This window comes from Ornithodoros turicata, chromosome 7, assembly GCF_037126465.1.
Source record: "Ornithodoros turicata isolate Travis chromosome 7, ASM3712646v1, whole genome shotgun sequence".
Classification (NCBI taxonomy): domain Eukaryota; kingdom Metazoa; phylum Arthropoda; class Arachnida; order Ixodida; family Argasidae; genus Ornithodoros; species Ornithodoros turicata.
Genome location: NC_088207.1, coordinates 1795327 through 1867415, shown reverse-complemented (window position 1 = coordinate 1867415; position 72089 = coordinate 1795327). Strand labels below are relative to the sequence as shown.

The window sequence follows — 72089 nt, the reverse complement described above, 5'->3', positions numbered from 1 at the left end:
GAAAGGCGTACGACTCCCGTTTTTAGCAAATCAGGGAAGATAACGATATCATTGGAAATTACGGTTGGCCAGGTGCGTGCTATGCGGTGAAGTTAATTTCTAAGAGTGTAACTTTTAACTATTACTTCGCACGCTTACGGAACCACTGTTTTACGCATCGTGACCTTTAGCGAAAAATAGTCAAAGAAAAACACCGCGTCGACACCTAACGATTTTTCCCAGTAATTAATCGTTTTCGGTGTACATATCTCTTGCGCGGAGCAGTGCACCAATTCGATCTTTGTATCAGCTATGCAGCTGTCAATTTCGCGTTCATCTACTGGTTGTCGCTCGAGGGCTACGGGGGCTACGGAAGATTAGGAACAGCCACAAGAGACGCTTTGGTATGCCTTCTCAACGCGACTGACACAGCGCTGATCGTTCTGTCGTTCCATGGCTGAGATAGCGCGCTCTTATCATGGATGATGACGAATGCGCCGGGAGCGCTGTGAACTAGTGGGGTACACTCTTAAAAATTAACTGCAACACATAGCACGCTCCTAGCCAACCATCATCGCGAATGACAACGTTTTCACCCGATTTATCGAGAACGGGAGCCTTTCATTTTATTTTTATTTTTTGTCCTTATGTCGTGCATAATTGATACGAAAAAGGCGCACGCCTCCCATACTCATCCTATCAAGGGAGAGGACGTTGTCATCCGGTATGATGGTTGGCCACACTCTTAAAACGAAGCTTCACCACATAGCACGCTGAAAGCCAACCATTGTACAGAGAGATATCTCCATCACTCTTGATCTGCGGAAAGCCCGGGGCGTACGCCTTTCTGTGACAATTAACATTTCTGCATAAGTGGTCTCCCGTTTTCAACAAATCAGGGGAGAGAACGATGTCATTCGGAATGATGGTTGGCTAGGAACGTGCTATGTGGTGAAGTTCATTTTTAAGGGTGCACCATGATCAACATTTATTTCAGTCCTCAAAAGTGAAACGCCGTCTTCATTGCGTGCCGCTAAGTGGCGTGAGAGGCACACTTTTATTTCTAAAGGGACCATGAAATGATTTTCACTAATTCCGAGCACTCTGCAGGAAACCATTCTCATGATCCCTGATTATCGTACACACGTCGGCTTTTAACCGTATTCAGTACAACGGGGGCGCAGTTATCAGACAAAAATAGCAGGGCGTGACCGCTGGATCTATGATTTCGAAGCGGGCTTATGTCATCGCCATCCAATTCCCTCAGCCAACTGTGAATGACGATGAGGACACACCCCGCAGGACCATGTGGGTGCATGGACTCGGTTTGGATAACAACGACGTCGTATATCTGCCGTCCAAATCACTTCAAATATGACGAAAGGCAAATTGTCAGCGATGGCGGAAGCGATTATGCGACACAGCGTCTATTGGCGAATTCGGGTGGTCATTTCGTAGCAACTTTTTTTGCCAGATCTCGAGCAGTCATGTTCGCTTGGTCAAAATGAAGCAATCTCGCATGTCCGCGTGGCGCTTTCCGCGCGCTCGGAATTTGCTAGCTAGCACTGTTTTTGCTCGGTCTCAAAACTGTCGAGCAGCAGATTGTTCAACTGTATCCGGTGTCGTCACATCCGCACTGCAACGGTGGAGAGTGACCTCATTTGCCCGCATGTTGAATTCACGTGGTTTAGCAGACGACAAAACTCGAAGACGGGCGACCGCAACGCCCCTAGCGTGGTCCAAGTACCTAAAACCGCTAGATTCCTAGCAATCATGTTCGGGTGGCAGCGGTCACGTGATCCAGCTCGGTCGCCGACCTAGCAATTTCCGAGCGCTCGGCCGTGTGGCTACGAAATGACCACCCGAATTCGCTATAAGTATCGTTCGGTACTCAGCAGCTCGTAAAAGGTATGTTCTGACGAAGAAGAAGTTCAAAGAGGAAAACGTGCACCGGTAACCACGCTGACAGTGAACGGCTATATTACATTTCTCATAGGGTTCTGTGTCAACGGCTAGATACAATCTTGTCTCCAGGTCAATTAAAGCATATTTCATGGCGAAGTATGCAAGCTTGTTTGAAAATTTTTTTGTTTGCTCGCAAAAGCCCGTCCACCAATCAGCAGCATGTTCTGTGCATGTCCGTCTCGGAGGTGGACCGTAGCAGCTGGAGTTCACGCCCGTGGTTAATATACAGGGTGTTACCCTATAAAAGTCTACCCGTGCCGCCACGCCGTATTCGCCAATTACTCAATGGAGGTGGCACATTGTGCGATCTTTATACAAAGCTCATAAGGACATTTAATCGTGGTAAATTTCAAAGTGATTGAGTGCCGCAGCACGAAGTTATAACTCAAAACGTGCAATTTCCATAGTCAAAACAAACAAGATGGCGGCGTTGAGAAGAGCACTTGACATGCTGCTCCCCACACGACAACGTGTCGCATATCCTGCCAGCCGGATGGAACTGCAGTTTTCATTTCGTTTTCGTGTAACTGTCGTATTTTGCTCAGAAGTAAGCAACGTGAGGAACGAAAAATGCTGACGCATACTAAGCAGACGACACCCAAAAGGGATGTCGTCTGCTAACTGAGAGGCGCCATCTTGGCTGTTTTGACTACTGGAACCTCACGTTTTGAGCTATAACTTTGCGTTACGGAGCTCAATCACTTCGATATTTACCATGATGGAATGTCCTTATGAGTTTTATACGTAGGCAACACACTGTACCGCCTGAATTGAGTAATTGGCGAGCACGGCATGCCGGCGCGGGTAGACTTTTATAGGGTAACACCCTGTAGAATATCTTCGGTATTTCAGCCATTTTCAACTTCACATTTCACAGAATGAATGGTTTAGTAAAGAGGAACCAATTAAAAATGATCGTGGGCTTGTCAAATATCCTTTCATGGTCCCTTTAAGCTTCCGCCACAGCGGCAAAGTTGGATAACTACCACTGGCGATATGTGGCCGTGAGAAGACTGCAACACACCGTTCGCGGCAGTAGCCGCACTAACAATACAGTTCGTTGTTCCATTCACCTCATCTTATATGTATCTTGTAAGGGGACTACCTCCATAGGTAGCTCTCCTGCTTGATGACAATACACACCTCATCTTATATGTATCTTGTAAATAGTCCCATGGCATATTGTTAGTAACATCACTGCATCCTGTAAAGGTCACCTGTGCACTGTAAATAAATTTTCCTTATTCGTTGTTCCCTGCGTCCTGTAAAGGTCACCTGTGTACTGTAAATAAAGTTTCCTTATTTCGTTGTTCCCTCCCTCTGGTCTCCCTTTATGTGGGCAAGCTAACACTTGTCCCATCCTACAGTTGGCGATACAGGGTCTCCCTTCAAATCCGCGTATTGATCTTTCGATCTTTCGCGGTGGAGGGAGCCGAAAGGGAGCCGGTCCTTCATATTTGGAGAAGGGCCCCTTGATAACGCGGTCCGCCCTTGGGTGGGCCGTGTCTTAGAATGCGCGTCCCGTAAAACGGTCGTCGGGGCAGCATCGCTTGCGGTGTAGTTTCCGGGAAGATTTTTCCTAAGATGTTCACTACTAAGCATTACTTTCCTTCGTGCCGTTATGGCGTACGCAACTCTCCGTCTGGCCTGTTATACTGTAACTGGTCTGTGGTCCGTCTCTCTGTCATGGTCTGTTGCATGGCGACGAGAAGCACGAACAGCAATCCTTGATGTGACGTGATTTCACCAGCAGAAAAAAATTCCAGAAAAAATTTGAATACAAGATAACGTCATAAGAATAACACTCATTTACATTTATCCTACATAAGTTGCGCTGAAGTATCACAACTTCTTCAGCATGCGTGCTAACTCTTTAGAGTGCCACTCCGGACTCAGAAAACAGCGTTTATTTTATTTCGTCCATGAAAAGAAGATGCCTCAAACATTCCATACGCGAAATTTCAAGCCTGTTAACGAAAGCTGTGCATTTCTGTCAATCTTTGAACACCTGCTGAGCCTCTACAAGTTTCGATGCCGCGACGAGCGAATGAGGTAAACGTAAGCGCACAAATTGCAATGATGTCAAGTTATGGAGAGGACACTCGTCTCCTAGCAACGACCCTCGCGCCCGGGGAGGGTCACCTGGTGGAGAAGTCATATGAGGCTGATCGAAAAGGGGGAAATGGGACTAACTTTGCCAAAGTAACTTAAGTTCCAAGTTACTTTTAACTTGCTTTTCACTCACGTCCACATATTTTATTGTTTTCACTCCGGTTCCTTCATGGCACTTTTTGCCATAAAACGTGATATTCAATCACTGACAGTATTTTATTCAGGAAATAAGGACCGCTGCCATTGAAATTAAGCTGAATCATTGTGAGCCCACAGGGGGAGTAAGATGCAAAGCGTTCGAATAGACCTCTACCAGAGAAACGTCATCATGACATTGGTAGACAGACTGAAACCGAAACAAATCGGAAGGAGCGGGCTGGGTTGCACGAACGGGCACTTCTCCGCTGCCTCCCATTGAAAGAAAAGCAGGACCGAGGGTCGCGTCTCTTTAAGGGACCATATCGTAATTCCCTCAAGACCGTGGCTTTCGGGCGCGACTTTGTTCACCTTTAGCTTCGAGTGTAGTTCAATTCTACATTATGACGGCGCTGTCGAACACTATGACGTCATTTGTTTACAAACAGGGAGAGGTCTATTGTTGGACGTAAACAAAAACGATCTAAGCGTGTTGCACTCCTCCGCAGGCAGCTCAAGGTCTAACTCAACTGCTCACGTGCGCTGCACCTGCGTAATGATACTTTGTATCCCAAGTAACTTGGAAGTAACTCTTTCTTTTTTTAAGTAACTCAGTAACTGCGAGTTACATTTCAGGCTGAAGGACTTCGTTATAAACTTAGTTACATTTTGCACACGGTAACTTAACATGTAACGAGTTCTTTTTGACGAGTAACTTTTCAATCTATGCTTTAAACCGTTTTCTAAAGCTACACTACACTATTTATTTTGTAGCAATTTTGTCTTGTGTTCTTGCAGTAACCAACCGGAATGCAAGGGATACTGTCATTGGGAGAGATGACGTTTTCCTTTGGCTCTGCGAAATAAAGGTGTTTTGCAAAACCACACTGGTCCATTAATTTTGAAGCATTTTCCACTCACATTCACGAGCCGCCCGATTGGTCACGTTCAACAGAACTCTCGGTTGCAGCATCTACATACGTAGTTCTGCTCTCCTTCGTCATCGTGAATTGAGGAAGCCTGGAACAGGGCGCTGCAGCGTAAAAAAATATCCCTCGACAAATACGGCCACCGCCAGCCATCATCACTCGTCTTGAAAGTTACGAAGCAAGAAGAAAAATGCAGTACGGTATGTTGTGCTGTTATAGCGCATATTATACGAAGTCCACCCTTAAAGTCTACCTGGACAAATTATTTAGACGTTAAAAACTGCACTCCGCAGTGTTTTATGCCATAACAAGAGCTGTACGGATCTCGCTGCTGTACAATGTAGACCATGAGAGAACTGCCGCGTACCTGCGTCCTTCCAGCTGCAGCACAGGCAGCATAAGCTACAGATGAATATTGAATACAGCCCACGACTCTCACATGGAGTTGGAAGATCTGCTCTCCTCACTGTAGGAAATTTGACGTCGTAGAGTATACTGAGCACACAGCAAGGGTGTTCAAGGCGCGCTTTGGCACGGCCGGACGCAGTGAAGTGTCCCGAAGCAAACCGATAGCAGTATTTCTTGTCCAGTCGAAATGAATTCAATCAAATTATATGACATATCCCAGGATCATACACAGGTGTGACACCGTATTTCTCGTAGGATATTCAACTTTTCGACATTGCAGTCGAAGAGACATTATTCTGAGGTGTAACACGACAAATGCTTAGCCTGATAAACTTTTTAAGATAAAAGATACCGATTTTAAGATACCGCCATGCAAAACTTGGAATTTTGATGGCAGACACAAGTCATCACCTCTCCGTTCTTCATACGTTTCATTCATTCAAATTCTGAACGCTTTTAGGAACTCAAATGGAGGCGACCTTCTACGTTCGCCGAGGAGAAGCGCGGGAGCCCGTCCGGGAGTGGCGGACAGGTACGACGTCATACTGAAGTACTATAGATAATGCATTAGAGACGGGTTACTAATTACTATCAGACCCTTTTTGAAGAATAACAGCAACCCTTCAGAAGTTCTGTTTACAAAAAGTCGCGAGTAAATGTGCCCACCCTGTGGTGTGTGGCCAAGAAAGATGGTTCTGTTAGGGTGTGTGTGTTGATTATCGAAGGCTAAATGCGATTACAGAACCAGATCGGTTTCCGATGAGAGACTCTACCGAGTTGCTTTACAGTGTTGCCCGGGCGCGGTACATAACTACCGTGGACATGACGCGTGGTTATTGGCAGATTGCAATGGATGAAACGTCACAGAAATTGACAGCGTTTGCCAGGCATCGGGGCCTTTATGCTTGGAGGGTAATGCCCTTTGGGCTGCGCAATTCGGCCGCCACCTTCCAAAGGACAATGAATGAGGTGCTTAACGATCACCGTGCATATGCTGTAGCGTACATTGATGATGTCGCTGTATTTTCAACGACATGGGAGGAGCACGTGGAACATCTGAGGGCAGTGTTGGATGCAATCGCGCGAGTAGGGTTGAAGATCAACCCGCGTAAATGTAAGTTTGCTCAGCGGCAGGTGAAGCATCTAGGTCATGTCGTAGGCTCGGGAAAGCACTCACCTGACCCCACGAGGGTTGCCGCGATTCGCGAATTGAAGTTGCCGCAGACAAAAACCGAGCTTCGACGGGTTTTTGGGCTATTTAACTACTATCGAGAATACATCAGCAATTACGCGGAAAAAGTAGCTATGTTAACGGATCTCATCAAAAAGAAGATACTGAATGTTATTCCCTGGAATTCAAGGGCACGTAATGCGTTTGAAAACGTTAAGACTTCATTATCGTTGGCCACCGAACTAAACACGATTGATCCTCGGGCGGATTACTGCCTTACTTGTGATGCTTCTGAGTGCGCGGTTCCGGCCTCCTTCTCGCAAATGATGGATGGGGATGAAAAACTCTGTCGGTGTCTCCGTGTCGCTTGCTTCTCCACCATGACCCACGGACCCGGTGTGCGTACAGTGATCAGAAGACAGGCGCGGAATGCTATGGGGCTTGAGGGACTGAGCCCCGTCGTCCTCCTCCCGAAACTTCCCCAAGCTGCGTCAGCACCTCTACGAGAACTCTACCAGCTGACGCTCGTGATAAACACTTCGAACAAATGAAAATCCCGTAGAAATTTGCCTCACAACGTCAGAACATGAAATCCCCGGCACCCTGCCCGACCTCTCGGTATGAAAATAAAAAGAAGGGGAGGGGGGAGGTTCTGCAGTGTACACTCCTGCAGATTGAAAAAAAAATCCCGCTTACACACCAGAAGATCAAAGATGTGAAAGTCGGTTGGCATCGTTGCTGCGTTCGAAACCACGCGATTTCTACGGAGTATTTCCAGGCGTCTTTGAATGTGTACTCATTTGAGTACATAAGGGTCGAAAGGGCTAGGAGCATGCTATGTGGTGACGTTCAATTTTAATGGTGCACCATGATAATCATTTATTTCAGTCCTCAAATGTGGAACATCGTCTTCACTGCGTACCGCTAAGTGGCGTGAGAGGCGGACACTTTTATTGTTAAGCTTCCACCACACCGGCAAAGTTGAATAACTAGCTCTGATGATATGTGGCAGTGGGCAGACTGCAGCACAGCGTTCGCGGCAGTCATCGCACTAACAATGACTTTGTCCATGAGTACTCTGTTCGACCCTCTTCGAAGAAAGCAATGGTAGGTATGTCATCCGCTTCTAACATCCTTCGTGCTGCTGTCCCTCGAGCAACTCTCCGTGAGTTTTGGTTTGTTGCGAGGTGGCATCTGGCACGTACATCAATCCCAGACCTGCCGTGAGCTCGTCTTCGGGTGTTGGCGTTGCGGTGGTTGTAGACTAGTGCGTTTGTTGCGTTAAAGGGAGCCAGCCAATATGGCTGGTCTTCCACGATGATGCCAATACATAGTACTCTGTTTCAATTAGACGGGTTACTAATTACTATCAGACGCTTCTTGAAGAATAACAGCAAGCCTTCAGAAGTTCTGTTTACATTTTCGTAACCTGTACCAATATATGCAAGGTAAATATAGATGGCAGCGAAGGCGGGAAAAAATACGAAATCTGTGTTAGCAACCCTGCGCCCTTCATGATACAGATACACATGCGAGCGTGGTTGTTGAGGGGCAAACTACGGAGGTAATCAAAAATAATTTAATCGGAGGCGCGAATAATGTCTGTACTAATACAATATGCATGTTTTTAATGTAGCAATTCGCGCGGTCTGCCAGTAATACGTAAGATTATAGACAGAGCCGAGTACTCTTCCGGTTCCTGTCGCTCTCCATGTTGTTAGCTGCTAAGTTTGGGCAATCCTTTGGTAGGCGTTGCATTCTGCAAGTCGGCTTCACCTAATACTTCCGTGTATTGCGGTCAAGCCCACTTCAAGGAACGCCCGATGTTGCTTAACTTTACGTTTTCCGCTAAATTTAGTTCGATCCATTTATGTGTGTTCCAGGAAAGCAAACTTCAAGGCACCGTGAACTCCGCACTTCGTTTCTTCGCTGTTAAGCGTGACTTTTGCTGATTTCTGCGCCATTTTTGGTTTGAAACGGACTTGGTGGAACAAGGCAAGCTGCCATGGCCCCATTAACCTAACCTCACTTATCACTAAACTAACGAAGACATCATAGACTTTGTTTGTTTAGTGATAAGTTAGGTTAGATGAGTGCGGCTGTGGCAGCTTGCCTCACCCTCCCGACTTCATTATGGAAGCGGATTTGGGGGCAAGGCAAGCTGCCATATTAATCTAAGCTAACTTCACCAAACTAACGTAAGACGTCATCAGCTTGGTTATTTTAATGATAAGTTAGGTTAGATTAATGGGGCCATGGCAGCTTCCCTTGCCCCTCCAAATTCGTTTTGATAATGAGGTGAAGAGGCAAGCTGCCATTGCCATATCAGTCTAACCTAACGTCACTAAACTAACGTAAGACGTCATAAGCTTGGTTAGTTTTGAGATAAGTTAGGTTTTATTAATGGGGCCATGGCAGCTTCCCTTGCCCCCCCAAATACGTTTCGATAATGAGGTGAAGCGGCAGCTGCCATGGCCATATTAATCTAACCTAACTTCACTGAATCAGCGTAAGACGTCATAAGCTTGGTTACTTTTGTGATAGGTTAGGTTAGATTAATGGGGCAATGGCAGCTTTCCTTGCCCCTCCCAATTCGAATCGAAAAGTTTCGCTCAATTTAGCGGAAAACAAACGCAAAGTTAAGCAACGCCGGCCGTTCCTTGAAATGGGCTTGACCGCAATACACGGTAGTGTTAGGTGAAGCCGACTTGCAGAATGGCAACGCCTACCAAAGGAATGCCACGAGTTTGCTGTACGTTGACCGCGCACTTTGTGACTGTTCATAGCCGTTTTCTTCTTCATCGTCGTCTTTTCAATTTCGAACCACCAAGTTCAACTTGGGACATTCCTCGAGGGAATGCCTCATTTCAGGACAGTAGCCAGCTATTGCTTTATTTGAGTGTCAAGAATGTGGACAGTACTGACTTTGGAGCTGTCGGTTCCTCTTCCTGCCTTTGTGACGTTTGTGGGCGCGTGTGAGGAAGTCTTCAAAGCCAACGTTAAGACATTCCTCACCTCCCATGGGGTCAGGTCCAAGCTGTGTGAAGCGTTGGACATACTTGTGCCAAAGACATTGAGTTTGTGTTTTTCATCCGTGTATGATGATCTGTTTCACTTTTTTCTGAGGGTAAGACTTTTCTGGTTTGCACGAGAAAGGAATGAGGAAGTACGAAGTAGTACGTTACGTCAGAAGGCACTGCAGCAGGCAGCGAGACTAAGTTCGTAATCTCTGCACGTTGTTGTGATGTAACCAGAAGTTTTCTTTCCATGCAAAGGGATTTGAATGAAAGAATTACAAGAGGTCATGTGTAATCTAGGTTACAACTGAAAGCACTGGATAGACAACAGAACCAGGCAAAGGGATTTGCCTAGTTCTGTTGTCTATCCAGTGCTTTCAGTTGTAACCTAGATTACACACGACCTCTTGTAATTCTTTCATTCGTGTGAAGCATACGATTTGTCAAAGTGCACTTTTGCACATAGTTACTTACTGTGTTATTTGTATTTTGACAGCCATGCAGAGTTCAGTAGTCTGTGCTGCCAATTATTTATATGTTTAGTGTTTGTACACCTGTGTGAATAGATACCTTGCATACATTTTCTATTTTGAATCTTCAGCAGTTTGCCTATTCTTTGATACGTATTAAGTGCATACCTGTGTACATAGATCCCTAGCAGGTAATTTTATATTTTGAATCCTGCGCTGAGTTCAGTAGTTGTGTGAAAGTAGGTAGAAACAGTTATGTGCAGGGCTAAGCACCTTGTGCAGCTTGCAAATCTACACCACATGGCAAAATGTGCACAAAATAGCAGAAGCGCAGAACATTGTCGGTGCTTTGACATTCCTTTAATACAAAAATGCTCTTGTAATCAAAGTAGAAGTAGTCATCAGCAGAGTGTGTACACACTGAACAAGGTTGTCATTGCTGGAAGCTGATACTGTTGTGCCTGTTTTGCAAGATAAAGTATCACAGACTTCTAAAATGAGCTAATGGACTTGTGCCTTCTTATTCCCCCATAGCATTCGTTACAGTGCCAAAAACTGTGGGCAGACATAGCACCACACAGTATGCAAATATCATATAATGTGATCTTCAAGCGCAAATATGTTCACTTCCACCTTCTTTGTACGAGAGATATGTGGAAAGTTCCAGATGTACATGGGGACAGCTATAGCAGCATGCATTGGATATTAAGATCCTGGGCCCCACCTGTGTTTGCTGGGATTTGTACATTATCCTTTCGTGCTTATTCAGTACATGGACTGTCATACTGGGTATTTATACTGTTTACAATGGCGTGGCGAATTTACCTGTGATAAAAGAAAGCAAGCCCCCACCTGGTCTCCTGTGTCCTTTGTTGCACGCATGTCGCTCGTGTTGATTCTTCTCTGTTTACAAATTGTTTGAGTTTTTGCTCTTGGATTTGCTTTCAACAGCGGTTCTGACATTCCGCGGCCATCGCGGTGGAACGCACGCGCAGCGCGAGCGCCCGCCCCGCGCTATACGTAATGGTGACGTACCAGGTGACGTCATTATGACGGAATTTGTAGTTTGCCCGGCAACGGATGGGTGGCGCTGAGGGTCTTGATCATGGCCGCCCTAGAAGACGTGGTGGCCAATGCAAGCTTCGCTACCATCTATATACCTTGATATATGCGCGTTGTGGGCGATCTGTCGGCCTTTCTCTGTCGGCGTCTCCGTGTCACTTGCTTCTCGACACTGACCCACGGATCCGGTGCGCATAGAGTGATCAAAAGACAGGCGCCGAATGCTACGGGGCTTGTGGGACTGAGCCCCGCCGTCCTTTTCCCGAAACTTACCCAAGCGTCGTCAGGATGTCTACGAATCTAACGCTCAAGATGAACACTTCAAAAAAAAAATGCAAATCCCGTAGAAATATGCCTCACCACGCCAGTACATGGAATCCCCAGCACCCTGCACGACCTCTGTGTATGAAAATAAAAAAAGGGGGGGCGTTGTAGCTGGATCCCTTCCTGCAGATTGAAAAAATTCCGCTTATACACCAGAAGATAAAAGCTGTGAAAGTCGGTTGGCATCGTTGCTGCTTGCGAAACCACGCATCGATGCGATTTCTACGGATGTCTGGTTTACGTTCTGGTGTTCCGGGAGGCACCAACAGCGCACCTTTGATGACAGCTGGCCACGTCCCGCGACATGGCCGGCCTTGTCGCTCGCGTCCTCAACAGATGGGGCGCGAGTACACAAATTTTGCTTGGCGTACCAACCTTTAAAATTGGATTGCTAGAAAGAAAAAAAAAGCTGAATGTACGAGTACACCAGAATTATGGACCTTCTTCACATCGCTCCTGCGCATGCTCTGTGACCCTGACGGCGCCGAAGAAGGTTTCCTATATATTCAATAGATGGCGCCAATATGGCGCCGGCTGTGCTTTGGAGCGTGCCGATTGTGTTTCGCTGAACAGCCGCTATAGGATACGACGCTAGTGTGAAGAAGGTTGCTTACATATCAGAACCGCTCAAGTTACAAGTTTTTCAGGAACACACAGGTTCTATATACCTTTAACATTCGATTTGCAGTCCCTTTAAGGGGTCGACCAAATTACAAGTACTGCCCCATCTACACTCTACACGCTTAAAAATGAACTTCACCGCATAGCACGCTCATAGCCAGCCATCGTCTCGAATAATAGCGTTATCTGCCCTGATTTGTTGAAAACGGGAGGCGTACGCCTTTTCTGTGACACTTATGCCGGTCATAATTGCCACAGAGAAGGCGTACGCCCCCCGTTTTCAACAAATCGTGTCAGATAACGATATCATTCGAGATGACGGTTGGCTAGGAGCGTGCTATGAGGTGAAGTTCATTTTTAAGGGTGTAAAAACTGAACTTTATCGCGTAGCACGCTCTGCGCCAAGTGCCACGATTGATAGGGTTATCGCTTCTGATTCGAGGAAAGAGGGACGCGTACGCCTTTTTCTGTCAATTATCATGTATCTAAATTGACAAAAAAAGGGGCGTACCCTCCATACTCTCTTCGAATCAGAAGCAATAACTGTATCATTCGTGGCAACGGTTGGCGCACAGCGTGTTATGCGGTGAAGTTCAGTTTTTAGAGTGCACTATACAGGGTGTTTCACGAAAGTCCCCCGGCTGAATAATTCGTGAACGGGCGGCACCATCGAAGAAATTTCTTTTCGGTAAAGATCCTTGGCAGGTCGGCTATGAACTGAGTAGTGAGCGGCTCATTTGCATACGCTCACTGATTAAATAAACATCCTACACTTTAAAAAATGAGTTTCACAACATAGCACGCTCCTAGCCAACCACCATTCCGAATGACAACGTTCTCGTCCAACATTTGTTGAAAACGAACGCCTTTTTTGTGACAAGTATGAATAACATAAGTGTCACAAAAAAGGCGTACGACTCCCGTTTTTAGCAAATCACGGAAGAAAACGATATCATTCGAGATTATGGTTAGTCAGGTGCGTGCTATGCGGTGAAATTAATTTCCAAGAGTGTAACTTTTAATTATTACTTCTCACGCTTACGGAACCACTGTTGTACGCATCGTGACCTTTAGCGAAAAATATTCCAAGAAAAACACCGCGTCGACACCTAACGATTTTTCCGAGTAATTAATCGGCTTCGGTGGTGGTGGTGATGATAGGGCTTGCCGTTGTCGGCCTCACGTATGTGAGCAACGTCACGACTCACGCCCTGGGAGAATGTGCGTCCTGGGCAGACTTCTCAGGGAACTGTGCCGACATATGTCTGAAAGCGTCTGAGGAAAACCCAGGAAAAACCCCAGACAGCACAGCCGGCATCGGGATTCGAACCCGGGTACCTCCCAGTCTCGACGTGACATGGCCAGCACGCTAACCACTAAGCCACGGGAGCTGGTATCGGCTTCGGTGTACTGATGATCGGATTGGTGCACTGCTACGCGCAAGAGATATCGGCTTCGGTGTACATATCTCTTGCGCGTAGCAGTGCACCAATCCGATCTTGGTATCAGCTATGCGGCTGTCAGTTTCGCGTTCATCCGCCTGGTTCTCGCACGGGGGCGACGGAGGATTCGGAGCAGCCATAAGAGACGCTTTGGAATCCCTTCTCAACACGACTGACATTTTGACGCTGACCGTTCTGTCATTCCGTAGTTGAGATAGCGCGCTCTTATCGTGGATGGTGACGAATGCGCCGGGAGCTCTGTGCACTACACTCTTAAAAATGAACTTCACCGCATAGCACGCTCCTAGCCAACCATAATCTCAAATGATATCGTTATCTGCCCTGGTTCGTTGAAAACGGGAGGCGTACGCCTTTTTTGTGACAATAATGAACCGCATAAGTGTCACAGAAAAGGCGTACGCCTCCCGTTTTTAACAAATCAGGGCAGATAACGACATCATTCGATATAGTGATTAGCTAGGAGCGTGCTATGAGGTGAAGTTCATTTCTAAGAGTGTAGTGGGGTCCACTCTTAAAAATTAACTGCAACACGTAGCACGCTTCTATCCAACCATAATCCCGAATGACAACGTTTTCGCCCAATTTGTCGAGAACGGGAGCCTTTCATTTTATTTTCATTTTTTGTCCTTATGTCGTGCATAATTGATACAAAAAAGGAGTACGCCTCCCATACTCGTCCTATCAAGGCAGAGGAGGTGGTCATCCGGGATGATGGCTGGCCACACTCTTAAAACAAAGCTTCACCACATAGCAAGCTGAAAGCCAACCACTGTACAGAGAGATACCTCTATCACTCTTAATTTGCGGAAAGCGCGGGGCGCACGGTTTTGTGTGACAATCAACATTTCTGCATAAGTGTGTCTCCCGTTTTCAACAAATCAGGGGAGAGAACGACGTCATTGGGAATTATGGTTGACCATGAGCGTGCTATGTGGTGAAGTACATTTTTAAGGGTGTAGGGTGGTGCTATGTGGCGAAGTTCATTTTTAAGGGTGCATCATGATCAACATTTATTTCAGTCCTCATAAGTGGAACGCCGTCTTCGTTGCGTGCCGCTATGTGTCGTAAGAGGCGAACACTTTTATTGTTAAGCTTCCACCACACCGGCAAAGTGGGATAACTAGCACTGACGATATGTGGCCGTGGGCAGACTGCAACAAACTGTTCGCGGCGCTCGCCGCACTAACAATTATATTGACTGCTCTTTCGCCTTTGGGCCAGGATCTTTCGCGGTGGAGGGAGGCGAAAGGGAGCCGGTCCTTTATATTTGGAGAAGGGCCCCTTGATAACGCGGTCCGCCCCTGGGTGGGCCGTGTCCTTGAACGCGCGGCCGATAACAAGGTCGTCGGGGCAGTACCGCTTGCGGTGCTGTTCCGGGAAGATCTTTTCTTGATCTTTATCGGGGCAGCATCGCTTGCGGTGTTGTTTCCGGGAAGAGTTTTTCTAAAGTTCTTTATCTGACAATACACTCCTGAGGAAGGAAAGGTGGGAGGCGTTGAGGTATATGGCGGTGAGGGACAGTCTAGAGAAGGAAGCCTGGTGCTCCCGGAGGCTCCTGTCTAAACATCTGGCTTTAGCGCAACCGCCCATGGAGGCCCTCATAACCAAGGGCAGACGAGTCGCCATGCAAAGTGAAATAGCCATTGTGGCAAGAGAGTTCTACGCTAACATGTTTGAGAATGGACTCACGGCAGGTGATTCCTTCTGCGGGGGAAAGGCAGGAAAAGGCATAGAACTTAGCTGCAAGGAGGTGCATCGGGCTGTTAGAAGCCTGAAGAATGGGATGTCGCCGGGATCCGACGGGTTTCCGGCAGAGTTCTACAAACGGTATTGGGACATCCTGGGCCCCTCTTTGGTGAAGGTGCTTAATGGTGCACTTCAGAAAGGTACATTTCCAGAAACCTTTCTAGAAGGAAAGGTCACTCTGCTGTGCAAGGACCAGCAGCGTAAGGAGGAGTTGGGCGCCTGGAGACCCATAACGTTGTTAAATTTAGATTATAAAATATTAGCAAGGGCAGTCGTGGGCCGAATACAAGGAAATACGGAAGAATGGGTGTCACTAGCACAGGGTGCTCCAGTTAAAGGTCGAAGAATCCAAAGGAAAATATGGGAGCTAAGAGATGTTATAGAATGGACAAGCAGAAGGAGAATAATGAGTATTCTCAAGACCTTAGACCAAGAAAAGGCATTTGACCGGCTTAAACATGCATGTTTAAGAGATATTAGAAGGAATTGGGACGGAAAATCCAATAATAAACACAATAGGAGCCATGAATGAAAACGCCAGGAGTAGGTTACTTATCAATGGGCAATTGGGAAAGAGCTTTCAGGTCAAAAGAGGAGTAAGGCAAGGTTGCCCCCTTTTTCCCCTGCTGTATGTGTTAGCCTTTGATAGGTTATTACGAGGGCTGAACCAGTCCGAGGCAGTGAAAGGGGTTGGATTACCTGGGGCAGTACAGTGTAAAACCATAGTGGCCTACGCTGATGATCTCACTATGGTAGTTCAAGGCGAAAAGGAAGTTGAGAAAGCTCTAGAAGTAATGGAAGGATATGGGACAATGAGCGGGGCGAAAAGAAATAGAGACAAATCAAAATTGATATATTTAGGTGGGGAGAAGCCGAGGAAAGATCTAGGTTTGAGTATTGTGGAGGAGACCAAAATTCTTGGAGTCAGGTTTAATAAGGTCGGGGTTTCACATAACAATTGGATGCAGTTGGAAAAATACTTGGAAAAATTGAAGGAAGACTATGTTGAACCGGGAACGCCACTTACAGCTCGAGCGCAGATTGTCAAAAGAATTATGATACCGAGATGTGCGTACCTGTTTTCTGTCGCTTACCCTTCTCCTGAAATATGCCGTAGAATTGAGAAACTCTGCTTTCACTTTATATGGGATGGGAAAATGCAATGGGTAGCGCAAGAGAAAATGAAACTGCCTATTGATATTGGGGGCGCACAGATTGCTGATCTGAAACAACTGTCAGAAGCACATGCTTTACATGGAATATATAGGATGTTGGATGGCAAGGACATCGGACAGCAGGTGACAAAATTTTGGCTAGGAATAAACATAAGACATTTTCGCCGACACGGGATAGATCATAGGAGTCCAATGTCGGAATGGCAGCCAGCAATTCATGAAGCAGGGAAGCACACTTTGCTGCAGTTGAAACGATTAGACAAGAGCAGAGACTACAGCGGAAGCTCAGTCGCTGAATTATACAGAGATCTAAGGGGGAAAGAAATAGAGAAATATCCATCTACAATAACAGCGGAAGCTTGGAAAAGAATTCTTAGTTACTGGTTAGAAGGCAAAAGAAAATCATTCCTGTGGAAAATGGCGCATGAGGTCATACCAGTGAGGGACAAGTTTTATCTGTGGGGTAAAAGCCGCAAAAGGGACTGCGAGATTTGCGGTCAAATAGAAACGGTGAGTCACACCTTCTTCGAGTGTAAGGTACCGCTGTACCTGTGGTCCTGTTTTAAGAAATATTTTGGATTACGTAACTTGACATTTGAAGAAGCTGTGGGAATACATGTTGGGAAAGTAACCAAAAGACAACATAAATTTTACATGTTAGTAGCAGTCGAAATCGCATATCAGGCTTGGGTAAACAGGTGTAGAGCGGTGCATGGTGGTGACTGCTGGGGTAAAGAACGAATGAGAAATATAATCAGTTACTACGTACGAACTTGGCTTGGGAGGGAGCGGCTAAGGTTAGGAGCAGAAAACTTCTCGAAACGGTGACAGTGTAAAGGGTTCAGAGTAGTGGAGGGTATTATTAAATTTAAATTGGCAGATTAGTTAAATGAATTTAGAATATACTAACGCCGCAACACAAGGAGGAGATCTATCGGAATTTTAGGGTGAGTTAACTGTAAAGCACAGGAGTGTTGACGCTCTTCTGAAGCACACGATACAGCGTTACACTCAAGTGCAAAAGCAATGGGGCAGAGTTTTAGAACTGGCCTCAGTTGTTGACTTGGTTGGGGAAAATAAAGCAAATCAGTAAATTAAGGATATAGGGAGTGGTAGGCTAAAAGATAAGGAAGATGGGCTCACTAATTTTGTGACTCATCTAATCAGTCAACAATACAGGAAGCCTGCCCCTGTGGCCGGCCTTCCCTTTGATGCCAATACACTCTTATCTGGCAATACCGGTGTTCTTTATCTGACGAAGATACTGCTGCCGTCAAAGCTCTTCACACAGGAAAGTCTCCCGGTTCGGATGCCTCTCGGCTGAATTTTATAAATCCATCTGGTTCACTCTTCGGAGGCCTTTGACAGTTCTGTTGAATCAGTGCTTGACACGACGTCTATTCCGTCCGTCCATGCGGGAGAGCATTGTCACCTTGTTGTGCAAGGATGCTTCCAAAGAACAAGACCCAAATGCCTATCGTCCTGTTCCGCTGCTTAATACTGACTACAAAATTTTATCAAAAGCGATTTTGCAACGCATCTCTCCACTTCTTTGTACTGTTATTCCTCCTCTCCAGGCCTGTGGTGTCCCTGAGCGGTCTATCACGCTTCATACGCAGGCTTTAAGGGACGCCTTGTACTGGGCACATAGTCGGCGGCGACCTTGTGTTTTAGTGCCGTTCGACCAAAGGAAGGCCTTTGACCATGTGCTTCATGAATACATGTATCGTGTGTTGGAGACGAGTGGGTTTGATCGCAAGATCATATCGTGGTTTCAAGCACTGTATGCTGGTGCGTCAGCTTCCATTGGTGTCAATGGGGGTACCTCTGCTAACTTCCCCATAAAGGTGGGTGTCCGCTAAGGCTGCCCCTTGTCACCGGCACTGTATGCCCTTGTGTTTAGCCAGCTTTTGGAGTCCCTCGCATCCTCGGTTGCATCCCGGATGCCTGCCCTGCCGGGCACATCCGCGTTACCGCTTTTTGCATATGCAGACGACCTATCTCTTGTCCTGACTGACGAGGAAGCTGTAAAGAAAGATGACATCATATCACGTAAAATCATTGCACGGATCTCGTGGCTTGAGATCCGCCATCGAGACTCGAGACTTCCTCGAGACTTCCGCATCTTCATATTCATAAAACGTTTTGCAGTTCCCTTGAACAGACGTCCTCTCTTCTTGTTACAATTTGGTTCTGAAACCCGGGACGCGGGTCTTACACGATCAGGAAGTACTGACTGCTACTGTACTGCTGGAAGTATAGGGCTGAGCAGAGCGTCCTACCGGAATCGTTACGGAGGACTTGGAGAGGTTGAAGAAGCTACGCACTGCTTGTCGAGGAACTGTGACACGCTCTACTTCGGACCTTACAGCTCTTTTGGCTACGACTCCATTGCCGCACGACCAGCTCACATCAAAGCTGACTTTCCTAGAAGCTAAAGCTGCGACCTTGGCACAGGTGGATGGCCGAATGCAGGGTATCATCGACGAAACCCTTCTAGAAGACGAATGCACAGCCTACGATCGATATCTTGAATCCATCACGACTATCACGGTACAGGTCCGCAGGGCGTTTTCGACATCTGCAGGTCCAGTTTCAATCAACCACCGTGACGGTCCTCAGGCTTCACCGCAGCATGGGCACGGTGGGATCGATGCAGTCAGTTTGCCCAAGCTCCATATCGACACTTTCAATGGTGAGCTTTCAAAATGGCAAGGGTTTTGGGACCAGTTCAGAGTAAGCATACACAGCAACTCACGGCTTTCGCAAGTCAACAAGCTTAAATATCTCTTGTCGCTTGTGTCTGGATCTCTAGCTACGGCCATCGAAGGTTTGACCATCACTGATCAAAATTATGTCACTGTTGTTAACATACTAAAGGCACGCTTTGGTAAGGACGAGCTTCTTATCAACGATCATCTGGACTCATTATTCTATCTTAAGCCCGTTACGGACTTTCAGGATATCCGAGGGTTACGAGACTTACATGGGACTGTCACTGCTCGAGTTCGAAATCTGCAAGCTTTAGGAATTCCGACGAGTCAGTATGACGTCGCTGTTCGTCGAGTCATTGTGGGCGCAAGATTCCGCATGTGCTTGAGCTTGAAGAGATGCGATCCTCGCCCCTGAAAGCTTGTCAGATCTTATCGATTTTTTTGACAAAGAAATCGAATGCCGTGAACGCCTTCGCAGAAACGCAGAATTAGACAACGTTGGGTCGCGACCGAAGGAGGAAGTGGTGTCAAACGTAAATCATCGCTCTCCGCATCATCTTTAGCGGCAACTGTTACGCAGCAGAGCTGTGTCCTGTGTAAGACAAAAGATCATAGGCTCGAAAGTTATACGGCCATACTCACTCCTGAGGAAAATCATTCATCATTCTTCGTCGAGAAGGCATATGCTTTCTTTGTGGAAAGAGGTCTCACCTGGCCAAAGATTGCCGGGTATGCTGGAGGCTTCGTTGTGGAAAGTGTAACAGACGACACCTTAAGCTGCTATGTCCAGGTCCTTCAGTGCCTGCTCAGAATCACACTTCGTTTACAACGGTTGTTGAGGACGTAGTTACCTCATTTTCTTCATCAGAAGTTTCGAAGATTCCAAAGTGCTCAGAAGTCCTTCTGCAAACCGCTAAAATTTGGATTGTGGGACCACGTGGACGAAACAGCTCATCAGGGTCTTGTTTGACGGGGAAAGCCAAAGAAGTTTCATTCGCGCCGACGAAGCGCATGAAATTTAAAGACGGACGGTTAGAAGATCTACGGATTCACACCCTTGGGAATGTCACATCAGCTTGAACACAACACTATTGTGTACAACTTCTATTGCGAAGTCAGGACGCTTCTCACACACTTGTGATTGATGCAATCGAGTACGACCAGATCTGCTCTGACAGCCTCCCGTCTCTACCCTTCGACATGTCGAAACAACTGAAAGATATGTGACTTCAGCTAGCTGATGAACCGTTTTCGGCGCCTGTCGAGATTTCTCTTCTGATTGGTTCAGATTATTACTGGCAAGTCGTCACTGGACAAACTGTTCGACTTTCGAACCGTCTGGTTGCAGCTGAAACCCTTTTCGGGTAGACCACCCAAGGAGTCCGTATGTCCGATGGCAGGAAGGGACGACATGATATTCAAGTCATGAAAATAGGTGTGGAACCATCTGATGGAATGAACGCCGATCCGATTTCTTCTCAACTTCAAGCCTTTTGAGACCTGGAACATCTCGGCATTGCTGAGAAATATCCGCCTTTCAAGGAGAATGATGACCCAGTCCTCAAGGATTTTCCTTCGTCAGCCAGGCTCCAGGAAGGACGCTATGTCGTCCGTCTTCCCTGAGACACTGAGAAAAGTCACAGGTTGGCGTACAATAAGACGCTCGCACTTCAGCGTTTGGGACACATCACTAAGAAACTGTTACCGGATACAGCGCTCATGGAGGAGCATGATGTGACGATTCGCCAGTACTTGCTAAACGATCACGCATAACACGTACTGGAACCTGAGTCTCCAGTTCCAGGACCGATATACTACATGCCACATCACGCTGTAATACGAAGAGACCGAGAGACGACGAAAGTGCGTATCGTTTTTGACGCGTCAACGAAAATGCCTGGTGAAGTCTCGTTGAACGAAACCCAACATGCGGGTCCTAACTTGAACCCCGATGTTTTAGACCTTCTCATGCAGTTTCGTGCGCATCAAATCGCGCTCACAACGGACGTCGAACAGGCATTCTTGCCGATCGCTTTGGACCCATGCGATCGTGACGCACTACGCTTTCTCCGGTATGAGACTACTCCGAAAGCAAGCCAACCTTTGCCTCGAGTCGAGACCTGGAGGATGCTCTAGAGATCCCGATCTTTCCCGAACTTTCCCAAACTTTCCCGAGATCTTTCGGGGCAAAGTCTAGTCCTTTCCTGTTGGCTGCGTCGATTAGACATCATTTGCAGTCGGCAGCGGCACAGTGTCCTGAAACCGCGGCTCTTCTATCAACTCATTTCTATGTTGACGATCTGGTCGTTGCTGTGGACTCATCTCAGGAAGCAAGTCTCCTGTACCGTCAAGCGCGAGACATCCTTCTAGAAACAGGAATGAAGTTAGTCAAGTGGACCAGCAATGATATGAAACTGCGAACTCTTCAAGACGAGGGCACGGCTTCGACGTCTACTACTCCTCTGTGGAAAGTGCTCTGACTTAATTGGGATATAGACTTCGATGGGATTCAACTGTCGGTGAAATCGCTGACTGAGTTTCTAGAACCACGAGTCGACACGAAACGCTACGTACTGCAAGCTGTTTCGCGCATTTACGATCCGTTGGGTTACGTAGCACTATACGTCATAACGGCTAAGATATTGCTACAACGCACCTGGCTTGGTAAGTTCCAATGGGACGACCAGCTGCCTGAAGCTCTGATGGACACACGGCATAGGTGGTGTCAAGAGGTGCCTACGCTTTCCGACTTCCGCGTACCTAGAAGACTCTCTGGCTCTTCAGCTCCTCTCCAGGAGAGTACACATAGTTTCTCTTCAGCGATGCAAGCACCAAGGCTTATGGAGCTGCTGTTTATTTAGTCTTGCAGAGTGACAAGGGAACACTGAAATAAGTCTCGTTTTGGCAAAAACCAGAGTCGCTTCCTTGGGAACCTTGTCCTTGTCACGTCTCGAGTTGATAGCTGCCGTTCTGGCTTCACGATTAGCCGAATTCGTTAGGACGAAGTTGTCCTTGATGCATGTGAAGACAATTTTGTGGACTGATTCAACCATTGCCTTGTATTGGATTCCCGGATTTCCTATGGGTTGGAAACCGTTCGTGCAGAACCGCGTGACTGAGATTCGAACCACTACGCAGGCGCAGGAGGCATTGCCCAGGAACAGACAAACCAGCCGAGTTTCTGAGAAGAGGGATGTCATGTGCCCGCCTATTAGACGCTACTAGTTGGTGGCACGGCCCACCATGGCTCGGCAATCCAGACTCTTGGCCTCCAGAATGGCATGCTACAGAAACGTTACCGCAAGAAGTCTGCTTAGAGAGGACACCACTGCATGCTCTCTCCGCTTTGTCTATTAGCGAAGCTCCCATACTGCAGTTCAGCAATTTCAGCTCGTTTTCGCGGCTGCTCAGGGTAACCGCATGGGTGAAGCGGTTTGTGCACTACAGCAGGAACGCCTTGCAGAAGAGCACAGGAATGCCGACTTCAGATGAGATGAGGGCAGCGGAACGCTATTGGATAGCAGTTGCACAACGGCAGTCTTTTGGCAGGCATCCGACAGCTCGCAAGTTCATTCAGAACATCTCCCTGTTTCACGATGATGAAGGAATTCTTCGCATGCAGTGTCGCTTACTGTATGGTACTTTTCGGGACTCGATAAAACACCCTGTTGTTATGCCACCAGACCATCCAGTAACGAAGCTACGTGGCTTGCCTTTGCCATGTACGGTTGCTACACGCTGGCCTTCAGGATGCCTTGGCAGACTTACGACAGGAGTATTGGGTTATTCGAGGGCGTCAGGTGGTCAACAGTGTTTTGCATCAGTGCAGAGTTTGTTGCCGAGCCAAAGCACGATCCTGTACAGAAATTACTGCTCCTTTACCACGAGATCGGATATCCCCAGCTCCACTATTCGAGGTTACAGGAACAGATTATGCCGGACCTTTGCATTACAAGTCATCTTCAGAAGGAGCCCGGACCAATAAGAAATGTTATATCCTCATCTTCACGTGTGCTGTCACGAGAGCTATACATCTAGAGCTCACCGACTCTATGACAGCCGAAGATTTCTTAAAAGCTTTCAAACGGTTCATATCGAGGCGAGGTGTGCTGGGAACGTTTATTCTGACAATTTTCGCACTTTCAAGCATGTGTCTCGCGAGCTCTCTCTCGCACAGCTATCGCAGGATTCATCTGTACACGGGTTTCTTGCGTCACATCGCATCGTATGGAAATTCATTGCGGAACGTGCCGCCTGGTGGGGTGGCTTTTGGGAGCGGCTCGTCCGCAGCGTCAAGACTTGCTTGAGAAGGATACTCGGCACAACCACACTCACATTCGACGAGCTAGTCACTGTGGTCACAGAAGTGGAAGCCGTTTTGAACTCCCGTCCTTGAATCTTTGTTTCTGAGGACACAAATGACAATTACGCGCTCACCCCAGCCCACTTTCTCGTTGGGAAACGGATAACGACTCTTCCATTAAGTGAGCGTCCCACCGAGTTGCGATCAACTTCAGATCAGCTCAGGAGACGTTGCAATTATCGGGAACAGTTGACGGATTTATTTTGGAGCAAGTGGTCAAACGAATACATCCTGCATCTCAGATCTGCGAACGTACGAAAGCCATAGTTTTCGTCCAACGTCAAAACTGGGGACATTGTATCATCCGCAAGGAAAATTTGCCACGGTTATCTTGGCCGCTGGGACACGTCGAGAAGACTAAGGCAAGCGCGTATGGCCGTGTACGATCCTGCAGGATCAAGACTGCAGGAGGAAAGGTGATTCAGAGACCAATTCAGCTCCTGTATAAACTAGAAGCAGATGAAGCTTGATTTGACCAAGCAGTTTCATCCTTGAATGCTCATTCGGTTCAAGACAAAGTCCTCAGTTGGGGCCTGGGAGTGTAAAGAAAGATGACACCATATCACGTAAGATCATGGCACGGATCTCGTGACCTGAGATTCTTCCGCCATCTTCATATTCATTAAACGTTTTGCAGTTCCCTTGAACAAAGTCCTCTCTTCTTGTTACAGAAACTATCGGGAATGTTCTACGGGTGATCGAGAGCTACGATAGCATTTCTAATGCACAGATCAATAGAGAGAACAGCGCACTACTTTTCGTCAACCTCAACCCGTCGTGCTCCGTGCCCTTTGGTATTCCTGTGAAGAGTGCCGTGCGCATTCTTGGGTATATCACCATCACCAAGTATGCCAAGAGTATCACCAAGCTGCTGGGCACGTGTCCATGCATAGTATGCATAGTGCATAGTATAGTATAATGCATAGTATTCCTGCCCTCTGGCACTTGAAAGAGCTCGTACTCCCCATTACCTGCAGAGCGCGTCTTGCTGCGTCATTGTTTCTGAGCAAATATTGGTATTAGCCAATATCTCTATCCCTCCGCGAGCTACTGTTCAGGCCGCTACACGTGCAGCGTTTCAGTTTATCTGGGGGAGGGGGGGTTCTGTAGAATGGGTATCAAGGGGTGCTATGTATCAGCCTCGCGTGGATGGCGACCTATTGCTGCCCGCTTTCAAAGTGAACTGCGTTGCCTTAGTCTAATAACTTTTCTGTTAGGACCCGATATTCGCTTTTTTTTTAGCGGACACACACACGCTCGCGTTCAGACTGCGTGGCTCCCCACCTGAAGGCTTACGATGTGTCAATGCGCAACCTGCGAGCTTCTTTCCCGGTTGATGATATAACATCATGGTCTGTGCGGCGCCTTTCTCACACTTCTTGCGCTTGATCGGGCACCCCCGAACTCGACACGAATTCAGCGCCACATAGCGTGGCGTACGATCACCGCTGGCTGGCTGGACGTCCGCCGGGCCAGTCTTCAGTGGCGCCTAGCGCATGACGTCTTGCCGCTGCGTGAGCGTTTTTTTCGTTCTGGTTGCCGAGTGCCCTGTGGCATCGTGTAGCAGGCCTCTATAGCCTGACGGATGTTGAGTGGAGCACCATTCGTGGTCTGTACCCCCTCCCTGTCTCGCAAAGGGATAGGCGGCATTTTGTGCTCTTGCTAGTCAACAACAACAACTTTTTGGTTGGAATGTTCATCGCCAGAGGCGATACTCTACCCCATTGCTGGTGGGGATGTGGGGAATAGAATAACGAGCCGCTTCACAATAACGATCGAAGACAGATGGTGTCCAGAAATGTAGAGCTTTGAGCGCAGATCGTTGCTGGGCTGGACTGGGCCAGGGACCAAGCAGTTTCGATAGCGATAAGGGACGAAAGTCTAGCTGACGAAGAGACCCGGAGAGTGCGGTACGGGAAGGTTGGTAGTGGGGGCAATGAAGAAGAATATGCTCCAGATCCTCAAGAGCACCACAGTGGCGGCAGGTGGGAGAGTCAGCTTGTCTCAAGCGGTAACGCCACTGATCTGTAAAGGCCACATCGAGGCGCGTTCGGTGGATTAATGCAGCGTCTTGACGAGAGGTGTTTCGTGGCATGCGGAAAGCGACCGTACGATCATCTCTGCTCAACATAGAGGGGGGGAGAATGTCGGTTGTCCATTACCAGGAAGCCAGGGGTGTCACGAGGTGTCGCAAAATGGAACGGCGATCGCCTCTCAGCAGAAGAGTGCTGGCCTGGTGGTCCTTTTCCGATACGAGAGTGCTGCTTCTGCGGCGCTGGCAGCCTGCTCGTTCCCCACGACACCACAATGGGCTGGAACCCACTGGAGAACTAGCCTGTAGCCTGCTGCATAGATAGTGTGGTAAGACATCAACACATCTGTGACTAGGGGTGCGGATGGGCCTTGTATGCCGGAATTTTCAATTGCTTGAAGTGCAGATTTGGAGTCTGTGAGCACTGCCCATTCCCGCGGTGTAAAATCAGCGATGTGATTTAGAAAAAAAAAAGGATGGCATAGAGTTCCGCAGCTGTGGAGGAGGTTGGATGTGAAAGGCGGGTGTGAAAGGCGTTTTCCGTGCACTACGCCTTCGGATGGTATGACGAATGCTGAGGCGGACTTGTTGTTTCGGGATGCGCCATCGGTATTTGCTGCCGTAAACGCAGAACAATTCTCGTCTCCCTGTTGGAAATTCCTACTTGACTCCATATGGTATTATGACACCAGGTCCTGCATGATGAAGGAACCTACATAGAAATAGGATCCTGTTTAATTGTGGGTCCTACATGCAAATGCGATCCTACATATAAACAGGATCCTATTTGATTGCGGGACCTACGTTGGGTCCTACATGCAAATAGGTTCCTACATATACGCTAAAATGGCGGAATACCAAGTCTCTCGTGGTGATCCCGTATAATTTGTGCACCCGATTGTGCTGTGTATATTAGGAAATAACAAATCATGCAGCTTCTTTCTTTTTTTTTTATTGATATCGTTCATCATCCCTCTGACATGTCTTGAACAATCACACTCTTGCCTGATGTACAGCGTCTTCAACACCTTTACAGATCATGCTAGATGATAGCTCTAAGATATATTTCTTGGAGGCACCTGAAACAATAAAGCGAATTAGGAAGCTAGATTTAACAAGGGATAATACATTATGTGTCACATAAAATGTGCCAAAACCCGTGCACAGGTTAACCAGACTTCCCACGTATGCTGTTACTTGAGGTCCAAAGACAATTGTTTTGTTTGTTAGCAGCAAGATCAATTAACTATGACAACTGGGGCTACAGCAAGGGTGTCAGTAAGGCATTACCTGAACAGGGTGAAAACAATGCACGTTGAGCTATAATATCCGCGATTATTTACACTCTGTGCATATTTCTTCCACACTCGGGGAAAATATGCATGACTCAAGCTGAGTTATTATGAATTAATAACCAAAGAAGGAAGATCTGTATCTTTAGAGCACCGGTACCCTGTAGCAGGGCCGCTGAAGCATCGCACATGATATCTTCAACCTGATGTTAATTGATGATACAGGTTAACCAACAGGGTAAGAGGACAAGATTACAAATGGAGGATAAGGCAATAGGTAACAATAGGGTAATAATCGCACTGAGCGGATAAAGTTATAGGAACCCACACGCTAGGAAGAATACCAAGCAAAAGGTGCACGAAACATGGCATTACATGCACACAACTAACCTTCAATTCACGAAATCCAACGGCTTTCGGTCTTCCAAGGTACACACACAGAAACAGGTCCAGATACCACTAGTAAGGCATGAAATACAGTCACAGCACTGCGGGGCACCAAAACCACCAAAACTACGACGAAAGACGCTTCCCGAACGAGAGCTCTCTGGACACACGTCCGAACGCTTCTAAGATTTCCCTTTCAAATGGGCTGGAGGCATTCCAAGCTCCAAGGTCGCGCCGCCTGTAACGGCTCTCCTCGTCTCCTCCATGCTCTCCTCGCGCTACATCCAGAAAGCAGAAAGTCGCGCGTACGGGCGACCAGCGCCATTGGAAAGAGGACGTTTTCCCCGTCAAAATAAGTCTTCAATCACATTTCTACGCCAACAAACAACCGATATCGAAAAAAATGCCCCCAGCCCCATGTATAACGAGCCGCTGTTGCCATGTTGTCCTCACTCGACAATGGAGAGAGATAGAAAGATCCCGCAAGTTTCTAGCCGTTCGGTGTTCGGAGTGCACGAATCCGTTAATAGGTGATTCAGAACTCCCGCAGGGTTCAAACCTAAAAACAGGGACGAAGGTTGCAGAAGGAGAGTCAGCCTAAGGAATTTCGGGAATAGCGCCATAACCTGTAGTAAATAGACGGGGGGTGCGAATTGAAAAGTTGTAGAGCAAAGAACGGAGAACGCGCATCCAAAATTTCCAGTAAATTGGACATTAGGTAAGCGAGATTACGGTACTAAAGGAACGGCACCCACGGAAGCGTCTCCGAGCGGGCGTCAGCCAGACTTGCTGGCGCCAGCGCCATGACCCTCCAACTCCAAAGCCCATATCTGGGGAACGGAAAGTCGCGCGCTTACGGAATTAAAGCGGTTAGTAATAGCACGTCGAGAGCTTCAAAACTATGTCAAACACAACTCTGTAGGTGCAATGGAAACGTTTTTAGGAAAAGAACGGCCGGCAGACCCATGTATTGGGAGGAGTGTAAACACGGAAACCGGTAGCTCGAGAACCAGAAGACTTTGACAGCTGTAGTAAATTTTGCCACGTTCACCGAGTTGAGGCGAGTACACTCCAGAAAGATGAAAACTGTCCGACGCGGGCTTCCTTCCGAAAAAGGGCCCCAAGGTTTAGAAAAACAGAGTTACGAAGGCGTCTCTGCCCACAACCCCCGAACCGCTAAAGACCGATCCATGGTTCCATTTGACCGATCGTAGAGCGACTCAAGTCCTACTAAGACGGAAATTCTGGCGTCGACCTGACTAGCGGGGCGGATGTTACGGAGCTCCGAATTATCGGAAGTGCAGACGGAGGCCTGGAATTTCCAAGTATCTCGACTACTTTTAGGATTTCCTGCCAGCCGTGACCGTGCACGTGAAGGGGAAGGATTGGGGAATCCGTCACAACAAACCGCGTCCTGATACCCAAGCAGCACAATGTACTGAAAGTCGAGTGCAATAGGGGTGGACGGTATGTGTCTTATCAATGTTTTTTAGTTTCACGAGCCTGTTCAAGGCCTTCCACCTACCCGCCCACCCCTATTGCACCCGACTTTCAGTACATTGTACTGCTTGGGTAGAACAGGTTTAGTCCTAGATATTAGACCGAGAACCCCATCGACACCGCAATGTCGCTCGATGGGGTTCACCCGCCACCTCGACCGGTTGCGCATTGCTGTCGAAGTCTGTGCTTAAATAGCACTGAAAGGGATGCACGCATCATTGTATGCTTGATGTTTCGTCGACTAGTAATGGACATACTCTATGCATGTTCCATAAATGAATGCAACCAGTCCATTCAGTTGTTTTCAACCTAAAAATATATATAATGGCAAACATGATTGAACATTGATTGGTTCTGGGCCCCAGTTTTGAAGGATATATATATGCAATCAAATAACGTTTGTTGCTGTGTTAATATATCACTTCCATATCTCAAAACAATTCCCCACGTCCTCCCCACATGAAACCAAACAGGTCACGTAAGATCTCCTATAGCTCCTTTTTGATGCCTTGAAGGATCCTACAAGTCTCCTCGTAGCCGGATATAGGCAATGTAGTGTCCTACAACTCTCCTATATTGCCGCATATGGGACAAGTGGGACACCACAACTCTCCTACATAGCCTAATATGAGACATGTAGGATCGTATGACTCACCTATATGTCAATGAATATAGGACATGTAGGATCCCACAACTTTCCCACATGATACAAAATAGGACATAAAGGATCCTACATCAATTTGTATAGGATAAGTAGGATCGCATACAACCTATTTGGCTCTTTTTCAACAGGGCTACCAGAGCATGAAAAGCATTTGCATTCTTTCCAAAAGGTTTGGGAGGCGTACAAAAGTCGGCGGTACCGGCAGAGACCAGGGGGCTTCCTGCGGTATAATGTCCTTAGTTATGAAGCCAGTGAGAATCTGGCGTGTCCTCTGGGCTACTCGATAGAAGTCGCTTTCAGGGCGGTATCGAATTTTCCTGAGGAGTGGGTGACGGGGAATGTGAGCACGCAAACGGAGGAGGAAGTGCCGGGCCGTTTCACGTTCACGGAGAACCTCAATCGGGAGTTCACCAGCTTCAGCCAGCACTTGCCGTGTTTCAGCCATTCTTGGAACTCCAAGGCATCGACGAAGGCTTCGAGCAAACAGGGACCGAAGGGTATTTAATGATGTTGTTGATAACCTGTGCAGAACTTTAGTTTCAAGGTGTCTTTAGAAGAAATATCTTTAGAAGAAACTTTAGTTTCAAGGCGTTTAATGTGTCGAGCCCAGCGCAAGTTCGAGTCGATCACCACGCCAAGGAAACGGTGGAAGGGTACCGGCTCAAGCTTCTTTGCACCAAGCCAAAGAGGGAAATTGGCCATAGCTTCGTGCGAAAAAAGGGAGCTCGACACACTTTTCGGGTGAAAGGTCCATCCCAAGGTGCGTGAGGTGCGTATGGACATTATTTAGCGAGCTGCAGGCGGCGCTCTATGGCTGGGCGTGATTTTCCTACTGTCCAAAGGGCGACGTCATCTGCATACACGGAAAACGGCACTTTGCGAGGAATTACTGGTTGTAGGCCGGCCATCACCACGTTAAAAAGTGTCGGGCTGAGAATACTTCTTTGGGGGACTCCTGGAGGAGCAAGATGCTGAGGGCTTTGGCCTTGGGACGTACGGACAGCGACAGTTCGGTCCGTAAGGAAGTCTTGGAGCCAGATGAAGAGCCGACCGGATACCCCAAACGAGCGCAAGGCGTGCAGCACACAAATGTGCGAGACGGTATCATATGCGCGCTTGATGTTGAGGAAAACCGATAGGATCCGTCTATGGGCACGTCCTCACACTGTGTTTCGACCGCGGGGAATGCCGGCACTACTATAGCGCCACCGTACCCCGCTACAAAAACTGATCAGTTTCATTCTTCGAACTGTACTCAAGCTCCACACGTGTAATACGTATATTGTCGTTGTGATACATCAGAATAACAATTGCCAAACCCGTGTTTATTGCGTTTTATACTGCAACCTGTAAAACTATGCCGGCTTCGAGCAGCAGATGACCTGCATCTACACATGTCTCAACACAGTCGACACACCTATTTCCTTGTCCTCTTCAAGCAGCTCCTATATGATGCACCTTTCCATTCAATAAATATACAGGGTGCCCCAGAAAACGTGTCATTGAATTATAATAAAAAAACTACACCACCTAGAGTCATGCGGTCAATGGCATTTGTTCTTACTGGGTTTTTGCCACCTCCTCATGTGAATGTCGTGCAACGTAAGTTTAATTATGTAAATTTTTGCGAGCTTAAGTCGGAAATTTGCCTAGTAAAGATAACTTTTTTACCCCACCAATGTGAAGAGCGTGTCTAATTTAGTGAAATTCATGATAATTCACAGTGATATTCACGAGCTATCCCATCGGAAAAAATAGCCGAATATCATGCTTTTCGGAGCACCGGACCATAGCGCGCGATGACTTTTTGAGCGCAATCGCTCTGAGTGCGACGAAAGGAGGTTCCGAAGCCAGCCCACAGAGTGATAGTAGAACAAGTAAGTTCCCAAAATTGGGAGAGGGAAAGCATTATCCCAGCGAAAGTCGTACGTGATAAGCCGTGCCTGTTTTATCTCTTTCTGCGACGTCGGGGAGGGCTGGGTTTCCAACCTCCTTTCGTCGGACTGACAAAGGGTGCGTTCCAAAACCTACTCGAGTCAACTGGGGAGTAGCGCTCTACCCGAAGCGCCGTTCCAAAACCGGGTCGAGTAACTCGATGACGTCACTACCCGCGTTCCAAAACAAGGTAGAGTAAGGAGAGAGTTAACTCGATTCAACTCTCCTCCGAAGGCCGGTCAGTGAAGGTTCGCCCGAGTAATGACGTCATGCTTTTGTCGTCTGCTGTTTTCCGCGAAAGCGCGGCATCGAAACCAGCTGAACGTGTGGTTGTCAAAAAGCCTGGACCTACACGACAGGTTATCAATACACAACTGGACACTGAAATGGCAACACTCTTCCTATGCGGATTGTGCGACATGGTTTTTGAGGACCAGGCGAACGCCCAAAGACATGCGAGCCGGATACATTTCCCAGGAAAAAGTGAGTCTCGCTGGTGCGCTTTTCTATTTTGTCTCCATGTACGTTGCTTTTCCATTATCTATTTAGCATATGTCCACTAACAGCTGCCCTGCAATGTTTCACTGCCTTGTAGTCACGTGGTCCTTGTAAAGGTGGAGCTCTATGTGAAACGTTCAAAACTATATTAGGAGCAAGGGCTATTACTGTCCAGCATTATTATTATTATTACTTTTGTGTGCGTGCGTTGGAAATGGGATTTTAAATGAAATTTTACTTTTCTTCCTTTACCTTCACAGTTGTAAGATGGTTTGTCGGTACGTTCGTGTGAACAGGTTTCAGATAAAATATGTACTACCATAGGCGCAGGCTAGCTGGTGGATAAATGCTTGGGTGGAACTTGGCTAAATTCTGAGCTGTTGAAGGAAGGGACAACACGACAGAACTCTGTCACGAATTTCCCGTCTTTTCGCCCAACCTCAGACTTCTTTCAAGATAAATGAAGCATCCCAAGCAGCACAATGTACTGAAAGTCGAGAGCAATAGGGGTGGACGGTATGTGTCTTATCAATGTTCTTTAGTTTCATCAGTCTGTTCAAGGCCTTCCACCTACCCGTCCACCCCTATTGCACTCGACTTTCAGTACAGTTTGCTGCTTGGGATGAGGCGTTTGCGCGCTCCGCGATACGTGTGCTATCAGAACCGCTTCATCGCGCTCTGATTACATCCCAAGCAGCACGATGTACCGAAAGTCGAGTGCAATGGGTGTGGACGGTATGTGTCTTATCAACTTTATTTAGTTTCACGAGTCTGTTCAAGGCCTTCCACCTACCCCTCCACCCCTATTGCACTTGACTTTCAGTACATTGTGCTGCCTGGGATGTTTTGTTTCAGCCGTTCAGCTCACATTCGACTCCGACGCCGTGGACATTTCCGTGACCCAAACCACGTCCGCACTACTACCTCAGTTCCAGGATTCTAACCAGCAGCTTCCACCTTTTGTATTTTTCATCTTCTGTCGTCATGGTGTTACCATTTCTCTTTTTTTTTATTTCTTTTGACTACGAAATGCAACGGGATGTATCCACTATATGCATTTGGGGTAGCTAATGGTACGTGAAAACTCCCGTCCCACAAAAAATTAACAAATAAATCACGACAATGTCAGTTGTTTTTCCCTTTCATTCTCCAATAGAGGGGCTTAAGAATAATTCTGCAGTGTCTTGGAAGAAATAGTACCAGACAAGGAATCTCTGAATGTAACTGCAACAAGTAACTATACATACACAAAGTGCTGAAAAAGCCAAATGCCCACTGGGCCGACAAGACAGAGTGCAACTATGTCTGACGGGGCATGGTGACTCCCGTAAACAGCTCACAATACATTCCCAGTCGTCGTTATCGTCGTCTCTGTAAAATAAATCTGACGCGCGCGAGATGAGAGCGGTGATGACACCGGCCTCCATCTTAACTCGGTCGGTATCCCCTATGCGTTCCCAAAGCTACTCGACCGGGTGCGTACTCTGTGGTCACATGGTACAACTCGGTCATGTGACCTACTCGACTCGAGGGTCTGTTTTGGAACGCACCCAAAGATTGCGCTGAAAAATTCAGCGTGCGCTATTCTGTGCGACCTCCGTAGAGCATGATGTTCGGCTATTTTTCCCGATGGGATAACTCCTGAATATCCCTGTCAATTATCTTTAATTACACTAAATTACACACGCTCTTCACTTTGGTGGGGTAAAAAAGTGACCTTTACTAGGCAAATTTGCGACTTAAGCTCGCAAAAATTTACATAATTAAACTTACGTTGCACGACATTCACATCAGGAGGTGGCAAAAACCCAGTAAGAACAAATGCAATTGACCGCATGACTCTAGGTGTATTTTTTTAATTATAATTCAATGACACGTTTTCCGGGACGCCCTGTATATCCCCCACCCCCTCCTATATGATGCGGTCTTCTTATCTACGTTCCCGCTTCTCTTGCGTTTGCTGTCGTACAACATTTAGCTCCATCTTAGAGTTTTGGTTAGAATTTCATGGACCAGGTTACGCATGCGCCATGTTTGTTGTCTATGCCGCTGCTCTCCCGTCCCAGCATTCTCGCTCGGAGAGAGCGCTGATTGGTCCGGACTAGCGTCTTTCCCGGCACTCCCGTCAAAAGTAGAAGCAATCTCTACTCTCACGCTGGTGCTTTCGGCACCTTCGCGGCGTCCGCGGGATTCACGGATTGCTGTGTGAACGTACAAATCCATCGGCATCTCCGTCGTTCGAGAAATCCGCGGCGTTCACTGACGTAGTCTGAACGTAGCAACAGTGTGGAATGGCTGTCACGCGCGCGTCTGTACCAGTCGTGGGAGGTGGGGGCTTGCGAGTGCCACATGTAAAAGTGAACTGCCTTGCTTTAGGTATAAAGGCCATTTTTGATGCCCCGAGTGAGCTTAACCATCCTGCACACGATCTTTTTCACTAACATTGTTCTACCGTTTTGCGACCATTGTTCTACATGCTGCTGAGACAGAAGCTCTAGAAGGACTTCGCCGTCAAACCCTGACTTCAGGAGAGAGAGAGAGAGGGCCTAGGCCATCACTATTGGCTCTCTAAACACTTTTCTCGCCTTCCTACCATATAATACCTCCCGTGACGTCACGGTCATTTGACTTTCGGTATTAGGTGTATACACTTTCCGCGCTTATATTGCCCCCTTTCAAGAAAAAAACTGAAGACAAGATGACGTCATAAAAATATTAGTCATTTACATTAATCCTACATAAGTTGCGATGAAGTATCACAACTTCTTCAGCATCCGTGGTAACTCTTTAAAGTGACACTCCGGACTCAGAAAATAGCGTTTATGAAAAGAAGGTACCTCAACGATTCTATACACGAAATTTCAAGCCTGTTTACGAAAGCTTGCATTTCTGTCAATTTTTGAAGACCTACTGAGCCTCCACAGGTTCCGATGACGCGACCAGCGAATGAGGTAATCATAAGCCCACAAATTGCAATGATGTCGAGTTCTGAAGAGGACACGCGTCTCCTAGCAACGACGCTGGCGTGCGAGGAGGGTCACGTGGGGGAGAAGTCACGTGCCACTGATGGAAAGAGAGGAAAATGGGAAAGATGTGTTTGTGTGTGTGTATGTGTGTGTGCGATTTCAGTAACACAACTTTTGTAGGATCCTGGAAACACGATATTTATTCCCTAGTGGCACTTTGAGCCGTTTTCTAAAGCTACACTACACTATTTATTTTCGATAAAAGAGATAGGGCGCAGAATAACTGGTGCATGATGATGAAGGAACGAATAACCGAGAGACACGGGACTCAGGAGCTCTTGTGCTTGTCTTCGTGTCCCGTGTCTCTCGGTTATTCGTTCCTTCATCACTATTTATTTTGTATCAATTCTGTCTTGTGTATTTGCAGTAACCAACCGGAATGCAAGGGACAAGTCATTGGGAGAGATGACGTTTTGCTTTGGCTCTGCGAAATAAAGGTATTTTGCAAAATCACACTGGTCCATTCATTTTAAAGCATTTTGCAATAACATTCACGAGCCGACCGATTGGTCACGTTCAACAGAACTCTCGATTGCATCATCTTCGTACTTAGTTCTGCTCTCCTTCGTCATCGTGAATTGAGGGAGACTAAAACAGGGCGCTGCAGCGTAAAAAAATATCCCTTAAGAAATACGGCCACCGCCAGCCATCATCACTCGTCTTGAAATTCACGAAGCAAGAAAAAAAAAAGAGAAATGCAGTACGGTATGTTGTGGTGTTATAGCGCCTATTATACGAGTTTAGACGTTGAAAACTACAGTACGCAGCGTTTTATAGCATAACGCGACTTGTACGTATCTAGCTGCTGCACAAGGTAGACCACGAGAGAACTACCGCGTACCTACGCCCTTCCAGCTGCAGCACAATCACCATAGGCAACACTAGAATATCCAATACAGGCCACAACTCTCACATTGAGTTGGAATATGTCCTCCCCATCACTCAAGAGAACCTAGCGTCGTAGAAGATACTGAGCACGATGCACAGCAGGTCTGTTCAAGATGTGCTTTGGCACGTCCGGACGTATCACCTTCTCATGCTGCTAAAGTTTCGAATTGTTTCTGAAACGCCGCAAGTGGCTGTGCCCCAAGCACCAGTGAAGTGTCCCGAGGCAAGCTGACAGCAGTATTTTTTATCCAGTCGAAATGAATAGAAACCAAATGATGTGGCATATCCCAGGAGCATACACAGGTATGACACAGATGGATAGAAATCCAGCGAACCGGTAGAGATGTAGGAAGGGAGTTGCCTCAGGACAGAAGCCGCCGATATTTCGAACAGAGACTGTTCTTCTTCTGGGCGAAAGAGAGGACGGGTTGCTTACCTCTTGAGGCCATCGGATCGTCGGTAGCGAACGTAGATGGGTAGAAATCCAGCGAACCGGTAGAGATGTAGGAAGGGAATGTCCTCAGGACAGAAGCCGCCGATATTTCGAACAGAGACTGTTCTTCTTCTGGGCCCAGAAGAAGAACAGTCTCTGTTCGAAATATCGGCGGCTTCTGTCCTGAGGCAACTCCCTTCCTACAGGTATGACACAGTATTTCTACTACAATATTCAACTTTTCGACATTTCAGTCGAACAGACATTATTCTGAGGTGTAACACGATACATGCTTACCCTGATAAACTTGATTAAGCGGATTGCAAAGTGAAACATAACTAGCATGTTTTAAGATACCGCCATGCAGAAGTTATTTTCATCGCGCACACAAGCCATCACCTCAGTTCGTCATATTTTTCGCACTAATTAATTCTAAAGACTTTTAGACACTCATGGACACGATCTGTATGTTAGCCGAGGAGAAGCGCGGGAGCCCGTCCGGGAGTGGCGGACAGGTACGATGTCATATTGAAGTACTATACATAACGCATTTGAGACGGGTTACTAATCAGACACTTTTTGAAGAATAACAGCAACGAGAAGTTCTGTTTACATTTTTGTAACCTGCAACAATATATGCGCGACGCGGGGCGATCTATCGGCCTTTCTCTCTCAGCGTCTCCGTGTCGTTTGCTTCTCCACCATTAACCACGGACCCGGTGTGCGTAGATTGATCACACGACAGGCGCCGAGTGCTACGGGGCTTGAGGGACTGAGCCCCGCCCCCCTCCTCCCGAAATTTTGCCAGGCTGCCTCAGGACCTCTACGAGCAGTCTACCAAGCTGACGTTCAAGATGAACACTTCGAGAAAATGAAAATCCCGTAGCAATTTGCGTCACAACGTCAGTACATGAAATCCGCGGTACCCTGCAGGGCCTCTGTCTATAGACATAAAAATAAAGGGGGTGGGGGTGGGGGCTTTGTGTCCGGGTCCCCTCCTGCGGATTGAAATATTTCCTTTTATACACCAAAAAAGTGTAAAAAGTTTACTGTGTGGTTTATGTACTGGTGTTCCGGGAGGCACCAACCGTGCACCTTTGACAACGTCCCGGGAGATGGCCGGCCTTGTCGCTCACGTTCTCAACAAATGGGGCACGAGTACACACATTTGTTTGGCGTACCAACCTTTAAAATTGCGCTCCTGCGCACGCTCTGTAACCCTGGCGGCGCCGAAGAAGGTTGGCTACATATTCAATAGATGGCGCCAGTATAGTGCCGGCTGTGCTTTGGCACGCCCCGATTGTGTTTCTCTGGACAGGCGCTATAGGATACGCGAGCGGGAAAAACGTTCCTTACATATCAGAACCGTTCAAGTTAAAAATTTTCATGAACACTAGGAACACACAGTTTCTATATACCTTTAACATTCGCTTTGCGGTCCCTTTAAAGGCTGAACAGCATGGCACAACAAACTGTCCGAAAGCTGGCCGAACTTTTTTCTGTGCATCACCGCATGCTACCGAAATTCACCCCGAATTTCGGCCGAAGACTTCTGACCTTGGGGAGATCGCCTTTCAACCATTCAGCTCAATGAGATAATCCCTTTATTCAGAGGGGTAGAAGTCGCACACACGGCAACAGCCGACCCGATTTCTACGTCATCGTTGCTATGGTTCTCCTTCCGGCTGGATGCTTCCTAGTTTTTCGGTTGGCGTCACTTCCCATTTCGCAAGAGAAATCTGGCTTGGCCAGATACGGCCGAACTCGGCCTCGAATTCTGTTCGCCTAAAAAAACTTCGGTCCCGAATTCGGTTCTGAAAGAATTCGGACGCTTTTCGGGCCATGCGGTTCACGCTTAAAGGGTCGATCAAATTGCAAATACTGCCCCATCTACACTCTAAAAACTGAACTTCACCGCGTAGCACGCTCTGCGCCAGCCACTGCCACGAATGATAGAGTTATTGCTCCTGATTCGAGGAAAGAGGGAGGCGTACGCCTTTTTGTGTCAATTATCATGTATCCAAATTGACACAAAAAGGCGTACTCCCCCGTCTCTCTTCGTATCAGAAGTGATAACTCTATCATTCGTGGCAACGGTTGGCGCAGAGCGTACTATGCGGTGAAGTTCAGTTTTTAGAGTGTACTATACAAGGTGTTTCACGAAAGTCCCCCGGCTGAATACTTCGTGAACCGGTGGTACCATGGAAGAAATTTCTTTTTGGTAACTATCCTTGGGACATCTGCAATGAACTGAGTAGTGACTGGCTCATTCGCATACGCTCACTAATTAAATAATCATTCTACACTTTTAAAAATGAGTTCCACAACATAGCACGCTCCTAGCCAATCACTATTCCAAATGACAACGTTCTCGTCCAACATTTGTTCAAAAGGAGCGCCTTTCTTGTGACAAGTATGAACAACATAAGTGTCACAAAAAGGCGTTCTACTCCCGTTTTTAGCAAATCAGGGAAGATAACGATATCATTCGCAATTATGGTTGGCTAGCTGAGTGATCCCTTATGAAAATTGTCTATGGATTTTTTATATATTGGTATTCAACTCAGCTATATGCTTTGTATAATTTTTCGTGTATAGGGATATGTTTTTCCTATAGCCTTTTCGGACAAATTGTATATGCTCTGTATGAGGAATTGGCTATACGAAACTGCAATACTTTTTTGTATAAAGAACTATAGAGAAGTCAGTATACCACGTGTATAAAAAGTAGAGGTCAAGCATATATAAATTTAATAAATGATCTTTATTGTCAATATTTTACAATGTCGAACAGTGCTACATAAGAGTTACAGGCTCAAGAAACTAGTTTACCACCTAAGGTTAACTAAGCTCGATATCACAGGTGACTTTGTAAATGCACAGTGTGCTTTGATAAACATAGGAAGTACAGGCTCAACAAACTGTAAAGGACGAGTATAGGAGGTACAGGCTCAAGAAACTAGTTTACCACCTAAGGTTAATTAAGGTTGATATCACAGGTGACCTTGTAAATGTGCTACATAAGAAGTACAGGCTCAACAAACTGTAAGGGACGAGTACACTAGCGTCAATATCACAGGAAACTTCGTAATGTAGGGTGTGCTCACACCGTGTGCAGCAAAAGATTTAAAAATCAAATCAGTGGTCATGACTTACAGATGATGGGGGGCCACACTATGGTTAGAGCAAGTGTTGTGTTGTACGAGTCAGTCTTAGTTTTGATTGATTAGCTTAATGCGAGCTTTGATCAAACAGGATGTACAGCTTGGGAGAAAAGTTTACGGAACACATCACTGGCCACATTTCGTCATCAAACTGTCCCCTCAGCAGAGCAGACAAAATTACAAACAGGTGGCTGTGCGACTCATACACCCCTTTTTAATTTTGTCCGCTCCTGTGTGTCACTCGGGGGGGCACTGTGATGACAAAATACCCCAGTGCTTCATTATGCGAACTTTTCTCTAAAGCTGTACATGCGTTTTGGTAAACTGATACCATACAAAACTAAGTTAGCAGGAAGTTTCAGTTTCAGGAAGTAGGTTCTGCAGTGCACCGTTCAGCCAAGAAGTTAATTTTTGTGTAGAAAGTTAACTTCTTGGCCGAAAGGGGCACCACTGAACCTGCTTCCCCGCCTCACTGTGAAATTCTTTGAGCAAAAAATTTCCAACAATTCTTCCTCTAGTTGCTATCTTTTTCTTGAAACCTGCTTTCATTGTAATTTAACTGGAAGCGCATTTGTACAGCATCAGTCTACCAAAATGTGCATACAGCTTGGGAGAAAAGTTAACGGAACACAGTACTGGGGTATTTCTTCATCACAGCATCTCCCGAGTGACAAACACGAGCAGACAAAATTAAAAACAGGTACATGAGTAGCCCAGCCACCTGTTTGTAATGTTGTCTGCTCCAGCTGGCTGCTAAGGGGACAATTTGACGAAGAAATGCCCCAGTGCTGTGTTCCGTAAACTTTTCTCCCAAGTTGTGAGTTTTGGTAAACTGATGCTGTACAAAGCTTTGCTACATAACAATGAAAGCACTGATTCAAGAAAAGATAGCAAAGTAGAGGAAGAATTGGTGGAAATTTTTCGCTCAAAGAATTTCGCAGTAAGGTCGGGAAGCAGGTTCAGCAGTGCCCCCCCCCCCCTTCGGCAAAGAAGTTATCTTTGTAAAAAAAAGAAGAAAAAACAACTCATAATTAAGGTTTCGTTCAAGCTTCAGACAAACACCCCGGACAGCTCAAACCATTAGCTGGCTTCCTTCATCCCTAGGTCATTACCACCAGTTCAGCTTTTCTAGTTTCAAAATGGCTGCATGCAGTTAGCATGGACACAGTATCACAGAAGCATATGTCTTATATGCCAAGCTAGCAGAGGTAACTCTAACCTCATGTGTACTCTTCATTCTGAGAAGTTAAGTCTCTGGAGGAAAGTGCGTACACTCTGCTTTATTTTGGACATCTCTGTCTCCGGGCACGCTGTGCGGCAGTATTCTGCAAAGAAAATTACAACAGGGTTGTCAATAAGCATATTACAGCATGACTTCTCCACTTGCCTAGGACCGCTCCCATGCGTTCAGGGTCCACCTGTGCCTTGGCAGGGGTATTCTTGTGGGCATTGCATTGTGTGCCAGTCATGGACTTTCCCAGAAGCTCCTCTCGGTCGAAGAGTAAGCGCATCAAATCTCTTGCAAGCCGGCAGCCATTACCACCACTCATTGATTTTGCGCGGCTGAGAGCAGACGAACTGATGAACACACCAGATTTGGCGACCAGCTCTACCTGAAGATTTGAAAACAATAATCAGAACCATAATACACGTATTGCCCCAGAGACTGAGCAACAGAACAAATGCAGAACAGGTGACAAATCTGTACAGTGAAAAGCCTCCAATTTTACTAGTAAGAGCATCCAATAATGTAGAAGAGTGTGCATACCCTTGAAACGAGCTGACAATAGCTAATTAGTAGGCCCTGGATTGTGAGGCATGTGAAAATTTGGTTTCAGGTGCTTATAGCGGAAAAACCCGACTCTGGCACAAAAAATGTGTTTAATGCACTGTTTGATACGAGCTGTTTGATAAGGTGAGGCACTTAGCTTCACCAAAATCTTGCCACAACAAAACAATGTCGGGACGGAACACAGACAAATACTATTCATTTTCATTACTTTTCATTCTGCTGGACACAGCTCTTGCCCTTCACTGGTACGATAGGTGCTGATATGTAGTGTTGATGCACAAAGCTCCTTGTAAGCAAAAAAGAAAATAAAGATCTTGAAACATGCCGCGATAAGGGTTTGCCCAAATTGCTATGACGTCTTTATGTGATGTCAAGTGAGGGCAGAGATATAGTCGCCACATGCATTCCTTTGCCAATCACATGCAATTTGCAGTAGACGGCAGTGGTTGAATAGTTAGGTCTGTAGCGCGTGCAGCGATTACTTTTGTGCTTCATCAGTAGTTCGAGCCGATCATGTGGAGGTCACGCTTTAAAGGAACGGTCTCGTACCCCCTGCCACTCTCATTAAGTGTACCATTCGATTGCCCTTTGTTGAAAATGGAATAATGCGAATTTACCCGACAAAACACGCCACAGTTATTACATAACCGAATTAAATCGATGAAGATTGCAGAGCATGCCGCGATCTGTGTTGGCAACAATAAGAATGGCCACGTCGACCCGCGAGAAAGGCCGTGATAGGACACTGAAATCGTCTGCTCTTGCGCGCTAGTGCATCGGCATGAGCAGATGACTTTCAGAAGTTACTGGGCACCGCGGCGAGTCTCGTACATTTTCTTTCAGTTCTCATGGTGAAAAACGCACATTCTAAGATGTGGCAAGCATGGTGGTTTAGAACAACTATGTTAATCCTCAGAGACAAGTTAGAAGTCGCAGGACAACCCCACCCACAATCACAAATCTGAAGTCGCTGGCCATCGGCGCGCGCGGTCGCATTACAGCTCCGACCAAAAATATATTACTGACCATGCTTCGAAATTAAGTGTCGCTGACGACGTACATGGAGAAGGAGTGCGTGTTTATTTAAGAACCGCATTAAATACTCACGGAGAGAAAACACGTGACTTAACTTCCACGTATCCGGTTATGCGCCATATTGTCGGAGACCCCACAGTCAATGCTCTGACTACATTCTCCGCTCGCAGAGGTATATGCCTGAGTGTCCCCATTTCGAGAGCAAAGGAGATGACTCAACACAAGGTGCTTCTGCAAGTTACAATTGCAACGACAACGTACCCGCAGGCCGACGTCATACGTAACGTATGCATGAGAGAAGCGCAGGTTTCGTCGTCTGCTATTACGGCACATTTTGACAAAAAACTTGATATTTTACGCCCTTCGTAGCTTGATATCTGTTTTATGAAGAATCGGGCTTTGCGGTACGTGCGACGTAGGCGGTGGCGGCTGCCATCTTTTTTTTCACTTTGCATGTTCTATTTAACGAATTACTCTATGTAACGAAAAAAAAAAGCCAACATTTACAAATCTGTTATATAGAGGTTCAACTGTAATTAAAAAGTTGATGAAAATTAATTGTTCATTAGTCCCCTAATTGAGAAAAAAGTTTCCTAGTGGCGGCCCGGTCGAGGAATTCAATGTCAAAAGTAAAAACGTCCTAGGTTAACTCCTCCTTTTATGAAAATTTGTTGCAGCTAAAAAGAAACACCCTGTATAACCTGTGGCACGCGGTTTGGTTACCTAGTTCCGGGACAACTTCCCGAGGTTCTCTTCAGGTCCCCGTGAATTTTTCATAATAAACAGCGTGACCTGCTCAGACCTGTGTTCCATTCCCACATGTTCAGTCTTCAATACAGACAACAGAACTTCACACACCGGTAGTACAGCTTGGGACAAAAGTTCACAGAACATAGCACTTAAGTATTCTTTTATCAGAGCATCTTCCTGGTAGAGAACAGAAGCACAAATTAAAAACATGCAGCTGCCGGGGTAACCCAGTCACTTATTTTTCATGAATTTTCGTCCCAAGCTGTAGGACATTTGAGAAGCAGACAATGTTGTGCAACGCATAAATTCCTTAAACCACGAATTAGAATAAGAGTATTTCACGGACATCAACGGCTGAATAACTATAAAATTGCTCACGTTAGAGACTTTCTATTGGGTTGGCATCCTTGAGAAATCTGCCAAGAACTGGCCAGTCAGTTGCTCATTTGCATACTCTCATAAATTGAATAAAAAAATTTATATCTCCTAAATGCTATTTTGCATGCTTTTGGCACCTATGGCGTATCAAAGGGGAGCTTCAGCAAGAGCTATTGCAAAAAAAAAAAAAAAAAAAAAAGAAGAAATACTTACATGAGCATACATGCCGAGAAAACTACAAGATGGACAAAAACAACATGCAACAGACTGCAATTTGGCACAACATGTACTGTTTGGGACACGGTTGTCTAAAATCTTCAGCCCGCGACCGAGCAGTCTCCAATCAATACAGCTTCCGAGGGAAGGCCACACACCGCCACCTGTTGGGAGAGAGTACCATCGCATACTCGGCGGAGTCTCCTAGGGGAGTAGTTGAGCGCAGCCTCTCCTTGGGAAGGGTATTGGTATAATTCCTTTGTGTGTGACATCGCCGATAGGGGATCGCTCAGCCACGGGCTGGAGATTTTTAGACAACAGTGTCCCAAAGGGTACATTTTTAGCAATCGACGATTTCAGAGACCTGTCACGTGCCCATTATCGATTCTGCCTGATAAAAGGCACAGCTTCTGCCACCAAAATACCTGTTCAGATAATTTTAGAAACATGCACAGGCACAATCTAATCAATGTAGTTAGTTCAGTGTGATTCAATTTATGCTACTGTGTTGGAAAGCCACTCTTGGAATTAAAAAACATTTGCTAAGAAACCCAGTGCCGACCGATTAGTAATGACAAAGAATCTAACAAGCAACCTTTACAAGCATACCGTCTCATCTGGCAATGCTTCTTTTGAGAGCAGTTTTCGGGTCTTCTTGTGTAGCCTCTTCAGGTCCTGAACAGTTGCTTGCATCTCGGAAGACAAGGCTATGATTAAAAGCATTAGCTATTAGTGAACACACATTAAACACATGGTCCGCACTGAATTTTGTAACAAAAATTCAATGACCTTTTAAGGTACAGTCATCATTTTGTCTGGGACGTAAAACACTCATGATCAGGGCCTCAATATTTTGCAAAAATATTTATAAGCTACATGTATCACGAGAGAATACACAGGGACTGCACAAGAGCGAGCTATCCCTTTAAAGATTATAGGACAGAAAGGAAAGTTGACTAGCATAACCAAGTGTGCAGTTAATTTCTTGCTGCCAATTCCTATTGCAAAGAGTGCTAACTCCTCTGGTTTCAAAATAGTTTGACTTATGATAAGCGTAATTTGCACTAGCAGCTCCGTGAGCAAAATATGCAAAATCAAGGGTTCTCAAGGACTGAAGAGACGGACGCCAACAAGGAGTGAGGACGCACTCTGCGAATTTACAGAAGCAGAGTGGTCCTTGGTACGTGAAGACGTGGACGTTGTCCATCGACTATACGCTTCCCTTCCTGTGCGCATGGCCTCAGTTATTGGTGCGAAAGGGGGGGCCGACAAAGTATTGACACTATCGCCTCCCCCGCCTCTTTGTGTGTGTGTGTGTTCAAGGGTACACGCTCTTTTCTTCTGTTTTTGTCTAATAAAAAAAAGAAAAAACTAGGCACTGCAGCCCGTTGTCACCTCAATTCATCTTAGCGCCCTGTTATCTCTCCGATAGCGGAGAGACTTCCTTCCCGCGATAGCCAATCGTGCTCGGTGCAGTAGACCGAAAACGAAACCATTTGGCGTTCGTTACACTCAAAAGAAAAGTTACCACTGCTACCACGGCGGGTCGCCACAAGCGCACTCTTCCATCCCTCTGAACGAGTGGACTCGCCCGCTTCCGCTCGCCGCTAGGGTGACTCTGCCCAGAGAAAATACGCCGCTCGCGCGTTCCGTAAACTTTTGTCCAGCACTATACGACTGCTGAGCAACATCAATTGACAATGCTCTGTTAAGGATTAGGTTATGCAACTGCCTGAATGAAAATTCAGTACTTACCATGGATGTTAGATAGACTATCCACTTTTTCTTTCAAGGTCACATTTTCCCTCTTGCGAGCTTCGCTCTCCTTAAGCACACGCAGCAATTCCTGCATATGCAACATGAACAGCTTCGTAACAGTAAGACGAATAGCAAGCGCTGTGATTGAGCTTGAAAAATTGCTACAAACCTGCTCCACCTGATTCGGTTGATCGTCTCGATGTTTGCCCTCGACTTTTTTTCTCAACCTCTCCATGTCAGCTGGCGTCCCTGGTATGAAGGCAAGAAAGAAATAAGGATGCAGTTTCACGCACAGATTAAGCGAAACATCACAACGTGCACGAAAGAAAAGTGCCTCAGGACGAGAGCCGCCGATATTTCGAACAGAGACTGTTCTTCTGAGGACAGTCCCTGTTTGAAATATCGGCTGGGCACTTCCTGAGGCACTTCCCTTCATACTTCCTTACAGTTTCGCTAGGTTTTCAACCCGTCCACATCAGAAAATGTGGTCGTTTCAACGAACAACATAAGAACACTTGAAATTACTGCAATGTCCGCCACCGTTTGACGCGGTTGCAACGTACACGTTGCGAAAGGCAAGCGCCATATATCGTGGTTCTTTGGACAGATCAGTTTATTTGGTGGGTAATCAGAACTGAATGAAAACAATAAGAACATACATGAACACTCACCGACATCTACAAGCAGCGCGGGAGCAGGTTCGTCGCCGTTGGACCATGCCACCTGCACCAACCTCCCCTTGTTTTCCTGGACGCCGTTGAGAACAAGGACTTGTTTGAGTTCTTCATCCTGAAGGGCGTGTATGGGATAGACGTCCCACATCTGCATTCCACACCACTTTACCAGGATGTGGATGGATTGAGATTGCGAACATTCAACTGTACGCGGCATTACGGATCAGATAAAAAGAGAAACCCCATAAAACGCAAAGCAAAAACGAACGAGCCAGTGCCGGAGCTCAAGCCAAAGCAAAAAGCAAAACGAATCTCAGCGTTGACAGACGATGATACAAACAACGCAGGATCTAGCAGTATTAACGGTGTGCGCTATCTGTCAAACAAAAGTTGCAGGACTTTTGTGCGACTTAACTTTGCTACAGTAGTAACTCTTTTTTATTTTGCAAAAAGCCGAAGCTATACAAGCAGCGACATCTATCAAAATTAAAACTACACTGTCACAGCATGCACATCGCAACAAATCTGTAAGAAAATACACGGTCGTTTGATCGTGTAATACAACCATAAACTGACGCAGCCAAATATATCTCCAGAAAGATAATGAGAAAATCGGAAAATAAGATTTACTGCATGCCATGCTGCGGCTACTCACTACATGCATCTGTATCTGCGCACCCACCGACAACGCCCACCTTGTCAGTCGTGTGGACCTATTATGATGGACCCGTTTCTAGTGTGCGATGAATCTTCCCTGTTTTGTCATGCCATTATTTTAGGATGCTTTCATTGACTGTCTGTGTGTGTATTCTTGTGCTTGGCTCCGAGGTTTCCCTCGAACGTCGATCGTGCGAACACACAACAACAAACCAAAGTGAATCGAAAGTACTCGGTGTCATGTCGCGAAAGGGATATAAAAGACACTTCTGGGACTCAGCAGAGTCGGTTCCACGCTCCACATCTTATGCCTACAAGAGGAAACTTCAAGATCAAGCCACAAAGCCAGTAGGGAGCAGTGGTCATGTATTGGCAAACGTTCCCGCCGAGGAAGGACCTGCTGCTACTGCCGGTCCCTCACGCATGACATATGAGACGTTTGCATCGCCGGAGACCGTGGAAGTTACCGGCCAGGTTGATATGCCAACGTGCGCTGAGAGGTATTGACAGAATATTCTTGCAGTGTCAGTTGGATCAGTTGCTTATGCAATTACATAGCGAACATGTTGCAAATATGCGTTTTGTTTTTCTTTTTAATGTCGCGGTTCTTATAAATGTTTCCTATGCATGCCTCTGCCAGCAGCACCGAATATGCCTCAGCGGATGAAGCAGAAGATGACTGTTCTCCAGTGCGTGAGTCAGAGTCAGAGTCTGACACAGACGAATCTGAAGACGATGACAGTGACCTGCGTGTGCAGCAACCAGACGAGCTGGTATGTTCTTATTTCTGTGCTGCCTAGATGCAAGGGCTAGTGCCTTAGTATAGTTAAAATGTTGGTAAACTGCTTCGTAGTGTCTGTGCTAACTACTTTTCAGTCACGTCAAAGTGGTACTAGAGTATTTTAACTAATAGAAACTAGTTACAGTCCACCTCTGGAACTCGCAATATTTGTTGTGTTGCATAGTGCATCAAGTGTTACTAAACTGAATGTTATGTGTGCTAATGTAATGTGCACTAATATAATGTGCTTTGTGTGTGTCGTGCTGTCGTTGTCTCATCATTAGTTTGGCTTCTCTAAGTATGTTACGTAAGAACCTTATGCTGTGCAAAAGTGCAACCTAGAGCATTGATTTTCATGCAAATAAATTTTTTTTTCTCGATATGGTTTCGTACCTGGACGATGAAAAAGCACTTTGGTCGTGGTGTGGGACGGATTAAAAGGGCTCTATGGTGCATATAAATGCATGCTTTGCACGTTGTGGCATATTTCGCAGGAACGTGCATGAATAGTGCATATTGTGCCATATTTTCAGTGTTCACGCGGGAGAGCATATTTCTTCTTTTTTAATGGATGCTTTTTCTGGTTTCGGGACGGAGTTGGGTCGTCTTTCGCGAAAATTCTGCTCAGAGTCGAATGTTTTCTATGATTCGGTGCGGTGCTCCGCCCGTACCATGGCTGCTCCATGCTCTACTACGTGCATGTCCGATGGGCCATGCGTCAGCTTTGCCACTTTACCGTTACGAAGGCACGTGACATTCACATTTTAATCTTTTAATCAGCATGATACATAGTACATAATAATCATAGTACAGCATGAATCAGAATGATGATGATACACAAAACCACGACGAAAGAAACCTGAGCCTGGGCAACACGAACATACAATAAAGCTCAAAGTTGAGGTTCGATGTGTATCTTCACGTTTTTCGTGTTGCCCATGCTCGGGCTTTTTGCATCGTGTGCTCTGTACACCAGCCAGCCTGCAATTACGCAATATTTTATCAATCACGCAAGCCTTCAGCAACATGATTTATATCTGTGCACAGGTATTCTTTGTTGTGTGCTGCATAACGAAGGCGGCTTTATTTTACTGTGTGATACCTAGTACAATACTCACTTTTTAAAGAAATAGGCATTCCATGCCACTGACAAGATGGCGTATATGCAGGCCAGCTGGTGGAAGAACTCCATAATGTAAAAGCCAGAGTCTGGGCACACAGAGGGACGATGCACTGAGCCTGTGTTCGTGTCGTCCCTCTGTGTGCCCAGACTGAGGCTTTTACATTATGGCATTCGATGCATTGCTTTCGTACCAAGAACAATGAAAAACATTGCATATATTGGGAATTTTCACTTGATATTTGGATGATTTTCAGCGCATAGTTACATGCATGTTGTGGGGGTGCCATATTTATCTGTACTCTAGTAACGAGTTTTGAGATTTAGTAGAATTATGCCACGAGAAAATGCCACAAGTCTATGAATTACTTGGTTTGGCATTGCAGCATGTGCAGCAGCATTTTGGGAATACACATGAAGGGCATCAATGAAACATAGATGTGTACCAATTAATTACAGTGTACATCTTATTTCAGGATGAACCACTATATCAAGGCTGCCGACTGTCTCTAGCTGAAAGTCTTCTGCTGGTGATGGGATTCATCCTACGGCACAAGGTGACAAAAGAGGCTGCGCAGAGTCTTGCCATGATAGTACAAGCACACTTACCTGCCGGAACAAGCTACCCAGCTACCAAGTACTTGTTCAAAAAATATTTTGATACATGTGCAAAGCCACCGGACCATCATTTCTATTGCTACTGTGGAGCGTACCTTACTGACAAGTCGGGTAATTGTGTATGCAGTGAGTGTAGCCGATCCCTGGACACTAAAGAACTTCTGAACAAAGGACAATACTTCCTGTCATTTGATTTGGAGAGTCAGCTTACAGAAATGCTCAAGAAATTTGAGGCATCTCTTCTGAAGCCTTCGCCAAGCATTAACATGACAGACATCCACCAAAGCCCAGCATACAACAGCCTACCAGTTGGAAAAAATGATGTCTCTCTCACTTTCAATACTGATGGTGTACAACTTTTTGAGTCCTCACAATTCTCCATCTGGCCAATCACAGTGCAGGTCAATGAACTACCATTTAAAGAGAGGCTCCTGCACCCCGCTGTCGCAGGCTTGTGGTTTGGAAAGACAAAGCCCAACTTCAAAGCGTTCTTCCACCCTTTTGTGAAGACCATGAACAGGCTATCAACACAAGGATTTAAGTGGTCAAATGCAGAAGGAGAAGTTACCACCAAGGTATTTCCAGGCCCGTGCACTGTGGACAGTGTGGCAAGAGCCCCCCTGGTAAATATGCACCAATTTAATGGGAGGTTTGGGTGCCTTTGGTGCTTTCATGAAGGGGAAGTTATTGCTAAAGGAAGAGGACACACAAGAGTGTACCCCATAACTGATCGTGAACACGCCATTCGCACTTCTGCTTCCGTCTACAAGGATGCAACAAAGGCAAGGCAGAGAAATGAACCTACTCGTGGAATCCTCGGTCCCAGTGTTTTGTTCCTGCTCTCATATTTTGACATTTGTAAAGGTGTCGTCGTCGACTACATGCACACTGTGTGTCTTGGTGTAGTCAAGGCAACAACAGTCATGTGGCTTACTAATGCATCTCAGCCTTACTATTTGAAGCCCAAGCTTGGTGAAGTGAATCAACGCATTCTAAATATCAAGACTGTTGCTGAAATCAGTCGTCTCCCGCGCAAAGTAACTGACTACAACATCTGGAAGGCATCTGAATGGCGTGCTTGGCTGCTCTTTTATTCTGTTCCTGTCCTCACAGACTTGCTCCCCAAAAAGTACTTAAAAAACTGGAAAAAGCTAGTTATGATTATGCATAAACTGCTGTCCTTCAATGTAAATCTTGAAGAGCTTGACAGTATCCAAGCTGAAGTCCTCTCATTTGCACGCCGGTACCAAGCGCTCTATGGCACAGCAAGCATGACATACAACATGCACTTAGTAACACATTTAGTGCTGTGTGTCAAGAACTGGGGGCCTCTCTGGGCATATTCGAATTTTCCTTTTGAACATTTCAATGGTGTCTTAACAAGGATGTGTCATGGAACACGACATATTGAGTCACAAATCGCGTACGGCTTGAGCATATGGAATGGTCTGCCTGCATTGTGTCGTGACAGATCAGTATTTAGAGTTTGTACAGAGGCACGTAAGCTGTGGCAGTCCTTTATTGTTGCAAGCAGTTTGCAAATTGTGTCGTGTAGCAACGAGCATATCAGATTCACAGGCAAAGGTAGAGTAGGCCAAGCTAGTCATACAGCAGCTGTTCTTCAGTTCCTACAACGCCCTCCAAAGGTTACCAAGTGCTTCACAAAGCTTATGCTGAGAGGTGTCCGGTTTGATTCGAAAACTTCCGGCTCCAGACGTTGCAATTCCTTAATATTGACAAAGGACATGGAAGTGGTGACGCTTAAAGCAATTTATGCATACTGTTTCAATTGTTCACAAATCCCGTGCTCGTGCAACAATGTTGTCCTTGTAGTTTCGCAGTGGTCATCCTGCAGTATTCTACAGGGTGTATTACTTAAACTGGATGTCGTTGGAAACTTAAAAGTAATTCATTGCAGTGATATTTTGTGTAAGTGCATAACAATCAACATTAATGAAAGTTTGCATGCGTGCCCAGTGACTGTCAGAATAGAGTGTTGGTAGATGATCCAACTTGTATTGTTCAGAGGTTGTGTATGAGCATGTTGCTCCATCTTCACCCATGTAGCTATCGCGTACAAAAACATACATGTAACACTATTATACCAATTAGACCGTGTAGAATATATTAGAATGTGTAGTACCTGTCAAGAGACTTTTTGGCCAATTTTGTTGCTGAGAAGCACTTGGTTTAGAACATTTGTAGAGCATCTGCGACATTTTCAAGTATGCAAAATGTTTCACGACTGCAGTTCAGAGTGTCGTTACATGTGTTCATGCAGTACAGAGAATAGAACAGAAGTAGAAAGAAAGAAATGCAGCACAGAGACCTAATAAACGATGTGACCGTTATTTTCATTGCTGAAGTCAGTGCAAAAAGTACAGGTTTTGTTATTTATTCACCTATCATTCCGCAATTTGCAGTGGCATGTAGAGATGTGTGGCTGTTTTCTAGAACAAACATCTGTAAGCAAAAGAGAGACGGCATTCACAAAAATCTGTTTATTGCACACCTACACTGACGGGCTTTGATCTGTATGCCAAGAGTTTCAGGAGATAAACCTGCACATGAAAACAGCAACGAAACAATTTGAGACAGGGAGCTTACTTTTTGTGAATGTTGCGCGCCAGCAGATATAAAAGAATACATTCAATCAACGGTGTTTCATTCCTGTGGAGTGCTCTGGCTATGCAAAAAAATAAAAAAAGGTTCCGCATTCCCATGAACTAAAGAAACAGAAATGCTCACGCTTGTGTGAAACCACGGTGTTTGTAGATAGAGGCTATGTGCGAAAATTGATGTCCGCGTGCAGTGCATGTGTTTCGTATCTAATTAAATTCATCCTTTCAGTGGCATACTTCATCTTCTACGTTGTTTCCTGTCAGAATGCGCGGAGCTGTGAAGACGGAGGCTATGCAGCTAATATTACTGTGCATTGCCAGAAACGTTTGCCGCTGGTACGGCGCCATATACACACAGCTCATTTAGCCACATTGAATCTTGACCTGGCCTCTGACTTTTATAACATGTTCAGGTGAATTCTTTGAACGCCGACATACTCACCTGAGCTGCAATAGCAACCGAGTAGATCCGGGTGAAGCCCGAGGGCACAAACATGTCAAACAAGCCACCGTTGCCACCGCCACGCCACGATAAACAATCCCGGCCATGGAAGACGAGCGCATGCGCCCTGGCCGTGCCGTGCTCGCTGCCTCGCGTACCCTGGCCGCCTTGGCCGTGCTCGCTGCCGTGTACGCTACTTTACGATGGTGAGAGGGGTTGCTGTGACTCGCCCTGAGTCTGAACTATTCATGTGCACCCAATTATACTTTTTTTAGTGACTAACTTTGTACAACATCGAAATCTAAATGACGTTTTTACATGTGCATTGTGTTTACATGTGAACATTTTGTTAATAAACATTCTATACAAAGCAGTTAGCAATTTCATATTCAACTTTGACATTCAAATGGTATACAACAAGTTCTATACATTTTTATATGCCATTTTATGTCATATTTTGTATTCATGTTGTGCAATTCCTTTTGTATAGGACTCCTATACATTTTTCAACATAGGTATAGAGGCAATATACAAGTATATAGGAACATATAGCGGCTATACACCAAGTGTATAGACCATTTTCATAAGGGATATGCGGTGAAGTTCATTTCTAAGAGTGCACCTTTTAACTTTTACTTCGCACGCTTTCTGAACCACAGCTTTACGCATCGTGACCGAGCGTGACCGTGAGCGAAAAATGCTCCAAGAAAAACACCGCGTCGACACCTAACGATTTCTCCGACTAATTAATCGGTTTCGGTGTACATATATAATTGCGCGGAGCAGTGCACCAATTCGATCTTTCTATCAGCTATGCGGCTGTCAATTTCGCATTCATCCGCCTGGTTCTCCTACGTGGGCGACGGAAGATTAGGAACAGCCACAAGAGAAGCTTTGGTATGCCTTCTCAACACGACTGACATTTTCACGCTGACCGCTCTGTCGTTCCATAGCTGAGGTAGCGCGCTCATATCATGGATGATGACGAATGTGCCGGGAGCGCTGTGAAATAGTGGACTACACTCCTAAAAATTAACTGCAATACATAGCACGCTACTAGCCAACCATCATCCTGAATGACAACGTTTTCGCCCGATTTAGCGAGAACGGGAACCCTTCATTTTATTTTGATGTTTTTGTCCTTATGTCAGGCATAATTGATACGAAAAAGGCGCACGCATTCCATACTCATCCTATCAAGGGAGAGGACGCTGTCATCTGGGATGATGGTTGACCTGACTCTTGAAGGGACCCAAAAGTGAATATAAACCTTTCGAAACTTTATGTGCAGCGAAAAACTTGAACCTTCAAAACTTCAAATAACTCCGCTGAAATTGCTGTAGTTTTTCTGTAATCGAATTTTCCATAATTGCATGTCCATGGACCTAAAAGGAAACCGAGCTGTCAACAATTGAACCTCTGTATGCAATAAGGGGATAAGTCGAAAAATCCCAAACCGAGAAAATGGCCTGATCTGATTGTCCGTCCCATTGACACAGATGCATTTCCCGTTTTTCGCCATGTTGTAGCGGGCCAACAAATCACAATAAGGTCCTAAATTTTCACTGGCAGGTGCATACCGGTATGTAGATGTCATTGCAGCAAAAATAGTAAAAAGGGGATAAGTCGACTTATCCCCTTATTGCATACAGAGGTTCAATTGCATGAACCCTGATCGCCACCTGTCGAGGACGCATGTAATACGCGCCATTCCGTTCGCTAATCCTGCGAAAACGAAAATGGCACTGGGCATTTGTGACCACTTTCTAAGTTGAGAATGTCGAGCCTCTTGAACATGAGCGCGACGACATTCCACATTCGAGAACTGTCGCTACACAGAACTTCTGTTCGTGCGTCAGCGTGCTGGAAAGTGTGTGCCACTGGTGTGTGCTTCGAAGCAGAAGATTCCTCGTCAAGAGATTAACCGGAGTCACATTCGTCCTCACCAGTACCTCACCGTGCCGTGGACATGGACTGCTTTGTGAAATTTCCATGTATCAGGGAGAAGCACTTGTGACAGCCGAAACAAGTGCTGTTTTTCCGTCGTGCAGGTGTTCAAGTGTGAAATGCAAACCGACGCATACTACGGTTTTTGCTGCCGAGAGGTAGAGAATGTGTGTGAAAATCAGACAGACGATTGCATCAGCACTAACGAATATTTCGAAATACTGTGCCTTGACACCGAAGTACTGCAAGTGTCTTTTACATACATCCGATAAACCGAAGAGCCTGGCAACATACGCGGCAGCGCCGTGTGGTCTTTACGCGCTACTTCAACGGCAAACTGGACGGAAAACCCTTATTTCTGCAGGAAATTCCGTTATGTCACCTGTCGACCATTCACAAGAAGGATATGGGGTGCTCCGAGAAAATACAATAGAGAGTACTCCACTGGATCTTGATCTGCGTCGTGCATGTTGTTAGGGATGTTTTCCCATCAGTGCGCAGACTTGTAGAAATGTTTCTGAAAGCAAATTTTCATTTCTTGCTTGCTGCAAGTTTTTCTCATTGGTTTTTCTTTGCTGTCACAGCATATTATAATTATTCTGATTCATTATCACATCACCAACTAACACTTGTAAACAAGGACTTGAGGGATGACTTCAAATATTATCAACCCTTGAGCTGGGTTCAAAGTTAACCATGCAGCATTGGGTTGCACAGTACTCCAAAATGGCTAAATAATTTAGTGCGTAAGTTGTCTGTTACTGTAATTGAAAGGTACTTTTGTAAAGTACTTTTGACTGCCCTGCAAATTGAAACTGGCTTCAGTGTACACGACAAATGCGTCGTAACATTTAACTGAAATATAATATAAGAGCAGATGCAACATTTTGTCACAACTCAAACTATATCTTTGTTTTTATTGTCCAGAGATTTAGGAAACACAGTAGGACCTCTTGCCCTCTGATGTTTTCACGTACTTGATAGGGTTGTAAAACCTGCAACAAAATAAACAAGAGAAGTATAAACTGTTTTGTCTTTCCCTTTTGAATTTAACAAGCAAATTATATTTCACCATGTGTGCAGTTTTGTATTCTCTGTTGATGAAAAAATTACAGGAACAATAATGCTGCAGATCCAACAATGACCTGTCATTGTGATGAAGACGAGAACTGCTCTTCACGCGTGCTAAGCGATACAAAAGAAAGGTACAATCAAGGCTGTACAAAAACAGCAATCTCCGTCGACTAAAATTTAATATATGTGGATGCTACCACATCCTGTAGTTTCCATCCAAAAGTAGGACTAGGCAAGGTTGTTGTTGGTAAGTTGTCGGCATGTCGATGTGCTATTTCGTCGGTTATAGCACATCAATATAGATGAGGGGCGAACACGGTAGACAGCTTGATGGCTGCAAACCCTCAATTGAAGATTTATTCAATAGAACGAGAAACCGAAAGCTTAAGTAGAAAAAGTCAGTGCTCATGCAATGCAGGACCACATTAAACTCTGAGAAGGTAGGATTGGGAGAACAATAAAGAGAAATGACCGTTGTGTCCGAGGTAGGGGAAATCTGCAAATTTAGGACCAATATGATGTACATGCCCAGCAATTCGGGACAAAACGTAAAGCAGGCTTCACCTGATACTACTACCATAGAAGCCATGTATTACAAATAGAAAATCGCGTGCAGCACGCTCTGTTATTGCCGCTTTGCATTCGTTCCCTAGTGGGACGTTGCCTGTGTCATAGCGAAACATTTTGTGCAAGTTTCATTGACGAATGGTTCTTCGAGGTTCGATTTTGGTTCCAAATTTCCGACCTCTAAAGGAGGCTTCACGAGATACACTGAAGCTTTGGTTGAGGCCCTCAACCAGGTGAGTTAACGCAAATACACCACGCATTTTGCAAGAAACGCGTGAGTTGAATGCTCTGTACGGCATCTCAAATACCCTACAAGACAGATAAGTTCGCAGAATTTATTGCGCACGCAAAAATAAAAGAAATCCCTAGCTGTCAAAACACTCTTGCTTCGATGCACGGAGCTTGGGATGAGGTCTGAGGTCAGTGGCGCGCAGGCAATGAATATCGTGATATGAGCGATGGTAAACTATCACAGAGGCCGATATTAGAGCACTAACTTGATTCCTTTCGCCTCGTAAAGTAGGCATCATCTACCTACCGCCGCGGGATGCGCGCATTGAAAATCGAAGAGCGCGTGTAGTTTGTTGTTTTTCTTGTGGCGATGCTTATAAACGTAGATTTATGGGTGAATATTGTCAGGTTCCTTTGAGGTTCCAAACTTTTCAGCAGGGCTGGTTGAGGGAGGTCTACTTGGGAGCCCCAAGGTGGGTTGTTTCTGTGCACACTTACGCATCAACTTCGCGTGCTCCAGACACGGCGCTGACGTATTTCTTCGTCGAAGCGGCCCTCTGTTAACTATCAGGAAGAGATCGAATAAGAAACGAGTCACCGGCTATATTGTATTCATGTCAGTGCGTGTGTCCGCTCCTGTTTGCTGTACAGCTGTCGCTCGAATTGAGAAGTACGACACCATGGTGTTGCGTAAACTTTTGTCCCAAGCAGTACATCAAGCGGAGGACCAACTGTCCAGCAGCAGAGTTGAATCAGTAAAAGTCAAGCACAACTCCATTTTTTGGGTATATACGGTCACCGTAGTGCAGTGCACACTTCCAACAATTTTCGTTTAAACATCTCCTCACATAAAGGTGACATCGAGACGCTTTTACTGCACCCTGCTGTATACGATGAAGAAGCTTCACGAGTCTATACCACGTGTTGTGATGAAACCGTGTCCAGTACAATATCGATGAGAAAACAAAAAAATGCCCTCGTACAGTTATCGCTTGTAGGTACTTGAGAGACACGTAAGAGGGAAGCAACGATGCCTCTGATGCCCCCGAATCGCACAATATCGCTTTTTTTCTCTCTTCAGGTTGAAGCAACCACATTTCTGTGAACTCCATGACGCACGCTGAAGTGCACACGGATGTACGTTGAGCAACAGCCCAAGGGCTGTTCCTCAACGTACATCGCAACAACGCAGCCCCAGCTACATTTCTTGTTTAATCTTTTTTGTGATTTTCTGTCTTAGCTTCCGTTGCGTACTGATATTTCAGTGTTGTTGTTGTTGGTTGTTTAAATAACAAGAGGAGTTTGCAACCCCCCCCCCCCCCGAAAGAAAAGAAACAGTACGATCGCACCACAGAATGTGCGAGCGCACCCGCAACAGTTCACCGCGGCGAGCGTCACGACCGCGACCACGCAGGACGGAGCGCGCCGTTCACCTCAATGATCATAGTAATGTCCACGCACCGTCTAGTATAGGGTTTCTAGTCCAGATTTCACAATGAAATTGACAAGAACATTGAAGGCCGCGTCCCTGTGCTTAGCGCCCCATACGCCTAAGACTTTCTCTATGCAGGGGACCCTGTTGTCGAGATGGCCAAGGTTCCGCCTCAAGATGCCTGCTTGTGGGGCATGTTTTGGAAAATACACGATGATATGTTCAGTGTTTTCCACTGCCCCGCACAGTAAACTGTTGGGCGAGTCCACCTTGCCGACTTTATGAAAAAAAACTGGCGACCATAGGGCACATTCAGGCGTAGACGATGAGGGAGAGTTTCTATGTGTCTGGGCGTTCTTGAATGTATGGTAAAATTCAGCTCCGGGTCTAGCGTGCGCAGCAGTGACGGACCACTGTCGGCTTGGTGCCATTTTCTCCTGCGGATGTCATCAGTCATAGATTTTAGGAGAGATTTAATGTCCTGCTTAGAAAGCGTGACTAGATGTTCTGTCGATGACAGGTGTGCGATATTCGCCATTTCGTCCGCCTTCTTGTTACCACTTATGCCAATATGGCCAGGTATCCACTGAAGAATGACGTCGTGACCGATGTCTGTGCACTTGCGAAACGCTAACAGGATGTCTCGTACTGTTGACGCCGTACGGCCTTTTTCCAAGAACGATGAGATATAGCTTCAAGGCCGGCTTTGGAGTCGCACTGAAATATCCATTGCCTGCGCAATGAAAATTTCAGTGTTTTTCCTACCAAATCAACCCAAATTGTAGACTGAGGCGCCTCAATAGTGTGGTGCTCCAGATGACCCGCACGCAAAAAAGAAATAAAAACGAAAAGTCATAATTGTACTCTACATCACGCTTCGGCAGGTAAATTGCTGTTGGTGTTATGCGGAAGACATACAGGGTTTCCCAGAAAACGTGTAATTGAATTGTAATTTAAAAAATTACACCACCTACACTCTTAAAAATGAGCTTCACCGCATAGCACGCTCCTAGCCAACCATCATCTCAAATGATATCGTTATCTGCCCTGATTTGATGGAAACGGGAGGCGTACGCTTTTTTGTGACACTTATGCTGTTCATAATTGTCACAGAAAAGGCGTACGCCTCCCGTTCTCAACAAATCATGGCAGATAACGATATCATTTGAGATGATGGTTGGCTCGGAGCGTGCTATGTGGTGAAGTTCATTTTTAAGAGTGTAGAATCATGCGATCAACAGCATTTTTTCTAACTAGGTTTTTGTCACCTCCTGATGTGAATGTTGTGTAACGTAAGCTTCATTATGTAAGTTTTTGCGAAGTGAATTCGGAAATTTGTCAAGTAAAGGTCACTTTTTTACACCACAAATGTGAGGTGCGTGTGTAATTTTCTCAGATTCATGATAATTGGCAGGGATATTCAGGAGCTATCTCATCAGAAAAAATAGCCGTACATCATGCTCTTCTGAGCTCAGAGAGGATAGCGCGCTACGAATTTTTCAGCGCAATCGTTCGCAGTCCGACGAAAGGAGGTTGGAAACCCAGCTCAAACCCACATCGCAGAAGGAGATAACACAGGAATGGCTTATCGCGTCCGGCTTCCGCTGGGATCATGCTTTCCCTCTCCCAATTTCAGGAACTATCACTTTTTCTACTATGACTTTGTGGGCTAGGTTTGGAACCTCCTTTCGTCGGACTGAGAGTGGGATTGCGTTATTTCCTTTTTTTACTTTCGTGTTAGCGTCGCGAAGCAACTGTGGCTATGAGCGGCGCATAGATGAGGACAGATGGAGAGAGCACAGCAGGAAGGAGTGAGGGACAGGGGGGTTAATATGCGTCCTGGGCCGACTTCAGGGGGAACTGTGCCGACATTCGTCTGGAAAGTCTTCGGAAAACCCAGGGAAAACCTCAGACCTCAGAAAACCTGAGACAGCACAGCCGGTGGGAGGATTCGAACAAACCACCTGCCAGTCAGCATGACACCCACGAGCGAGACGCCGTGATTGCGTTCAAAAAGTCGTCGCGCGTTATGGTCCGGTGCTCCGGAAAGCATGATATTCGGCTATTTTTTTCCGATGGGATAGCTCGGGAATATCAATGTAAATTATCATCAGTTTGAGTGAATTTGACACGCTCTTCATATTGGTGGGGTAAAAAAGGGACCTTTACTTGGCAAATTTCAGAGTTGAATTCGCAAATATTTATATAATTAAACTTAAGATACATGACATTCACATCAGGAGGTGGCAAAAACCTAGTAAGAACAAATGCTATTGACTGCAAGATTCTAGGTGGCGTAGTTTATTTTTTTTTTACTATTATTATAATCCAATGACACGTTTTCTGGGACACCCTGTATACTTCTGGAGCTGTTTGTAATCGAATCAGCCAACATTCCGGCTGTAAAAAAACATCACTTTATGCTCTGTTTTTTTTTTTTTTTCATTTTGCTGCTTAACTTTTCGCTATCATTCATTCAGTCGCCAATGTTAAGAGTAACCTATTTACCGGAGTTTCAAACAGCGAGCATTAGTGCAAAGTACGCTATCGCCTTTGCGTACGTAAGTGATAGCATGATCGTTCTGCGCACTGTGCGAAGCTATCTTTATGAACGCGTTCATGGAGTAGTTGGTACATATTCGATACATAAGATACGTAGCCTGAGACAAGGTTTGGCAGACTTCACGCAACAATTGCTAGCCAACAACTGGTAGAATTAAATGCAACAGAAAATAAGGAAAACACAAAGGGAAGTGACAGGAAAGACTGGCTTGTTAGTCATTATCTTACTGTTCGATGGTCAATTGACTTATCGCCACAAGAGATTAGCTGCCTGTGCGACTCGCGCTGTTAAATCACCGAACAGGAATATATTGACTAACAAGTCAGTTTTTTTCCTGTCACTTCCCCTTGTGTTCCCCTTGTTTTCTGTTGCATTAGATTAATTCAGTTATTAGTAAGCAGTTCTTGCGTGTCTGTCGTCCCGTGTCTCTGACTGCGTATCTTCTGTAGCTCTCTTTATGTTTTATGCACTACTTGCACTTATGCACTAAAACTCTGTAGTAGTGAGATTTAGTGCAAACGCTGCGTACGTAAAAGACCTTTTACGAACGCAAAGGAGGTAGCGTACGATGGACTAAAGCGTTGTTGGTTCTGCGCTCTGCGCGCGCGCAAAAACATAAAGACAGCTTCGCGCATTGCGCAGGACCACCACGCTGTCCCTTACGTACGCAAAGGCGATACCACTGAAACTCTGCATTATCGTGTGTTTTAGTACATCGGAAGAACTCTACGAAAACGATACGATAAAGGAAGTTATCAAATCCAAGCTTAGCAATGTGATGTCACCCGTTTCAAAGAAGCAGTGCGATTGGCTTATCATGTAATATGTATCTCCGAAGTTCCGGTCGCGCTTAGTAGAGAGTTCTATGCTATTATCACGATGCTCATACACAGACCGCAGGTGTTGTACAGCAGGTGCTCACATAGCTTACATTTCTTGAGACCCGTATGCTTCAACTGTGGTTAGATAAATCTGAAGATAAAAAAGAAGATATTGTGTGATTTGGAAGTGTCAGAAGAAGCGTTGCTTCCCTCTTACGTGTCTCAGAAGTAGCGATAATGTGATAACTGTACGAGGGCGTTGTATGTTTTCTCATTGATATTTTACTGGTGAACTAAAGATGACATCTTTCACATCTATCACAACACGTTGTATACGCACTTGGAGCTTCTTGATCACACACAGCAGGGTGCGGTAAAAGCGCCTGATGTCACCTTTACGCAATTAAATGTTTCAACGAAAATTGCTTGAAATGTGCACTGCACTACACTGACCGTATACTCAACAAATGGAGTTGTGCTTGACTTTTACGGAGTCCGGTCAGGTGCTGGACAGCTGGCCTTCCGCTTCTGCCAATTGCGCACATACTATGTCTGCAAAGCTTTCCTTCTTTCTTTCTTTCTTTTTTGTGCAGCAGCATGATGTCAGGCTTGTAGGGATGAGACGGGAGGATGGACAACGGATGACAAATTATACATAAATAAATGTTGGGTAATACCTGTTACCAACCAAACAGAGGAAAAAACGATCCGAAACGCGTGTATCAGAGTAGCCCAACCAAAGTCATCCACACGGAATGATGGCTGTTTGAAGAGAGATGGCCTAAAGAAGATTAAAGGAGCTAGGCGAGGATGATTCTGTACGTTCGGGACTTTGGAAACAGATGTTCGTTGTTGGGATGTTACCAATACCCTTTGAAGATCAACATCTTCTCACCTGATTTTCGTTGTCCTTCTTACAGCCTATTCAGGACTTCGGGTTATAGGAGGAGCTGGACCAGTTCCATATTTCCAATTCATGCAAGCGGCATTTGGACCACGCGAAGTTTATGCGGTGCAGAGGACCCCCAGCCCCCCCCCCCCCATCAAATGGGGCTCCCAAACAAACCGAGCGGAAAAGTTTGGAACCCTAAAGGAACCTGACAATATTCACCCACAATCCAGCATTTAAAGGCATTGCCATAAGAACAACAACGCACAACACGCGCCCTTCGATTTTAAATGCGCGCATCCCGCGGCGGTAGGTAGATGACGCCTACTTTACGAGGCGAAAGGAATCAACTTAGTGCTCTAATATCGGCTTCTGTGATAGTTTACCATCGCTCATATCACGATATTCCTTGCCTGCGCGCCACTGACCTCAGACCTCATCCCAAGCTCCGTGCATCGAAGCAAGAGTCTCGTGACAGCAAGGAATTTCTTTTATTTTTGCGAGCGCAACAAATTCTGCGAACTTATCTGTCTTGTAGGGTATTTGAGATGCCGTACAGAGCATTCAACTCACGCGTTTCTTGCAAAATGCGTGGTGTATTTGCGTGAACTCACCTGGTTGAGGGCCTCAACCAAAGCTTCAGTGTATCTCGTGGAGCCTCCTTTACAGGTCGGAAATTTGGAACCAAAATGGAACCTCGAAGAACCAAATATTTGTTAATGAACTTGCACTAAATGTTTCGCTATGACACAGGCAATGTCCCACTAGGGAACGAATGCAAAGCGGCAACAACGGAGCGTGCTGCACGCGATTTTCTATTCCTAATACATGGCTTCTATGGTAGCAGTATCAGGTGAAGCCTGCTTTACGTATTGTCCCGAATTGCTGAGCATGAGCCTTGCATGGCTCACTGCAGCTGTGACACGTTTTGAACAGTTCCGGTAAGGGGACTTCAAAGGCAATGAACTTTAGCTGTTTCACTGGGCATTCAAGTCTAGAGGATGCATCTCTAGAACATTAATTAGCGTTCCTTAGTCATCACTATACCTCAACAGGAAGTATTCCTCTCCCCTTCAAGGAAGCTGGTAGTTCTCATCGGTTTCTTCTACTGTTGACGTGATACTAATGTTCTGTACCTTTTCAAGACTTCAAAAATTTCACAAAGTCTGCAACACGTAACAGATTTAGTGCTTCCGTCTGTGGACTTTGCATACCTGCTTTCAGATATTTCTGTCATGTCAACTTGAGTGCCTGGATCACACACACACGAAGCAGTCTGACGCCACTTCAACAGTGGAAGGCCCCTAAAATCAAATTTGTTGATGTTGACAATGCTCAGTACGGGACAAGTAGGGTAACATAAGTTAAATGGAATTGCTATATTATAATTTGTACATCTGTGTCATCTGTACATACCTAAAAGGTGTGGTGAACTCGTCACCTCGGTGAAGCAAAATCACTGGTTACTGAAGGGTAGTTTGCTTCGGACGTCTTCGCAATTCGCCTTCTACGTCATCTTCCTAGTCATCGGCAGCAAAATGAGCTCAGCACACACGACGCGAATGCTGTATCTAATAGCAGAGTGCTTGGAACCACATTCGTTTTCGCACACTCTCCTGTGGAATCTTGCGGTAGGAAATGCCCGTCGTCGAAGATGAACGAAGACGATTTTTGCATCCCAGAACACCAAAACTACGCCAGGCATATGCATTGTGCCAGGTATATGTGTATGTATATATGGTCTCTTGAATACATGACACAGCAGCCACATTCATTCATTCAGCAGTCATTCATTTCCATTCTCTGCTTCGCGCGACCAGCATGGCCACCCAAGACGTAGACAATGAACCACAATAAACGCGATAATACAGACGGCCTTGCAGATGGCGCGGTAGATCGTAGCTCGCGACGAAGTAGCGAATGCTTTATTAACGCTTTGTTAATGTAGAAACTATGGAAGTGAGCGTCATTTTTAAAATGTCGTTTCCTGTAAGATCCTAAGCGCCAGCTTTGTTCTCTACAAAATTAGCTCCCACGTGGTAAAGATTGACCAATCCCTGGGAACCCTGGACAGGCGGAAACCGCCGAAACCCGATTTGCTCTTTTTCGCCTTTCGTTGGCAGCACCGTCCATGTTGTGGCGATCTTCAAAATATTTATACGTAAAAAATACGCCGAATTGAGAAGTAATGCTTCTGTGTGTTATCAAACGGTGATGTTTTGCACGATAGTGGGCAAAAATATGGGGGTTATTTTTCACTTTAAAGTCCTCTTAAAACAAAGCTTCACCACATAGCACGCCGAAAGCCAACCATTGTACAGACTACAGAGAGATACCTCCATCACTCTTCATTTGCGGAAAGCGCGGGGAGTACGCCTTTTTCTGACAATTAACGTTTCTGTATAAGAGTGTTCCCCGTTTTCATCAAATCAGGGGACAGAACGATGTCATTCCGAATGATGGTTGGCTAGCCCTTTCGGCCCTAGATTTTGTTAAATGTGTACAGATTTTCTCCTTCACCAGATTTGACTCCCGCACTGCCCAAGGCTCCGCAAAACATAAAGCACATGGTGGGTGCACCTTGGGCGTTAGAGATAGTAATGCGTACTCAAATGAGTACATCAGAGCTGAGTGGTCGCAAACAAGAAAAGGAAAGAAGAGTGGTGAAAAGTATCGTATTTATTCGTCTACATGTGCACGGACCTTATAGAGTGTCCATTGTGAGCTCTGACTACGTGTGGCGCACTTGGAAGGCCTTGAAGCAATTCTTCGAGTTCGACAAGTTCTTGGCTTGCCTTTTCACCCTTCAAGCTTGCAGCGTTGCTGATCTTTGTCGACAAGCCACCACAAGGCCAAAGCCAAGCACAAGTGTCGACAAGTGACCAAAGCCGCCGTACCGAACATCATCTACTGGTCTGTGGTTCATGTAGCTCTGCCTTTTCAGCGGCTGAAGAGGCGATGAAGATGGCCTACCGCGTTTCTGCGCACCGCTATTGGTACGCGCTTTGCACAGAGCCTCCACTATCTTCAGGGTGAAGTCCAGCTGGTCCATTTGGTCCTTCTTGTGTCCTCCCCGGGCCTCGAGATTACGTCTGTATTCGAGCCAGGAATTTGTGAGGGCCAGGCTCATGAAATGCATAATGACTCTATAGCGTCCATTTCCTCGAACGAATTTTGATTCGGTAGAGGGAGAAAAGAGTAGTCAGTCTTGTCTACCCTCCCCCCCCCCCCCCCTCTGACGGTTTGGTCGGATAGTTCCAGCGACGTATATCTTTCTGCCAAGTAGAACACGCATGACAGGCAGCGACGTAAAATAATTGTCGAAAAACAGTTTGTGTCCGGCGCCATCAGGTATCCTCGAAGCAAGTGAAGGACAGGTGCACCTGTGACATCGAAGTCCTTCTTGTTATCAGGGCTAGGTTCTGTGGTTGAGCCTTGGTATGCAATAATGTCATAAATAATTCCGGCGGCACAACATAACATAAACACTTTGATGCCCCAAGGGTTAGGCTTTCCTTTCATATATTGCCTCGAAGGGGGTTATTTGCTCGTCGATGGAGAGGTGTTCCTCTAGTACAATGTCATGGCGTCTTTGCTGAAACACATTTAGTAGAGGTCTCACTTTCCAGAGCCTATCGTATGAGTTCCTCGATTCGTTGACATCAACGATATTGCCACGAATCATCTTTGAGAAACCTCCAGGGCAGGGACGAAGCGGTACATCTCAATCCGGCTCGTGATGAAGAAGAAGCGAGAAGATTCCAGACACATCGCCTGCTCTCTGGCAAACGCACATGCTGTTTCTAGACTTTTGGGCGCGACGCTTAAATGCTTGTGCGTTCCAGGCTGGAGCATTCATTCTTTGGACTCAGTTGTGTTGAGAGAGCTATCACTGTTGTGCTTTTGATAACAAGTAGTTTGATAAACCGTTTGCTGTTTATTCGACAACTCGCCGGTCCATTTCGCTTCGTGACATTGCTGGTGGAGGTGCGGGGCGTCCCTTGTTCAACAGCCTGCAAGAACAACTGCGACAAAGCAGAAGACAGCTTGGCCTGCCTGCAGAATTCGGTCCATTAGAACCCTCCAAACGCAAGAAGATGACGACTGCGGAGACCAGTACCCAAGTGACGCAACCTGTTGCCACGCCTATAGCCCCTGCACGGTCGCCGAAGACATTCAGCGGAGAGTATTACGACGACGCGGACGATTGGGTCGACCACTATGAGCGGATCGCCAAGCTCAACAACTGGAGTGACGACCAGAGGCTCGTCAACGTCTATTTCTCCCTGGAAGGCACCGCGAAGACTTAGTTCGAGAACCGGGAGACTTCGCTCACGTCCTGGGACGTCTTCAAAAGTAAACTCCGCGAGGCGTTCGCTTTCCAACAACGAGCTGAACGCGCTGAGCATCTGCTCCAGAGACGGATCCAGCTGCCAAACAAAAGCGTTACTGGCTTGGTCGAAGATGTGTTGCGGCTCTTCCGGCGAGCTGACCCCAGAACATCCGAGGAGAAGAAGGTTCAGCGACTCATAAGGGGCGTAAAAGAATAAATTTTTCGCGCCCTGTCCCGGAATCCACCCGCCACGACCAACGCTTTTCTGGACGAAGCCGTCCGCATTGAGAGGACCCTGCTCTCTCGCGCTACCGTCGACCAACGACACCAAGGCTACGAGGCTTTCCCCACGACCTCTGGCCTCGACGTCGGATCGCTCAGACAGCTGATTCGAGAGGGGGTACGCGAAGAAGTACGAGCTCTCCTTTGTCCTGAGAAGGCCCAAGACCCTTTGTCTTCGATCGGTCCGATCATCAAGGACGAGGTTCAGCATGCAATCCAGACGTCGTCAACCGCCAACCCCGACGTCGAAGTACCGAGACCAACCTACGCCGCCGCTCTGAGAAAGGTGCCACCTACTCGTCCGCCGTACTACGGAAACCGTTGGACGCCTCCTCGGCCTGTCGAACCTACTCCGAGCGTCCCGCCACACTCTCAGCCGTTTGGCAAAACGGATGTTTGGCGGACTCCCGACTTCAGGCCGCTCTGCTACCACTGCGGAGAGGCCAACCACGTCTATCGCCGATGTCCCTACCGACGCCTTGGCCTTCCCGGTCTTTCACCCGCACCCCCAGCGCGGTAGTCGCCCCGCCGCAATTGAAGACTATCTACGGCAGCAGAATGCTTCTGCTGGCTCACGGCGCAACGTGTCGCTGAGCGTCCCCCACCACAGCAGGTCGCCAGGAAGAGCACGTTCACCGTCACCGGCAATTCGACCTGTGTGGCGCAGCCCTAACCGGGAAAACTGAAGACTGCAGCTCCGTGAGGTGAAGCTGCGGACCGACGACAAGTTACAATTACTCCAACTCGACGAACAGCAATGCAGCACCAACACGACCCTCAAAAATTTACCAATAACCTGAAAATACTCATCGACAGCCATGAGATGATTGCGATAATCCATACAGGAGCCGACGACTCCGTTATAAGTGGTACGCTGGCTAAGAAGCTTCGCAGGGTGCAAACGAAGTGGGATGAGCCTGACATCAGGACTGCTGGTGGACACGTCGTAACACCGACTGGCCGATGCACTGCAGCCATACAAGTACGTGACATTCAGTACGTCGTCAGCTTCGCCGTTCTGCCGAACTGCCCACGGGATGTAATACTTCGAATGGACTTTCTAATCGAAAATGAAGCAGTCATTGACTTCACAAACGGAGTTATCTCTTTCAAAACACCGGAAACTGCGGAAGACAAGTGGTGGGCACGAATAACCCCGGAGAAGCGCACAACCACGGACGTAACCGCCGTGACGAGTCAGCACGTCAACCTGCCTCCCTTGTCGCCAGTCCTTGTGACCGCTACGTGCAACAGAGCACCAACTGGCTGTTTTTTGGCTGAAGGCAACACGCAACTTCCCCTCGAACGAGGAATTGGGATAGCACGAGGAATTGTGCCCGTAAGAAACGGAACAGTCGAACTACTTGTCACAAATTTTCGACCGGAGCCACAACACCTCGCAAACGGCACGAAGGTAGCCGTCATCGTAGACCACTACTCCACCACGGATGTTTGCCTGATGGACACTCCTCGCATCGCGGTCACCACGCAACACGAGGCCGGACATTTCGACGTAAACCCTCAACTCAATACATCTCAAAAGCAAACCCTTCTCCAGATGCTCAACGATTTCAGTGACTGTTTCGCTGCATTGTCGGAAGTAAGACAAACGCCCATTGCGAAGCACCGCATCATCGTCGACGAAAAGGCCCGTCCAATTCACCGCATGCCGTACCGGGTCTCCTGCAAAGAGCGAGAAACGATCCGAACGCAAGTAGAAGAGATGCTAAGAGATGACATTATCCAGCCTTCGACCAGTCCGTGGGCATCGCCGGTGGTACTAGTCAAGAAGAAGGACGGAACACTCAGGTTCTGCGTCGACTACCGGAAACTCAATGAGATAACGAAGAAGGACGTCTACCCGTTATCGCGCATCGACGACACGCTCGATCGCCTTCAAAACGCATTTTTTTCTTCCATGGACCTCAAGACAGGGCACTGGCAAATCGAAGTCGACGAACGGGACCGTGAGAAGACTGCCTTCGTCACTCCGGATGGACTTTTCGGATTCAAGGTTATGCCTTTCGGCCTTTGCACAGCACCAGCGACGTTCCAGCGAGTTATGGATACAGTTCTCGCAGGGTTGAAATGGCAAACCTGCCTGGTGTACCTTGACGATGATGTCGTCTTCGCAAAAACTTTCGAAGAACATGTTGAACGGCTGAAGCAAGTCCTCGAGGCTATCAGAACTGCAGGGCTGACGTTAAAGCCTCAGAAGTGTCGATTCGGCTACGAGGAACTCAGATTTCTCGACCATCTCGTGAGCAGCGACGGCGTACGCCCCGACTCCGAGAAGACGGCGGCCATCACAAATTAACGTGAAAGACGTTCGAAGCTTCCTTGGCCTTTGCGCCTACTACCGACGGTTCATTCCGAACTTTTCAAGAATTGCGTCACCCCTGAATGCCCTCACGAAGGATGGATCCACGTTTATCTGGAGTGAAGCCGAGCAAGAGGCGTTTGATGAATTGAAGACACGTCTACAGACCGCACCCGTGCTTGCCCACTTCGACCCAAACGCCGAAACAGAAATACACACCGACGCAAGCAACGATGGTCTAGGAGCGGTGCTCGTTGAACTTCACGACGGCGTCAAACGTGTCATCGCTTACGCAAGCAGAACGCTAACCAAGGCAGAGAAGAACTATTCGACGACCGAAACGAGTGTCATGCACTCATATGGGCTATCACAAAGTTGCGCCCCTACCTGTACGGACGGCCGTTCAAGGTGGTAACAGACCACCATACTCTGTGCTGGCTGGCTGGTTTAAGGGGCCCCTCAGGACGCTTAGCGAGATGGAGCCTCTGATTACAGGAGTATGACATAACCGTCACTTACAAGTCAAGAAGAAAACACAACGACGCCGACTGCCTGTTCCGAGCACCACTCCAGCAACAGGACAACAGTCTCGAGGACGACGACGCCTTCCTCGGTCTAATGAGCACGTCTATCAAGCAGTACAACGACCACGAATTGAAGGCCCTCGTCGACTATCTGCAGGGCCGCGCCGACAATGTTCCTTCCATCTTCAGAAGATCATTCCCAAGTTTTTCCCTACGTAACGGTATCCTCTACAAAGCAAACGACGCACCACAAGGCGCTACGTGGCTTCTTCAATCCTGCCACGACGAACCGTCATCAGGTCATTTGGGATACAGCCGGACACTGGCCCGTATAAGGGAAAAGTACTACGGGTCAAAGAACTGGCCAAGACCGTCTACCACTACGTAAGGACGTGCCGGGAATGCCAACGACGAAAAACGCCGCCGGTACGACCTTCTGGGCATCTTCAGCCAGTCGCACCGCGGTGGGCGCCGTTCGAGCAAATTGGGATGGATCTACTCGGGCCCTTCCCACGTTCGTCTTCCGGAAATCGTTGGATAATCGTCGCCACCGACTACCTGACACGCTATGCCGAGACTAAGGCACTTCCACAGGGCACAGCAACAGAAGTTGCTGGCGAAGTGGCGAAGTTCTTCATCGAGAACATCGTACTACGAGACGAAGCTCCGACGGCCTTAATCACCGATAGGGGAACGGCATTTACAAGCAGGCTAACACAAGAAATCCTTCGACTCAGCCATACCGCCCACCGGAGGACAACGGCGTACCATCCGCAGACGAACGGGCTCTCCGAACGCCTAAGCAAAACCCTTGCCGACGTGATTTCAATGTATGTCGACGTCGAGCACAAGACATGGGACGAAATACTGCCTTACGTCACGTTCGCCTATAACAGGACTGTCCAGGAAACAACGAGTTTCACACCGTTCCGCCTTGCACACGGCCATGACGCATCGACTATGCTGGATGCGATGCTGCCCCACGAACCAAGTGATGAGGAAAACGACGCTCTGGATTTCACACAGCGAGCAGAAGAAGCTCGCCAGCTGGCCAGACTACGCATTGGTGAACAGCAACGCGTCGATGAAAGAAGATACAATTTGCGCCGTCGAGAGGTACGCTTCAATCCAGGCGACTTGGTATGGGTTTGGACGCCGATTCGACGACGAGGCCTTAGCGAGAAGCTACTCAAGCGCTACTTCGGTCCCTACAAAGTACTTCGACGCATTGGAGACCTGGATTACGATGTGATACCCGAGGGCAGCGCTCCCTCTCGACGACCTCCAAGGACTGAAATAGTTCACGTCGTTCGACTCAAGCCGTACTACACAAAGTAGCGCTGTAGAATGGTCCGAAGAAGAGAACATGACGACGAAAAAAAAAACGACATCACATCTACGGAGGGGGCAATGCCACGAATCATCTTCGAGAAACTTCCAGGGCAGGGACGAAGCGGTACATCTCATCCCGGCGCGTGATGAAGATGAAGCAAGAAGTTTCCAGACACATCGCCTGCTCTCGCCTGCAAACGCACGTGCTGTTTCTAGAGAGTTTGAGTTTGAGTTTGATTATAGAAAAAAAAACGGAAGATATTGAATTCGTCACTGACGAATTCTGCTACTCCCTCAAAGGAAATGAAATGAATGAAAGGAGAAAGAAAACTGAAAAGATGAAAAGGTAAAAATAGAAAGACATCACCCCTCCCAGTCACCGAACTGTACGTGCATATGCGTAGCTACATCCCCTAGAAGTGAGCTGAAGTGCAAGAAGCTAACAGGAACGGGGAACTCGACGACACATGCCTAGAATGCGGTCCTAAAATACAGATATCATCTCACTGCTCACTATGAAGTTGACAAGCGCTGACAACGCCGCATCTCTCTTCCCGGGTTCCCATACACCCAGCACCTTGACTATATCGAATGTTCTATTGTCCAAGCGGTCTAGAGCAACCTTCAATGTAGCCCTTTGGGATGCATATCTTGTGCAGTGCATAACGATGTGTTCCGTGTTTTCCACAGATGCACACACTGGACAGTTTGCTGAACTAGCCCTACCGACTTTATGGAGAAACTGTTGACCATACGGAACGTTAAGGTGAAACCGATGTAAAAGTGTTTCCAGACTTTTTGGCGCGACGCTTAAATACTTGTGCGCTCCAGGCTGGAGCATTCATTCTTTGGACTCAGTTGTGTTCAGAGAGCTATCACTCTTGTGCTTTTGATAAGAAGTAGTTTGATACACCGTTTGCTGTTTAATCGACGACTCGCCGGCCCATTTCGCTTCGTGACAATATGAAGATTACTTTTCAAGGCGGTCTCGTGACATTTCAGCTGCCGTGAAGAGCTCGGTCTTCATTGAGGGTCTCCAATACGAACGAAACCTTGGATAACGCAAGATGCGCATTGCTAGGTGTACGGACACTAGCTTCGTTCGTGTTGACACACTTGCCGTTTTGCAGAACAGAGTACCTGTTTGTTTTTTCAGCTAGCTCGAGGAATACACGCTTTGGGACATATCGCTGATAGTATTCGTACGGGGTAGGAATTTCATCAAGATCAGGCATCTTCTCATCAACGGGACGACAAAACACAGCTGATGGTCTCTTGAACTTTCTCCTGCACCACTGTGTCCCTGATGTTCCACAATCGGCTGAAGTTTCATTGCCGTCAGACTCCTCAGACGTTGGAGCCCCGTCCTCGCCATCATCTGGTGCAACTTCTGCTTGCCATTCCCATAATATATCGGTACTATCATCCTCGTTTTGACCTACATCTAACATATCTCCAT

The 72089-nt window shown here is 46.6% G+C and overlaps 2 protein-coding genes across 2 annotated transcripts; one reads left to right on the top strand and one right to left on the bottom strand.

Annotated features, from left to right (window-relative positions):
• Window positions 1-41476: 41476 nt before the first annotated feature.
• On the bottom strand, window positions 41477-46561 carry LOC135399815 (uncharacterized). Its single transcript, XM_064631554.1, has 5 exons — window positions 46074-46561; window positions 45572-45651; window positions 45400-45490; window positions 44254-44351; window positions 41477-41551 (listed from the first exon to the last, which is right to left on the bottom strand). Exons 1-5 carry the CDS (start codon window positions 46291-46293, stop codon window positions 41477-41479), a joined length of 564 nt encoding a protein of 187 aa, XP_064487624.1. The 5' UTR covers window positions 46294-46561.
• Window positions 46562-46802: 241 nt separating this feature from the next.
• LOC135399814 (uncharacterized) lies at window positions 46803-52319 on the top strand. The gene is made up of 5 exons (XM_064631553.1): window positions 46803-47233; window positions 47374-47506; window positions 49111-50836; window positions 52103-52209; window positions 52287-52319. The coding sequence occupies exons 1-5, from the start codon at window positions 46857-46859 to the stop codon at window positions 52317-52319; spliced, it is 2376 nt and encodes a 791-aa protein (XP_064487623.1). The 5' UTR covers window positions 46803-46856.
• Window positions 52320-72089: the final 19770 nt, after the last annotated feature.

Coding starts and splice junctions, on each gene's coding strand:
- LOC135399814 (XM_064631553.1), top strand. CDS start 46,857: ATGCTTTCATTGACTGTCTGTGTGTGTATTCTTGTGCTTGGCTCCGAG. Junction 47,234..47,373: donor ATGCCAACGTGCGCTGAGAG/GTATTGACAGAA, acceptor TGCCTCTGCCAG/CAGCACCGAATATGCCTCAG. Junction 47,507..49,110: donor TGCAGCAACCAGACGAGCTG/GTATGTTCTTAT, acceptor ATCTTATTTCAG/GATGAACCACTATATCAAGG.
- LOC135399815 (XM_064631554.1), bottom strand. CDS start 46,293: ATGCCGCGTACAGTTGAATGTTCGCAATCTCAATCCATCCACATCCTG. Junction 45,652..46,073: donor CGCGCTGCTTGTAGATGTCG/GTGAGTGTTCAT, acceptor CCTTCATACCAG/GGACGCCAGCTGACATGGAG. Junction 44,352..45,399: donor TAGTCTATCTAACATCCATG/GTAAGTACTGAA, acceptor TTTTAATCATAG/CCTTGTCTTCCGAGATGCAA.